Source organism: Cryptomeria japonica, chromosome 2 (genome assembly GCF_030272615.1).
Source record: "Cryptomeria japonica chromosome 2, Sugi_1.0, whole genome shotgun sequence".
NCBI lineage: Eukaryota > Viridiplantae > Streptophyta > Pinopsida > Cupressales > Cupressaceae > Cryptomeria > Cryptomeria japonica.
The window spans coordinates 553,968,597-554,040,685 of NC_081406.1; positions in this window are offsets into that span (position 1 = coordinate 553,968,597).

Here is a 72,089-nt window from a genome sequence, read left to right on the forward strand (position 1 = left end):
CTCTTTTGAAGTATGCCCTGTTAGGAGCTTACAATATGCCCGATTAAGAGAAGACCCTGTTAGGAGTCACCCGGTTAGGGTATTTGCCTTGCAACTTGATTAGGAGCTTGATGATCTATTAGGATCAACCTCATGAGAGGATTTAACACTCTTTTGAGAGCTGCCCTGTTAAGGGAATTAAATTTGTAAGGCATGTTAGAACCTTCTTGGTCAAGGGATTTAACTTGTTGCAACTGTTAGGGAACAAAAATAAGAAAATGATCTGTTACTTGCACTTCTCTGCTTGTTTGATCAGATCCAATTATACACAACACTCTGCAACTCTCAGGCAAATCTCACACTTCTCTTGGAGGACTTAACACATTCTCTAAGACCAATGACACAATAAACATCAACTATGTCAACATAAATAGCCATGTCAACTAGGTCAACCACAAAACATAATTACATCATGAATTTACAATAAGATCACAAAAGATCATCGTAGATCGCTATCCAAATCATAACAACAAATTGCAATGCAATATCAACCGTTGATTGATTATAACTCATCACGAAAATCCGATCTTTATCCTCAAAACACTCTACTAAGCGTTTCATTAATTCCCAAGAAAATCTTCCTTGAATCACACCAAAACAACTATCAAATCTTTCATGCGGGTTGTGTCATGTTACCAACTTCATGTAGACTCATTGTCGATCACCGTCATAACATAAATCATTACTGGTTTCATGATTTCTTCACCGGTCCTTAGAACCCTACTAAAACCTTAGCAAAACTTCCTCAGAAATTTGAAACACACCTTCTGGTAATCATCACAAGTTTTGGTTCCGATGAGATACTTATTTCCATGATACAAGTTCACCATCCAAACAGCAAATCACCAAATATCGCCAATCGACCGATCCAATCAAAACAATTCAACTTTACCAGTTAAAGTCCTGATTCATAGACTTTAGTTCATTGCCGGTAAACCCTGTCTTCAGGTAAACCATATCACTTAGATGATAAAACAAAACATCAAGAACATCAGTTGCTAGCAATGACAACACAAATAACTGATCATGTCATCTATTCATAGAATCTCAATCTCTTCATCACAAATAGACTTCTATTCGTTACCGGTGCAGTCATCCAACTTCAACTGCATCACCTGATCTGCATTAGTTTTGCCAAATGCCAACACCATTTAGTGCCAATCACATTCTTGTCTTCTAGTTTGGGAACAGGTGTCCATGTCTTTTTTTTCTCTATCTGATCCAATTCCTCATTCATAGCATAATCCAATCATCATCCTTCAATGCATGTCTTACTGTTTTAGGCTCAATAGTTGAAATCAGACAGGAGTTTTCTCTGATTTTCCTTCTAGTCTGTACACTAGTATTTTTATCTCTTATAATTTGTTCTTCTGAATGATTCAGTTTGACATATCTTGGTATTACTGGTTTTGGTGTTGTGCCTTCTACTTCATGTTCTTCATCGCTTTCTTCATTTATAGGTTGAGTACCTATTTCTGCATCTTCCTGCTCATCATTCTTTTGTACTTCTGGCTCAATAAACACAAGTTTTTCTTCATATTTCTTAGGTTCAGATCTACTGGTCTCATCAGATTTCTCAAAGAGTTCATCTACCTTCACATTTGCACTCTCAATGATCCTTTTTGTTCTCTTGTTATAACATTTGAAAGCTTTACTCTTTGTAGAGTAACCAAGAAAAATACCTTCATCACACTTTGCATCAAACTTTCCAGTGAAATCATAACGTTTAATGAAACATTTACTCCCAAAATTTTTAAAGTAACTTACATTAGGAGTCTTGCCATGCCATAATTCATAAGGTGTTTTGTTGTTAATGTTGGCAATTGACACTCAATTGGTTGGTTTCACTATGTTGTCATTGATGGCAACATGGTATCTTATTCCGGCTTCGTGTTTTGGTTTAGTTGTGTACCGACAGGAACTTCACAAACACCGGCACTGGCACCAACATGACATAAGGATTTATTGGGTTACCGACAATGCAGACTGACATGGTTTAGAATATGGTTATTGGTATGGGTGGCCGACATCTCTTGGATCCAACATCAACAATTGTTTTTAATATTTATGCATTCATGTTATCTAGCCAACATGTAATTTGATATCATAATTAACTTTGTAAGTTGACATAAGGCATGATAAGTTGTATAGGGTATATAGGTCAGTTGGATTAGATCATTTTGATATGGACATAAAAATAAGATGATGATGGATATGCCAATGTGATAGAATGAGAAATATATCAGAGAGATTATGTATGTGAGGATATTTGTGTAAGGGTTATTCCAGTAAAGGGTTTAGGGTTTCAGACCATAACAGACATAGCTTAAACCAAAACTATATTCTGGCATAGAATATTCTATCTTAGCAATTCAACACTTTTCCGGATTGTAGTTTGGATTTACATGTAGTCAGTGAGGCTCCTTTTGTGATTGAGCAATGTGCTCTAGGCTGTAAGCCTTCCTGTAAGTGCATGCCCCTTATATTTTTTAATATCTTTTCATATGGCCAATGGATTGATATTGTGGGTCACAAATCCCACCATGGTTTTTCCTCTTTGAGTTTTTCCACGTATAATTTTGTGTGTTATGATTCTCATTTATGTGATTGGCTTATTGGTTGTTTTACTTCTTTCAATTCTGTAAGTACTGGTATACCAATTGATGTATGCATGTTTTAATAAGGCTAAAATTGTTCATTCTGGTATAACACTGATTCACCCTCCCTCATAGTGTTATTGAATTCCAACAATTGGTATCAGAGCCTTGTCCCTTAGAGGAAGTTTAATAGCTTGAGGAAGATCTTGAACTCAGAATCCATGGATATGGCTTTGGAGAAACAACTTGAGATGACACTTGAAGATTATGATGTTGAAAGGTTGAATAACTTAAAGCTACAAGATGAATTGAATTATACAAAGGAATTCACTCTTGTCCTACAAGAGAAGATATCATTTGTTCAGGCTAGGAGGAAGGAACTTTTGCAAAGTTGGGATGATGAAGAGAAAGATGCACTTAAGGAACAATGCCAAAAATTGAGTCAGGAGAACATGGTTATGAAAAATGAAATGCAAGTTATAACTATGAGAATGTCTAAAGAGATTGAGGACCGAAAGAAAAATGAAGAAAATCTTGTTGTATCCCTGAAGAACAAATTTGAAGAATGTGGTAGGTTGGTTCATGAGAATGATATGTTGAGAACTGATTTAGTACAATCCCAGAGTAATGAACAAGAGCTTGAGAGATAATTGACAATTCTGACAGAAGATCTAACTACTGCAAGTGAGTATAAAGAAAAATTCAAGATTACCTCAGTACAGCTAGATGAGATGTTGAAGAGACAAAGGAAAATTGGAGATTCCAGTGGACTTGGATTTGAGCAAGGATAGAGTTCTGGTACTGCTAATGAAGATCAAAACCATAAGGCACCAGTAAGGTAATTTAATGCTTATAAATTTAATGGTAGATGTTTTGTTTGCAATAGATTTGGTCACATGGCTAGACAATAAAGAAACGAATAAAATCAAAACCCTGATTCTGGTCCCGATAAATGTTCTAAATGCAATAAGTATAGTCATAAGACAAAAGATTGCAGAATGAATGTTAAATGCTATGCATGTGGAAAATTTGGACATATGGCTAATCAATGTAGGTCAAGCAATTATATCTATTTTAGTAAAGCATTTCAAAGGAACAATGTTACATGTTATGCATGTAATGAGGTTGGACATATTGCTAAATTCTATAGAAGCAGAAATCCACCGGTTGGTAATGGAGGATCAAATGAGAAAGGGAAATAGAAGGTTAGTGAAATATGGCAAGATCATACTTAGAAATGGGTTAGAAAGACTGAAGAACAATCATCAGATGGAAATGCACTGGTAACTTATCCGACAGAGGAGGTTGCTCCCGCACCAACAGGTAGCTCATCTGGTAACTAAGGCAGATGCCTTAGAGGTAGGAAAAATTCATGAAGATGTTGAATATGGCCTGGGAAGAGGTTCTGGAAGATTTTCTAGACAGTGCAGATGCTTATCCGACATGGATATGTTCTGTTCGAGATCTAGTATCTTTCACCAGTAGTCATTTATGTCAATGGAAGATTAGGGTTTTTCTCAGAGGTTAAAAGGTCGAATTCACTTCATTATTGATCACCTTTCATTCAAAGAAATTTCATAGCAACTAAGAGTGATCAAAGGTATTTTAGAGCAATCAAATTTCTTCTTAAGAGATTTCATCGGCGACTGGAAGAATTTGTTAAGGGTTTTCACCAAAAGTGATCAACAGGTATTTATCTTTAAACATGGAAGTAGGACCATCATCTATTCCTATCTTTGTTGTAAACCTAACTGTAGTAGAGCTTAAGGACCACCCCAGGCCAATTTTCATGTGGTATCCACATTTGGCTACCCTGTAAGATTCGGTTGGAGCATTTTCCCATGTTATAGAGGGAGTTGTCTATGTTGAAGATGTTAGGGCATACATACATTGTCACATTGAGGACTTGGGAACATCTGAAATAAAGGGAATGTACATGAGCGAGCTGATGGGAGAATCTGGAAAGATCAAATTGACATACAAGCACATTGAAGACTTAGGGTTTACTGACATTCTAGACATCCTGAAATTTGAAGGTGAGATAATTAGGTATGTTTTGAGCAGAGTACATGGGGAGTTTATCTAGTTAGATAGACCTTACAAGATCACCAAGGAAGTCATTAGGGCAATCACTAGTTTACCATCGGTTGGGAAACATCCAGATAAGAAGGTTTCAAATGATTATGTCAACAAAATCACCAATGCGACATCTGACAAGAGATCTATGAGAATAAGCACTATTATCGACACAAACATCAGATTCAGTAGCATGATCATCAAGTATATGGTAACTTAGTCAAACCGACTGAATTCTATTTCTAGTTCTTGCATTTTTGCTGCATACAAAATGATGAGAGAAAATGTGAAATTGGATCTATGTGGTTGGATGTTAGATGAGTTATTAATAAATCTAGGAAAGATTAAGGGAGAAAAGAAGGGAACTTTCTACTATGGCAACTTAATTGTCTTCTTAATGTTATTTTTTATGAATGATACACCTGGTTTTGGGAAGAGGCAATGGGCATTTAATATCCCGATAGGGAGACAATTGAAATAGTCAATTGCTACTTTAGGTAGTCAGAGAGATGATAAGGTATGGGGATATTTCAAAGCATTCTAAAAATCTATGAAGTCTAGGGAAAGGGTTCCTAAGCATATTGTTGAAAAATATTCAATTGACATATGCTTCATGGTGAAGAAGGATGAAACACTTATGGAAGCGGTTAAGCCCTAGAAGATCTAGATTGAGGAAATGGGCTATGAAGTAGATGCACGGATTCTTGAGGCTTATGCAAAAATGTTGATTGATGCACCTATTGATGAGGTAGAGAAGCCCTATGGTACTGCAAAACAAAAATCACAAGAGGTTGAAACAAAGTTCAACCAAAAGAAGAGATAGAAGCAGGAAGGAAAAATAAGCAAATTTATTGAGAAGGTCTCATAGGACATTAAAGAATTAATTGATGTTGTCCCAAAGAAAGGAAGGAAGAATGTATGGATATGGTGGGAAAGCCCACACAAACAAAGGTAAATGAGAAAGAGTCATTTGCACATATATTAAGTGGACTTGTATCCATTTCTGACACTTTCAAAAATGGTTGGGATACTTATCTTGAGCTATTGGAGAAGGCCTATCCGGAAATTTTAAAATTTGTTAAGCTCCGATAAGATATTTTTGGGATATTCATTGTATAATTTATTTTGTATCTTTGACATTCTTTTTAGAATTTTTGATGGCATTGATGTCAAATGGGGAGTGATATAGATGTGAAAAAGAATAGAAGGAGTTGTATACATTAGGGGGAGATATGGAGATATGTAGATGTGGAGTATTTTGCATTAATGAATATTCAACTCAAGGGGAGCAGGCAAGATGAAACCGGCAGATGAAACCTTGACCATTTTTCACATGAGTGTTGCCATCAATGCCAAAGGGGGAGATTTTTGGCAATTGACACTCAATTGGTTGGTTTCACTATGTTGTCATTGATGGAAACATGGTATCTTATTCCGACTTCATGTTTTGGTTCAGTTGTGTACCGACAGGCACTTCACAGACACCGACACTAGCAGGACAAAAGGATTTCTTTGGTTACCGGCAATGTAGGACAACATGGTTTAGAATATGGTTATCGGTATGGGAGGCCGACATCTCTTGGATTCAGCATGGATAATTATTTTTAATATTTATGCATTCATGTTATCTAGCTGACATGTAATTTGATATTGTAATTATCTTTGTAAGATGACATAAGGCATGATAAGTTGTATAGGGTATATAGGTCAGTTGGATTAGATCATTTTGATATGGACATAAAAATAAGATGATGATGGATATGCGAATGTGATATAATGCAAAATATATTAGAGAGATTATGTATGTGAGGATATTTGTGTAAGAGTTATTCCAATAAAGGGTTTGGGTTTCAGACCGAAACAAACGGAGCTTAAACCAAAACTGTATTCTAGAATAGAAGATGCTATCTTAGCAATTCAACACTCTTTGGATTGAAGTTTGGATTTACATGTACTCAGTGAGGCTCCTTTTGTGATTGAGCAATGTTCTCTGGGCTATAAGCCTTCTTGCAAGTGCAGGCCCCTTATATTTTGTAATATCTCTTCATATGGCTAGTAGATTGATATTGTGGGTCACAGATCCCACTGTGGTTTTTCCTCTTTGAGGTTTTCCATGTATAATTTTGTGTGTTATGATTCTCATTTATGTGATTGGCTTATTGGTTTCTTTACTTCTTTCAATTCTGTATGTACCGGTATACCGGTTGGTGTATGCATGTTTTAATAAGGCTAAAATTGTTCATTCCAGTATAACACCGATTCAACCCCCCTCTCAGTGTTATTGGATTCCAATAGTTACCTCTCTTGAGAAGTACCCGGTTCAAAGTATAAACAGTAGTGCTAACTGCTTCTCTCCAAAACATTTTAGGTACTTCACCTTGAATTAACATGGTTCTAGTAGCTTCAACAATTGTTCTATTCATTCTCTCTGCTATCCCATTTTTTTGTGGAGTTCTAGGAGTTGACATCTTTCTCTTGATTCCCTGTTCATCATAGAACTTGACGAACTCATCAAAAGTAAATTCTCCTCCCCGGTCAGATCTCAAACACTTCAAATTATTCTCGGTTTCTTTCTCAACTAAATATTTAAATGCTTTGAATTTACTGAATGCCTTAGACTTTTCTCTTAGAAAAGTTACCCACATCATCTTGGAAAAATCATCAGTGAAAATCATGAAATATCTATCACCATAATAGCTCTTAGTCCTCATAGGACCACAAAGATCAGTATGAACCAAATCTAGAATATTTTCTAAAGAGAAAGACTTACTCTTAAAAGATACCAAAGTTATCTTACCCATCTGACAATCCTTACATAACACATTATCCAATTTAACAAGCTAGGGCAAACCTCTCACAATACCTGATTTACTAACCTTTATCAAATTGTCAAAATTCACATGACAGAACCTCTTGTGCCATAACTAGTTGTCTTCAATATTTGCCACCAAAAAACTATTCACATTAGTATTCAGATGAAAAATATTACCTCTTGTCTGCTCTCTAGTAGCAATCAATTCTCCATTACTTCCAAGAATCCTGCACACTCCACTTTTAAATTCTAGAAGATATCCCTTATCATTTAATTGACCAACACTCAAAAGGTTATGTTTTAATCCATCAACCCAAAAGACATCATCTACACTACTTTTTCCATTTAGTGAAATAGATCCTTTACCTTTAACCATTCAGGGTGAGTTGTTACCAAACCTTACGACACCTCCATCAAATTCTTCAAGGGATAAGAACTTATTTCTATCACCAGTCATGTGGTCTGACCAACCACTATCTATTATCCATTCATCACTACTATCCATGTGAGACACCAATGCCTTTTCATCAGTCAGATCTTCCTTCACAACAACAAATACTATCTCCTCATTGTCATCTTCTTCTGATTCTTCATCTGATACTCCTTTATCCACTGCAACATAGGAATTTTTCTTTCCTTTTCCTTTAAATTTCCTGAACTTTTCCTTTCTATTACTATTAGGACAACTAGAAACAATGTGTCCAATCTTATTGCAGGAAAAATGCTTCAGAGGAAGTTTACCTTTGTACTTACCGGTGCCTCTAGGAAATCTTTTAGCCAATAGTGCCTCAAGTTCCATCAAACGATCTTCATTATCATCCTTAGTTTTGCTATCACCATTACTAGACTTGTAGTCATGATTATGACAAATATCTTTTTATTTCCTTACAGATGTACTAGTTACAAAAGCTTTAAAAAAAGATTCAGATGGTTTTAAAACACTATTATCAAAGCTATTTAACTCAAATGCAGTCAACTCTCCAATAAGATAATCAACAGTGACTTTATCTTTAGAAATAGATCTCGGTTCTTGAATTCCAGAAACTCTAATAGCATATTGTGGTAGGAGAGTTCTAAGCATTTTACTAACAACAATATAATCATCAATCTTACCTCCAACACTCTTAATACCACCTACAACTTCTTTAATCCTTTGACCATATTGTAAAATGTTCTCACCATCAACCATTTTCATGTCATCAAATTTGCCTCTTAAACGTTCTTCTTTTTCTCTTTGTACATGTTCATCTCCTTCATAAATCAAGTCTAATTTCTCCCATACCTGAAATGTAGTTTCTAATCCATGAACATCTATATACTTAGAATCAGATAAAGTACTTACAACTGCTTCCAAGGCTTGAATGTTTTCCTATTGTTCTTTAAGCTCATCTGGTGTCAAGGGGCTGGTAGTAGGAGCAACATACTTTCTTACCACATGATTCCAATACTGAGCACCCAATCCTTTAATGTATATCTCCTTCCAGTATTTCCATATCCGGTAGTTGTCCTTGGTAAACTTGGGACCCTCCTTCTTCATCATCTTTCTTTAGGATCTTTTCCTCAAGCTATTAAGCTTTCTGCACACAGAGGACCAAGGCTCTGATACCAATTGTTAATCTAAGAGGATCCAATTAATACTAAGAGGGGGGGTCAATTAGTATTAACACTAATTTTAAACTTAAAACTTGAACTTATAAAACTTCACCAAATCAATCATAACCAACAACAAAACCATTTACCAGTACCGGTATATGTTGATAATCATCTGCTAATCTGATTTATTAGAACTACCCATTAAGTGGTCATAAACATGCATAAACTTAAAGTAAAACATAACAACACATAAAATCATTTACCATATGAACACCACGTTTTTCACGTGGAAAACCAAATAGGGAAAAACCATGGTGGGAATTGGTACCCACAAAAATTGTGTACTCTTTTAGAATGTGTCCTATTAGGAGCCTAGCCTGGTCAGGAGCTTACAAATATGCCCTGTTAGGAGTCACCCGATTAAGGGATTTAGATGATGAGCCCTATTAGGAGCTTTGACCTGTTAGGATCAACCTCACAAGAGGATTTAACACTCAGATGTTGAGCTACCTGGTTAATGGATTTACAATGTAAGGCCTGTTAGGACCTACCTGGTTAAGGGGTTTTGATTGCTACAACTGTTAGGGAACAACAGTGAATGATCTGGGTATAGAACTTAACTTCTTGCTTGATCAGATCCAATTCTGCTCCAAATTTTCTACACTCTGGTAGATCTCTCACACTTTGGTTCAACTTCACACTCTTCTCAAAACTACCAACACAACAAACATCAAATGTACCGACCTAAATAACCTTTACAACTTAGTCAGTTACAAAACCCTAAGACTTACAACATAGATCATCACAAATCTTTACAACTCATAACAAATCATCATATGGATCATTACAATCAATTACAATCAATTACAACCGTTGAATGATCACCGCACCTCGATCTGATACTGTTTCAAACCCTTAGCTCATTCCACTAAGCACTTTGTACATTCCCAAGAAATTCTCTATTTGATCACACTAAAAAATTATTCAAACACTTCACGCGGTTCCATCCATGTCATCACCATCATTTGAACTTGATGTAGATCACCGCCAAACCAAAAATCATTACCAGTTAAGAGAATTTTTTACCGGTCCTTAAACCCTTCTTAAACCCTAGCAAAAATACAACATAAATCATAAACATGACTTCCAGTAACAAAAAAATGACGCGGTTTGGGTTAGATACATATTACAATGATACAAATACATGTTCCAAACCACAACACTTCAATCATCACCAATCACTAGATCTAATCAAAACATTTCCTTGTTTATCAGTTAAGGTCCTAATTCTTAGTTTCTTGTTTCTTTATCGATAAGCTCTTTCAAGTAGACCAAAAAGACTTAGATGACAAAATAAACATGATAAACATAGTTGCCACATAGTACACATCAGTTGCCATCAATGACAACACAAATAACTGATCAAAGTCATCCAATAATGTAATCTCAATCTCTTCATCATAATGTCATCACAAACAATCCTTTACCGGTCCAGTCATCATTCTTCATCTGCATCAATTATGCCAATCATGCCAACATTCTCCCCCTTTGGCATTGATGGCAACACCAAAATAAACACCAACATATTCAACTAAAATCATGCTTCTTAGTTCTAGAACTTCTCTGTTGCACTTCACTCTTTTGTCGATTCTTCTCTTCTCCACCTAGAACCTTGTTGATAAAATTATCATTTCTCAAAGATCTAGGCATAGTCAATTATAAATTTGATAAAAAAAATTATTCCACATAAAGAAATGATTCCATGAACAAAATTATTTTCTAAGGCACAATAGTATAATAAATAGATTTCTTTACGATCACAAATATGTAAACATTATCATTTTTTCTAAATAAAGAAAAAATGAGAATATTTGAAAGAGTTCATTCAATTTATTGATGAACAATAGCACCCAATCCTTTAATTCATATCTTCATCCGATCTTTCCATATCTGGTAGTTGTCCTTGGTAAACTTGGGACCCTCCTTCATCATCTTTCTTTAAGATCTTTCCCTCAAGATGTTAAGCTTTTTGCACACAGAGGACCAAGGCTTTGATACCAATTATTAATCTTAGAGGATCCAGTTAATACTGAGAGTGGGGTGAATCAATATTAATAGAGGGGAAGTGAGAGAGAGTTAGAGACAAAGAGAGAAGGGGATTGGAAGAGAGTGAGAGAGATAGGGAAAGAAAGATAAGGGAGAGAGGGTGAGAATAGGATTGAGATCTAGAGAGAGAGAGAGAGAGAGAGAGAGAGAGAGAGAGAGAGAAGGAGAGGGGATGAGAGAGATTAGGGGGTAGGAAGAGAGGGATAGAATAGGATAAGGGGTTGGGGAGGGAGAGAGAGTTAGAGACAGAGAGAGAAGGGGATAGGAAGAGAGGGAGAGAGATAGGGAAAGAAAGAGAAGGGATAGAGGGTGAGAATAGGATTAAGAGAGGGAGAGAGAGAGAGAGAGAGAGAGAGAGAGAGTAGGAGAAGGAGGAGAGGGTGAGAGACATGAGGTAGAGAGATAACGAGAAGGAGAAGAGGGTGAGAGAATCAATAGAGAGATAAGTGTGAGGGGTAGAGAGATGAGATAGAACTCAAGGAGTATAATTAGGGCTCAGAATAGACAGAGACAGTGATGGGGGAAGGACGACGAGAGAGAGGAAAAGAAGAGAGACATGCATGTATACAAACATATATACATATATCTATATAAATATATGTATATATAACTATAGATATTCATATATATATACATACATAAACACATATTAAATATGTATGTCTATACATATGTGTAGTAAATACTAAGTTTAGAAGCATACATTTTGATGTCTTCATAACACGTATGGGTTTTGTGAAATTCAAAATGATGGTTTTAGTTCTACATAACCCGTACAGGTTATGTAGAACTATGAATGGTGCTTTTTGTTTTTCAAAACCCGAGCGAGTTATCTTGCACATCAGAACCCATGTGAGTTTTGGCTTGGTAAGAGGGTTGGAAAATGACCCTAAGGCTTGCAAGACCATTTTCCCTCCATTTTTGTCCCTTTACACATTTTTTCATCTTCCAACATGATTTCTTGACTTCGTCATCATCAGGCTTACAAATGATCAAGTGGGTATCTCTAAAATTACCACCAAAATCTCACACGTCTTCTCATCTTTTTGACGATATAAATTTTTCTATTTTTGGACAACATTAGCATAGTAAACTTTAATTTTCTTTACCAATGTCTTCACAGTCCTCACAGACATTTGTCTACCATTTTTTAAATAACTTTTGATATACTTGACCAAATTCAGAATAAATTACATATTATTGTTCTACAATAGATTCTATATACTTTAAAAAAAATCAGTTTGCATTTTCAATTATCTTGATGCAAGTTATGCCTAGCGCACAAAAAGGTACCAAATTTTCAGGATGCGGTAACTTCAAAAAATCATAAAAAAAATACTCAACAAAAAAATACAAAAAAGTACACAACTTCTAGATCTCACTCTTACCTATCATCCTACCAAAGGGTTTTGCAAAATACTAAATCTAACTATATATTTTGTGTAGTGCACAAAAACAACTATGTTATGTTTTTCTGAAAAAATCAGGAATAGTTTTTCGTGTGCGAGAGGTTTGAACCTCTTAATCTTATCCATTTTTTTTTAAAAATAGTCGTTTAGAAACTAGATTTAGATTACTACAATTCTTATTCTTTGTTCAACTCCCACTTTTGAGTGCATGACCTTCAAATATCTCTTTGAAGTTCAGGTTTACTTGTTTTAAAAAAAAAAGTGGTCACTTATACCCTTCTTTTTGTTCACCATCTTGGTGCACTTACCCTTTATTGAATCTGTATTCTCAATTGATCTATTTTAGACTTAATTCTCTCCCTTCATGAGGATTTTTTCTATGACGAAGATAATGAAGAGGAAAGTTTTCTTATTGGAAGATTCTTGATTGTCCTAATAATATAAAGATAACTCATATTGCTTCTCCTCTTTCTACACCTCTGTCATTGATAGCTATTCGACCACATCCACCTATTGTTTTGATAGAGACCTTGTCTTTTCTAAATGATACTTCAGATTCTCTTAAATAGGTTCAACAAATTCTCTTCAATATATTCTCTTTAGACATTCATCATTTGTTTATAGAATCTATCCTTGTTGATCATGATGACAACACTAAGAACATTTAACTTCTTCTTAATGATATATTACATTGAGTTGCATCCTTTCTTGGTTTGGATCTACTTATTCTCTCTCTTCTATTGCATGCTACTATCTTGAAACATCTTGATTTTCATATCAATTTTTATACACTTCAATGGTCACTATTCTAAATAATATTATATGATAGAGTTATAGTTCAACAACATCCTTGAGAAAATCGAGCACTTTCTAGATCCATTCATCCCAATTCCTTCATTCTTTAGTGTCATAAATTCTATACCTTAAAAATTTCACTATGTTTGGAACTTATCTAGTGTCATTTTTCCTAAATTATTTTACGCCATTCTGTGTCTTGTTCTACTCTAAAACTTCATTGCTAATCCCACAATTTAATCATCAACTAGATCCTATGTCATAAAACTTACCAATAATGTTCCCCTTTTCGAGAGATCATTCTAGGTGGACTAGGATGCCCCACTCCTTAATCCAACTAGAATCTCTCAAAAAAAATGAATTACTAGTGGAATATAAGATCAAACCTTCTCATCTTAAGATCTCAATACTCAATAAGGAGTTGCATTCTTGTAAAAGAATCTTTTCTTCTTTTTACTACTAATATTACATAAAATTTGGAGACAAATTATGGGGTTGGTATTAAAATAATTTCTAAAATTGGATACCATAAAAATGGTTTAGGACACATAGATCAAGGCTATTTAAAAGATCCATTAGAATCTACACCACACTTTACTAAAGATGGTTTAGGGTTTTGATCTCCTCCTATGTCTACATCCCCTCCATTTTCTAATGCTTCTATGCATTATTCTTATGAGAATTCAAATATGTATCCACAAGAAAATGGATTACTTCCTACTCCTCATTTTATATCTAAACGAGAGTATATTTTGTTAAGAATTCTCAAAGCCTACTTGCTTACTCTTCATCCTCCAAGACATAAGAAATTTCACAAACATAATCAAACAAATATTTCTTTTTGTACATATCATGAAGTTATTGTCCATTCTACCCATGAATGTCAAGCCTTGAAGAGTAAAATATAATGACTCATTAAATTAAACATCATTCATGTATGATAAGTGACAATGGGTTTCACCTTTGTCCCATCGCTTCCAAATAAGAATTTTTTCTATTATGTTTCTCCTCTCCATGTGACATTCATAGCTCTAATGAGGGCTCATTATAATTCATGTTGGTACAATCTCACATGCAACTAATCTTTTATTATGGTATCAATTTAATAATGTCTAGTGTGGTTTTCCTCACCTATACATAGGGGGGAATAAAAAATTAGTTTCAAGTTATGCATCCTTGTATGAGGATCCCCTCTCTCCTTGCAAATTTTGTGTATCTTTATTTCAAACATCTCCTTCTTATTTTGTTACTTAAAACATTAGCATAAAAAATATGTCAATATTTTAAGGGGGGCATATGGCCTCCTAAGAATTGATCTCATTAGCATACCCTTTTGGTTGTGTTGTTGGTTTTTATAATACCCTTTGAGGTGTGGCGATTAATTTATGCATTGAAGCATTTTTTTTGTCTCCATTCTTCTAGGAAGATGCACTATTTTACCTCTATTCTTGCAATAACACACAATCTCTTGATCTATGAATAACACAACATAACAAACCTTGCTAGCAAGTGGAATTATAATGATTCACCATGACCACGTAGAATAGTGTGACTTTCTATATGTTATTGTTGTTGTTTATGCTCCCTGAGGTGTTGTTTATCCATTGCAATCTAGAATAACATAACTTATTAGATATATGGAGTATTCATTGATTGTGCATAACCCTTAGCGAACGAGTAAGTTAATATTAGATTCATGTACACTTTCATATTGGTACTAACTAAATTCTTGCATATGTTTATATTTTTCATTATTCATATATGTATTGTGTTCTTGCTTCTTGTCATGTATGTTGTAGATTAATAATATCCTAAGTTTGGAGACTTATCCATCTCCCAACTTAGTGTCATTCCATCCCTGGTGTGCCTTTCTCTTGACTACTCTATTCCTTTATCATGAGTATGAGTGTAATTTCATACCCCTTCTAAAGTGGGTCCTAATGTAGCATCTTAAATATTATATCGTAATAATTTAATAGTCAATTTGGCATCTAATTTAGTGTGATTTCCCTTAGATCATTTAAAACTATTTATATTTTACTCTAAATTTTCAGTGTCAATCCCATAACATAATAATTGTCACAAATCTTGACACTCATTTTCCCCTTTCAGAGAGTTGATTTTGGGTCTACTAGGGTGCCATCTCCTTAGTCCCACCAAAATATAATTAAAAAGTTTGAATTGTAAGTGTCAATATCTACTTGAAATTTGGTCTCAATCTTTCTATTTGAAATAAAACTTGTGATACCAATGTAAAAGAAATATTTTATCATTCATAAGGTCTAGATTTTAAATTCTATCTATCTATCTAGAAATCATTCCAAATTCAAATCTAGAGCTATAGAGAAGCAAGCTATAAATAATTTAAATCATCATCATCATCATCACAATGAAGCCACACTCAAGTGTTGATTCATGCCATGTACAAATACTTGTAGGACTTCAAGGAATACTACATCAAGTTTTTATGTGGTACTCCATGGGAGGTTTTCGTACCTAAGGCAATCTTATCATTTCAATATTTTAACATTTCATTAATGATTTTACCTCTATCATTGTGAGGTCACATACTCTACCACTCATCATTTTTGTTGTGGAGGTGGGGACATGAGCATGGAGTTTTACCTAGGCAATAGCCTATATAACACAACCAATTTTCCTCATTTTTCATTTGTGCAGGTTCAAATCCGATGGAAAAAGTGTTACAAGAGTATAGAGTGCAGATATTTAAGAGTTATAACAAACTTCAAATAGGTGAATAAACCTAGAATAATTCATTGGGAACCAATGTTATACTCCATTGGGCTAGATTTATGGGAGATATTTCTTTAGAGCCTCTTGACTACATGCCTGCTCATTTTCTTCAGTTTCAAACACCTTCAGACTAGGGCGACCAACACCCACGCCTGGTAATTACTATTCTTGATTTCAGCACTAGGTTCCTCTATATATCTCCTTTGAAGATTTGTACCTTTCATGTAAATTTATGTTCTATAGTTCCTTATTTTGTCAATCTTGTTAAATTTATTCCTAGGTAAAAGTACAAACTTGTGTCTCACTTATATAAAGGAAAAGGCTAACAATAGCAAAATAGTTCAACTTCAATGGCACAAAAGTGATATTTCTATTTGGTATTTGAAGATGATGTAAACTGATGAAATGTGTAAAAATATATGAAGTTTATGCCTATTATTTAAAAAAAAAAATTGGAACAAGAATTGATATGTTTCTTTAATTATTTAAGTCATTTTTTCAATTATTGAAAAATATTGCAAATCAGGGGTTTCACCTCCCACCACAAAACTATATGTAAATAATCTTGTTTTCCTTTGATTTTGAAATATGTTTTAGATGACATCCATAGCGAGTGCAAAAAAAATAAATCTGATTTCGATGTATATTTTCACCGTTATAACAATTCAAAGTCAAAGTTTCCTGAAATCGACAGTTTTTGTCTCCCACCAAATTTCCCCTATCAAAACTATAGCAATCCCAAAAAAACTTATATATTCTTGAAGAGGACTCTCTCCTCTAGTGTTATATATAATTTTTAATTTTTTTTTATATGATTTACTATTTTTTTTTGTTTTTTCGAATCAGAGTCTTCTCGAATGTTAATATACCTACCTATAGTATTTTATAATTTTAATATACTAATTCTAATTGAAATTATATAAAAATTATATGTCAATGTTCCTCACTCCGAGCTCTCGAAAAGGGTATTTTTATTTTTTTAAATAAAATAAAATTTGATGGTCAAATTCTTAGCAGAACTTGAAAGTTCTGCAAATTGGGGGGGTTTTGTTGAGTAGGCTACCATGTGGGATGCCACATAGGCAGCCTCGGTCGAGTGGGCCTCAGTCGAGTAGGGATCGACTGAGTTCCTCCAAGCGGTGGGACCCTCCGTGAGTGGTCACGTGGGGAAGCAACCACTCGCTCGCTTCCCCACCCTTTCCCTCATATATTATTTAGGTGTTTTTTTAATTTTTTAAAAATAAAAAACAAAAAACAATTCATAAAATCTTCAATTTTTTTTCTAGGAAGTTGATTTTTTTCAAGGAAGGAGACAATTTTTCGAAGGAGGTGGTTTTTTGCAAAGGAGTTGATTTTTTTCTTAAGGAGTATTCACTTATGATTTTAGGAAAGCGAATTTCAATACTTTGTGTAATGGGGAATAAAAGAAATAGAGCCAAAAAATATGATCATATAAGGGATGATTCAAAGAAAGGTCATACAAAACGTAATCAAGAGCAATCTGTTGATGTTGAGGAAGATCTTGTTGATGTTGAAGATTATGCAACTGAAGTAGCGGAAGAAATTAGTACTAGTCAAGGTATGAAATTTTCTTTTGTCATGAGAAATTTGATGGAGATGAATGAGGATTCTCTTTTTAGTCAAATTTCATCTGAACACATGGTACCTGAGAGCACAATTAAATTGCATTGCTAAAACATGTGGGAGGAATACTTTGAAAAAATATCTATGGTCTGGAGAGCACAATTATTTGTAAAGTTATTCAGGAAAAGAGAAATGACTCTTGTTTTGGAGTTGTTGGGTGTCTATAATAGAAAAAGCTCAAGAGGTCATGTAAAAGAAACAATAGTTGAAAATTTGCAAGATGCATTGAAACTTATTGATACCACAAGTCGAGGAGCTGATTCAAGTGTTGCACATAGAGCGTTGCTGACTATGATTTCTAGTAAGAGGTTGTCACATAAAAGACAAGTTACAACAATTTCTGAATTACTGCATATATCTAAAAACACTATTCTTAGATATATTAGGAGGAGAAATATGCTAGATGAAAATATTGAAATGAATTGGGTAAATATTTGTAGACTTCCTCGAAAAGACAGAATTTCTAAAGATGTAAGAAGATTGGTCATCGAATATTGGACCAACCACTCCCGTGTTTCTTCTAATAGAAGGGACACTATATAGATGAAAGATGAAGAGACTGGTATGAAGATTTCACATCCTAAACATTTTGTAGATACAACACAAAGTGAACTATGTGAAGCATTCAAGGAAGAATTTTTAGATGTGAAAATATGTCAAAGAATGTTTGAGAGGTTGTGCCCTTGCTTTGTATGCATAAATAAGGTACGTGAAACTTGTTGTTGTCAAAATTATGTTGAGTTTCATCTATACTTAGAGTCATATAAAAAAGCTATGGCAATACTTAATCCAGATATGGTCATCCCTAGAAGTATGACACAATTTGTGAAATCAATTTTATGTGATAAATCATAAGATTTAGATGACTTCAATGTACAGTGTATAAAAAGTACATGCATTGATTGTGGAGATTTGCAAAAATTTCTATTTCAAATTAAGAATATTGATGTTTCAATGCCAGTTTTGTGGACGAGATTTCAATATGAGACATATCTAACTAATTCAGGAGATGAATCCAAAAAAAAATGCATTGAAGGAGAGTGAATTGTCGTACCTTGAATTTGAATAGATTTCATACTATGATTTATCCACATATCCAACATTGTCATGGTGCACGATGGGAAGCTAAACAATTTTGTGATTCTAAAAATTGTTTTCCACCTAGTTGTATTCTTTCAATTGTAGATTTTTCCAAGAACTATACATTTGCCCCTCAATCGCAGATTCAAGCTCAATATTATCATTCTGATCAAGTTGCAATATTTGTGTAAGTGACCTATAGACATGCACAATTTTATGTGGATGGGGTAGAAAACTGTACTGATCCAAATGAACGCATTATCATCAAGGAGGTTCATTTCTATATCAACGATGATAAGGTTCATGATAGGAGCTATGTAGCTCATTGTTTTGCAATGTTTTTTGAAGATCTTGCAAATCGCAAGATAAATGTTTCACAACACTGGATTTGGTTGGATGGTTGTGCAGGTGAGTACATAAGTTTCAATTCATTTTCATTTATATGTAAATTTGTATTTTATTTCAATTTGATAAATTTTATTTTAAATGTTCAATTGTACATGTACATGACATACAACTTTATGGAGAAAGACAATTTAAATCTCCAAAAGCCTTTAATTGGCTATCCATGCAACATGCTAGACACAATGTTAAGTTCCTTGGGAACTTCTTTGAAAGTGGACATGGTAAAGGAGAGCAGGATGGAGTAGGAGCATGTGTGAAGCGTGCACTTTGCCAACATGAACTTGCAGGTACTGTTAATTTTGTTTTCAATTTGTTTGTATCTATTTCTTAAAATAATTTCATTTAAAAATAAGTGCACATAACAACATCTCTAAGTTATTTTATGTAGGTAATAGCATAGAGAATGCAAACAAAATTGTTGAATGGTGTCAAAGTCATTTTGCTAGTCGGGACACGCCATACAACAAACATTATTTTTGGGAAGTGAAAGGTAAAATATTTTCGTTCTCAAGAATTCTTAAAAAATTTCACCAGCTCTGCATTTCACTTTTATCCTAAAGTAGTTGATCTTATAATGTGCAAATTTTATTTCATATTTGTAACAGGTATTGATCGATCTAATTCTTACAATTGTCAAACAATTGTTGGTATTATAAGTTTACATCAAGTGATTACTATAGGACACCACAAGCCTCCATTGATTCAAGTAATAGAAAAATCATGCTTTTGTGCTAACTGTGTTGAGGATAATCCAATGAGTCAATGTGAGAATATTGCAAATGGATATGTCTCACAATGGGATATGAAAGAGTTAATCAGAGTGCCTCCATATGAAGATGATGAAAATGACATAGACATTCATGATCCTATATATTCAGCTGATTATGAACGTGTTTTTGATTTAGTCATTTCATGTGCATGTGTGCATACATGTTCTTTTATTTAGTTTTAATTTAGATCATGTAGTGACATGTTCAAATTTTATAGATACATCTTAGTTTTGTTTTAAATTTATATGGTGTCATCTGGATGTACATACATGTAGGTGATTTTTTTGTTGTGGTTGTGGATTCTGACAATGTGGAAGGTGTATATTATTATCTACTAAGATGCACGAAAGAAAAATTCAAATTGCCAGAAGTAACTGTAGACGGTGATGGACAGTCATATCCAACTGGTTCAGTTGTTATAGAAGGCGCCTATTATCAGCAAACCAAGATAGACAAAAATGGTGTTCAATTTATTGAATACATGCCTGGAAAAATAGTTCTACATTACAGTCACTTGGTTATAGCGACAAAGCTACAATTTGAGACATTGCCAAAAAGGACGTGGCAACCAAAAGTGGAGGTTACCTTTTGAAGAACATTAAAATTTTTTGGAGATAATAAAAGATAGAGAGGATCCAGACTATATGTATCAGGAGCTAACTTAGGCTATCTAAGTTGTTTTTGTAGCTTGAATACTTTTATATTTGAACTAGAGTTTGAACTCATGTTTAATTTGAACTAGGACTGGATATATATATTTTTGGACCATATTAAAACTTAGAGATGATTTTTTAATATTGGATCATATCTAGTTTTTTTTTTTGACATGGTGAACAATGGTTTTCATATATTGTTATGCATGCTCAAGGTTGAAATGCTTTTATATTTATGATTTTATGTATTCTTCAATTACATGCATACATGTGATTTTACATGTGATATACATCCCCTTTAGACATGCACTTTGGACATCCCCTTAAGACATCCCCTTTGGACATCCCCTTAAGACATCCTAATAGGTCCTAACTTTAGATCCCCTTATGTGAAGTATGCTAAATTATATAAATTGTTACATATGCATGCTTGGTTGAAAAGCTTTTAAATGTATTCTTTTATGTTATGCATCCCCTTAAGACATCCTCTTTGGCCATCCCCTTAAGACATCCTCTTTGGACATCCCCTTAAGACATCCTAATAGGTCCTAATTTTATATCCCCTTATGAACTAAGTATGTTAAATTATATATATACATTGTTATTCAATTTTTCATGAGTTCACACACATGTAAATTCCTTTCTTTGTTACATTAAATTATTAGTGATTTATTTATATTACTTGAATTAGATGGTTAGTAATTATTTATATTGCTTGATTAAGAAATTATTAGTAATTATTTATATTTCTTGATTAAGAACAATGCACTAGTCATAATTGCATTATTCATATTTATTAGTGATTATTTATATTACTTGAAATTTAGAAAATACATTTTAATTTTTCATTGACATCCCCTTAAGAAAAGTTAGGTATAGTCCTAGGATGTAGTCTTAAATAATGTTAAACTCTAGATTAATATCAAACTTAGCCCTTACTTCAGTACTAGTTGTGAAGAAAGCAAGCATCCCATACTACTTGTGGTTATCACCATTAAATTTTAAGTGTTACAACAAACACAACATGTAATATTGTTAATAATATTTCCGCAACCTACTAGAATGATCCATAAACCTATATAAATACCAATACCAATACCAACCATAAAACCTAGTATATATCATTTGCATATCAATCTAACTGAAATGTAGAAATGATTTGCATATCAATCTAACTGAAATGTAACACATGAAATTTGAACATTGTAACACATAAAATAAACATGTAACTCAGAATTATGAAATTTCTATAAACACGTAACACAACTAAGTAGACAAATTCAATAATTGTGAGATTTTGCCAAGATCAAGGGCACAATGAAAAACATAAAGAGAGACAATAGAATGACAAGAACAAACTGTATTCTCATCAATATACAAATGATCAACTGAATTAACCAACACATTGAATATGGGCCCACTTATATAGGCAAGGCCATATGGATATGTGAGCACACAATCATGACATGTGGCTGAGAAACAAGGGTAGGTAAGAAAAAGTAGGGGTAGGTAGGAGAAATAATATAATATTCCACAAGAGGTGGATGACCCACCGAATGTGGAGTGTAACAACAAGATAAGACCACAAAAGGTGGAATTTCTCCTACAAGCTATATCCCTATGTGCACACTTCCCTAAGTGTCTCATATCCAAACTACAAAGAGATGCATTATCCTAAGTTAACTTAAGTAAAGTGTAATAATATCCATGATGAATATTTATTTACACCACCCCCCCTTAAGTGAAACTTAGGGGAATGAAGACTCAAGTCAACAATGCAAGATGGGTCCTGGTTACGAGGCCATGATAGGTAACCATGTACAATATGCAAATGCAAAAAAACCTATGCAATGCAATCTCTCACAAATGGAGAAAGGGAGAAAACCCAGTGGGAAAACACTGCCCCCCAAAAGAGAGATGAATGTACAAAAGACTCTCAAAGAAAAAGGACAAAACCTCAAAGACAAAAAAGTCCCCCCCATAAGAGAGGAAGGAAAAGTCAGTTGACCCCCCCTAATGAGACATCCTGCACCCCCAAGAGAGTTGCTTGCAACTGCTGGAACTTACTCTCGGTGAAAGGTTTGGTAAAGATGTCGGCAACCTGCTCCACTGTAGGACAATACTGCAAATCAATGACCTGCTCCTGAATCAGCTCTCTAATGTAGTGATATGGATCTTGATGTGTTTGGTCTGCTAATGTTGGACCAGGTTCCTCGAGATTGCAATAGCATTCTAATTGTGATAATGTAGAACTATCAGTCATGGAGTGGTGAACCCAAACTCTGTGAGAATCTGTTGATGCCAAATGGTCTCAGTCACTGCATTAATAGCTCCTTGATACTCAGCCTCAGTCGAAGAGAGAGCAATAGCATGTTGCTTCTTGCTCTACCAACAAATGGGCCTGAACCAAGGTGAAAGATGTAACCCAAAGTAGACTTACGATCATCAATATCACCAGCGCAGTCGGAGTCTATGTAACCAACCAAGCGAAGTCTTGTGCCTGCTGCATAGTGAATCCCATAGTGATGTGTACCCTGGATGTAATGAAGGATGCGTTTGGCGGCTTTCTAATGAAGCTCATGTGGTTCCCGCATGAAGCAGGAAACCTTGCCAACTACAAATGAAATATTAGGGCATGTTTGAGTCAGGTAAATGAGACTACGCACAAGCTGTCGATACAATGTGGCACCAACTGGTGGAGATGAACATCGAGCCTCAAGCTTGACTCCTGAAAGAAAGGGAGTCAGTGCAGGCTTACAATCAGCCATATGAAAGCGTGCAAGTAGATCAAGAGCATACTTGGGCTACAATAGTGTAATCCTGGAACATGACTGTGAAATCTCTATCCTGAGAAAGTAGTGCAAAAGACCCAAGTCAGTCATAGCAAATCTATCATGCAAAGTCGATTTGACACTGCTAATGATGGATGTGGTGCTCTCTGTAATGTTCAAATAATCAACATAGAGCACAAGTATCAAGTGTGAATTATCCTACTGCAAAATGTAGACATTCAGATCAGAATAACACCTGGTGAACCCTACTAAGAGAAGAAAGGAATCCATCTTGGCATACCAAGCCCTGGGGTCTGCTTAAGGCCATAGAGAGATTTCCTTAGTCTGCAAACCAAGGAAGAATCCTAGATGAGACCCTGTGGCTGCTCCATATAAATCTCCTCATCAAGATCACCATGAAGAAAAGAACTCTTCACATCCATTTGATGTACAACCCAACCATGAGCTGCCACAATAGTAAGTGTCAAGTGAATGGAGTCCAACTTGGCTACAGGCACAAAGGTATCAGTATAGTCAACACCTAGAACTTGAGAGAAACCTTCCGCAACAATCAGAGCCTTATACTTATCCACATTACCATCCACTGCAAACTTGGTCCGATAGATCCACTTACATCAAACCATCTTTCTCCCCTTAGGGAGAGGGACTGACTCCCATGTGTTGTTCCTCATCAAGGAACTATACTCTTCCTCCATAGCATGGTCCCACTCAAGAACACCTGATGCTCTGATACCATGTGATATTTTGCCAAGATCTAGACGCAATGGAAAGCACAAATAGGAGAGAACAAAATAGATGATAGGAATAAACTGTATTCTATCAAGATGAAAATATTGATCAACTGGATCATCAATCATTGTTGTATAGTTGTTCATACAATGCAGATGAGCCTTCTTATATAGGCAAGGCTATATGGATATGTGAGCAAAAAAACATGACATGTGGCTCAATAAGAAACAAGGGTAGGTAGGAAATAGGTATGGGTAGGTAGGAGAAACAATATAATATTCCACATGAGGTGGATCACCCACCAAAGGTGGAATTATCACTCCACAATAAGTGGATATGATAGAGTAGTAACAAGATCAACACCATAAAAGGTGGAAATTCTCCTACACACACTATCCAAATGTGGCACAAACACACAAGTGTCTCATACCCAAACTACTATGAAATGCATTTCCTAAGTAAACTTAAGTATAGTGAAATAATAGCCATGATGAATAATTATTTACACCAACACCCCCTGTTAAGTGCAACTTAGGGGAATGCACTTAAGTCTACAATGCAACTAAGCAATGCAAGATGGGTCCCGGCTACTAGGCCATGTTAGGTACCCATGTACAAATGCAAATGCAATCTCCCACAATGGAGAAAGAGAAAAAAACCCAATGGGAAAAAACTCTCCCCCAAAAGAGAGATGATGAAAGCACACAATGCTCTCAATGATAAAGAAGAGACCATGAAGCCCTCCCTCAATGTCAAATCTCCTACAAGGATGGTCCAATGATGTTGACCAAAATACCTCCCCATAAGGAAGAAAGAGAGCCTATGTTGCACCAATAATGTCAAAGTGTGACAAAACTAGGTACCAAGTTGATAACGATGAATCACTCGCTGCAACATGATAAAGATCAGGTATGGAGACAACCTACTTTGAGCATCATCTGGATACTCATAAATAGCAGAAATACTAGTACAATCAAAGTCTCATGGGAGTCATGTACAAATGTGTATAATCTAAGTCTCAACTGGAGCCATGCACCAAGTCTCACAAGATATTCCTAATCTACATGTACAAGAGGATTACATCAAATATGTCAACAATGACAGGATACAAAGAGGTGTGGCACTTTATGATAGTGCGAGTACAACATTGCTCATGCAAGAGCATACAACATGATAGTGCAAATCTGGAAACATGAAAATGATGCCACCAAGAAGCCCTGTAGAATACTGTAGAAAAAGATGCCTCCGATTGTGACCAAGAGATATAAAGGAGCAAATCGACGCCCCCCCCCCCCCCCTTGACTGTCGGTTGGAAGCACTGCAAGACAGGTATGAAGTGACAAGAAAAAATTGTGTTCCCAATTTGACTTATTCCATGATATTTTTGTTTTTAAAAGATTTTAAAAATCTAAATAAAAACAATTTATTATAGCCCATAAAAAAAAACTTTATTAAAAAATAAAGAAAAAAATTAAAAAAGGCAATTTTTTTTAAAAGAAAAAAAACTTAAATAAAAATTTATTAAAGATAAAAAAACTTTTTTTTTATTATTAAAAAAACTTATTATAAAATAAGAAAAAGTTTATTTTTTTTAATTTAAAAAAAAACTTTTTAAATTTAAAAAAAAGATTAAAATAAATTGTACCCCCCACATGGGGAGGGGCTCGCAGAGTAATCCGGGACCACCGCAGGCACACTACGGGGCCACAGTGCCTACTTTTAAAAAAAAAAATTGTACCCCCCCACATGGGGAGGGTCCTGCAAAGTACTCCAGGACCATCGCAGGTACACTGCGAGGCTGCAGTGCCTGCTTTTTAAAAAAACAAAAAACAAAAAATTGTACCCCCCCACACGGGGAGGGGCCCGCTGAGTACTGCGGGACCACCACAGATACACTGCGGGGCCATAGTGCCTGCGATTACCCGCAGGTACATTGCAGTGTACCCGCAGTGCCTGCGGGTAAACCCCAATAATTTTTTTTTTCTTATTAAAAACAAAAAAAACGCCCCCCCAATAAATCAAAATTTAACTTTGATTTTTTTTTTTTTTCTGAAAAAAATAAATAAAAATTTCAGACCTGTACCTACAAGTCCGTACGGCAAGCCAAGAGGGGAAATTTTTCAACTCCAGGTAACGGAGGCCAATTTCAATAAATTAACAGGCGATCTTGGGTTTGTTGGGCCTTCTGAGTGCAACGACGATGATAGATTTGGCCAAAAATGCTCCAAAATTGCAGATCGTTGCGGGACAAGTCACCACCCTCCACCTTCAAATGGCTTTAGATTTGGCCTCGGATGTCGGATTTGGACAAAACAAAAGGCGATTCTTACTTTTTCAAACTTCCTCAATCCAATGGTGACCTCAGATTCGACCCAACAAGCTCCAATAATAACCTGCAATAGAAAGCTCCAAAATGGAAAACCCCAAATTTCTCTCAATTGGAAAACCAATGACACTAATGGCTCTGATACCATGTGAAATTTTGGCAAAGATCAAGGGCACAATGAAAACCATAAAGAGAGACAATAGAATGACAAGAAAAAATTGTATTCTCATCAATATACAAATGATGAACTGGATTAACCAATACAACGAATATGGGTCTGCTTATATAGGCAAGGCCATATGGATATGTGAGCACACAATCATGACATGTGTCTCAATGAGAAATAAGGGTGGGTAAGAAAAAGTAGGGGTAGGTAGGAGAAATAATATAATATTCCACAATAGGTGGTTGACCCACCGAATGTGGAGTGCAATAGCAAGATAAGACCACAAAAGGTGGAATTTCTCCTACAAGCTATATCCTTATGTGCACACTTCCCTAAGTGTCTCATATCCAAACTAAGAAGAGATGCATTATCCTAAGTTAACTTAAGTAAAGTGTAATAATATCCATGATGAATATTTATTTACACCAACAATAATAATGAGTTCGAAGAAATTGAATACTAATTTAGCATGTATTATGATCCCCTTAAGACATCCTTTTTTGACTAAATTATGCACTAAATAATAAATTATAAATATTAAGAAAAGATGTTGATGAATTAAGAGAGTGATCTAGTGTGCACCTAATTTAGAGTGAGAGCTTATTGTAACATATAAAATAAACATGTACAAAACATAAAATATAGATATAAACATGTAACACATGAAATGTCTAGATAAACATGTAACATGTATGAAATGTCGAGGTATAATGTCTAAAATAAGGCTACAAATACAATGTCCACAGTTCATGTATAATATCTAAATGTCCACAACATGTATAATAGAAATAGAGTGCACAATAGAAATATAATGTTCACAACATGTATAATAGAAATGTCCACAACATGTATAATAGAAATGTCAGATATACATAATAAAAGAAGAAAGCATGTATATATAACAATATAATGAGCTATGTCGCACCCTGTCCCGATCCTTGATCTAATCTGTCGCTTGCTCTAGGGACCTACACTGTGTACACAATTTCCATGTTAAAAAAATTATATATATAGTGGATCCTGATGAATAGGAAAAAAATAAGACACGTCAACTTAAATTTAGATTTAAATATAAATTTACTTATGTATCCTTATGAATAGGATCACTAGGTGCCTGCAAATCTCCATATCTCGCGTCCATCGTAATCTCTTGTATTATATATTTAAAATTAAAAAAATATGTCAGTGGTAGTGAATACATAAAAGATTTATATTTACAACTAAGTTAAAATCAAAATTTCTAGTTTCTTACCTTATTCCTCTCCTCGAATGCATGCCCTATGCCAGATATCTCCAAAGAGTGTAATGACACAACATTTGGACCAATAAAGTCATCCATAAGAAGAGATGAAAAACCTCATCACCGAACTCTTGGAGTCTGTGGTGTAGGATGCATTATAGTCTCGGGAGCTGTAGGAGGTATCAAAATATCCTCCTGCCTGGAACTACCAAGCTCTAAATCTCCTCCACCATGGCTGGTACTAGTCGAGGATCTCTGAAGTACTCATCCAATGAACTCAGGTAGCTATTGAGGAGTGATCCCATGTAATGTAGAGAGAGCCTGATAAGCATCCACAAGATCACTCACTAAATAGGATCTCATCTGGTGCAGACGATCCTCTAGTAAACGTGCAATCTCTACAGGCAACGGTAGCTCATAATGAATATATGGGACATAAAATGGATCCGTCTCATCAACAATAGGGGTGGTATGAGAATGCAACATATATCTCCCCATGCAATCAAAAGTCATCTCATCAACTTGAGTAGAAATATTGGCAATGCTAGAATACATGCCAATGCATGCCTCCGGTGACCAAATCCAAACCTTTCAAAAAATTGAAAGGTTCTGACCCACCATTGCCCTCTTACTAGGGGATTGTGTATCATGGTGTCTAAAATTGTCTGCAAATCTGCCCCTACCCTACCCAGCATGTCGTGGAAAGTCTGTGTAATAAACATCATATCCTAGATGAAATTGTGCATACAATTGTTTGCAGAAATACTGTGGCAGCTCATCCTTTTGCAGCCACCTATGATGTGTCACCAAACATCTAGGATATATGAATGGTGCGACAATAGGATCCTCACATCTAGTGACCCGATATCCTCTAACCATAACCATTTCCATGTAAAATGGGAACATGGATTTCACATTCACTGCAGAAGCATCTCTCTCTATTATTTTCCATTTAAACATGCCATAGACAGTGTGAGATAAAGTCATATAAAAATGCTCAATGTGGGTCATCATATGGGTTGTATGATTGAGCAAGCTCAATCATACGCATCATCTCATCTCTAATACATTCAAATTTCTCTCTATTGGCCAACACAAAAGTGTTATTTAAAGTCCATTGTACCTATGCTAGAGAGGACTGCATACTCAAAATAGTCTCAGTACGAGCAGTCTCTGAATTCTCAAGAGTACTCTCAGGAGTCTCAGCCTACGTGAGGTCTGCTAAGGATTAGGATGCACACTCTGCTCAGAAGAAAAATGATGTGAACCACTAGAAGCCATATCTAGATGTGATGTGAAATATATATATATATATATATATATATATATATATATATATATATATATATATATATATATATATATATATATATATATATATATATATATATATATATATATATATATATATATGTGTGTGTGTGTGTGTGTGTGTGTGTGTGTGTGTGTGTGTGAATCTACATGTATACTTTAAATTGAATTAAAAATAAGTTCATATACAATGTATGCCACAAACAAGATGAAAGATTGTACAAATATGCAGTTGAGTTAAACATTTTAAACAAAACGAATCAAATGACCTGCGACCTATAGACATTGCAACTTAAAGATTACATTACAAAACAAATTACGTGAACATACACATGAACTTATTTAACATAAAAATTATAATATGCATATGCGACTACACCATTATAGATAATGATTATATTAAACTAGAAAGTTATGCCAAATATCAATAATAATAATCATTCAGCATAAATGTACTTCAAATATAAAATTTCGTAATAGGTATATAATGTTGGAGTAAAATAGACAATAACCTAATTTATTAATAAATCATTAACTACATTCCTTTTACTTTATCTAGGGTTTTTATTTTTCTTTTATAAGCAAATTCATTAGTGTAAAATTTAATCTAGTTAATCTGGTTTAACCAAAGATCACACAAAAGGATTGAACCAAAGATCAAAGGACCAAAAATATTTAGGAAATGTCAATGAAGCTATTAAAATGTTCTAAGAATTCTAATCAAAATAATGATTAATGGGAGGGAACCAACATTTAGAATCATGATTTGGGGGTAGAACTTGAGATAAGTAGGGGATATATGGAGCCAAGACTTAAATAACTAAAGTTATAATTAGAAGTTGAAATGATGAAGCTCACTATATAGTATTTATTGCACCAAAGGGTTGTAGGATCTCAAAAGGTTCTACAAAGTGATATGCAAGTTTGGAAGACAAAAATTAATCAAGCTTGTAAGTGGCTAATTTATTAGAAACACTCTCTCTGATACATGACTATTTTGATGTATATATTTTTGTCATTTATAAATTTTCTAAAAATCCACTACATTTCCCAATTGCTAATCAATCTAAGTTTGGTCTTTCATCTTTTCTAGTTCATTTGGATCCACAACTACCATGTCGGAGCCTATTTGTTAAGCATATAATACTTGAGTTTACGAACCTCCAATGAAGAAATGAGAAGTGTGTTTATGCTTAGTGTTATCATATGCAAACACAATTAATGGTAAGTAGGTTCCCATCTTTTTGTTCACAAGTCCTCTAGAATTTGGTTCACACTCTTTTTGTTGATCAATCTTAAGGTGATGGGTTGATCTATAGTCCAATTTACTTCCCAATTATGTGTATATTTTTCCGAAACCTTGACATTATCCAGGTGTCTCAAATATGATCTTATCAAACTTACCTTTATTAAATATGGTATTCTTTGGTACTCCATGAAACTAAAAGATCTCCTAAAATCTTGAAAGGTATACATGGATGCTTGAATGTAATTAGAGAGATTGTTTGTAAATTATATTCTCTTATATTGTTTAAAATTATATATTTTTTTGGTTGTATATGTTTTTTGGTTGTATATGTTTTGGTTGTATATGCTTTTGTTGTATATTTTTTTTGGTTGTATATATTTTGGTTGTATATGTTTTTAATTATATGTAATTAAAACAATATATATATACATATATTGTTATTAAAACAATTACAAAATTAAAAATCTATACATATAAATTACTAAAACAATTAAAAAATTAAAAATCTATACATATAAATTATTAAAACAATTAAAAACAAAAATAAAAAATTTTAAAAATGAAAAAAAGCGTTTCGGCCCTACCTTGCTTGGTCGAAAGTCTTCTTAGGCCCCCTCCCGCTCTCGCTATTTCGGATTGTGCAAATGGGGGGCTAAGTGCAGTCGGCGGGTATATGTAGGGCCAGATAGTACTCGACCGAGTATACCTCATCACCCATCCTCCACATAGGTGCCACGCAGACTCTGCCAAGTAGGATTTCTTTTTCGCTCGCACTTAGCTAAAAGTGTGATACAACACTATGCTTTCACCCTCCTCTTTAGCCTAGTTCATCACACACACATATGATAAAGAAGTAGATGCCTTCCCCAATGCATTTTGAGTAACTCCACTTAAAATATTAGTCCATAGTACTATCCTTACAATCAATATCATTAAATTATATCATGAATCCACACACACACACGAAAATGGTCTAGGAGACTAAACCTATTTATTTAAAACTAAAAAGTCAAATACAATAACTATTTTTTTAAAACAAATTATCAAGATTTATATTCTTCCTTTTCAAAATTTCTTTATAATAATTTATATTTCCATCTGCAAAGGTAAAAAGAAACCAATAGTGTGTATAAGAGTAGATATGTGAAGCCATACCAAAAATCAAATGTCGTAAACAAAATTGAAACCAAAATTATTTAATCCATACATCTCAATTACATAAGTACAAAACTAGAAATATCTAACTTTTAAAATTTAAATTAAAAGTACAAATTTAGTCAACATGTCTTTAGTTTGCTAGTGAAATTGAAATATCCCAAACGTGCACACCAAAAAGCAAGTCTTACTGAGTGGAAGGCTTCAACACCATAAGACAACTTTGATAAGATGGTCAAACTTAATCAAAAAGATTTTAGCTCAAATACTCATACTCGCATATGAAATAGCTAAACAATTTTATGAATTTCAAATTAAACCTTCCAAAAGAAAAATCAATGTATTTCACTTGTTTTGACACTTGTACATATTATGGCCATAACTTTATTTGATTCCCAATCTTGCCGTGGTGTTACCCCCAACATTGAACGAGTTTTCTTGGGACCACTCTCAATGAATATGTGTTTTGTCTTTTTACTACACGTCGATTTCCCATTCACAACCGACTAGTGTAATAAAAGTTGAAACTTAACGCAAAGGAATGTGTTGCCCTAATTTTTACAAACCAGCGTATTGCTATACTTCGTTAAAAAAATTTAAAAAAAACTGTAGTAAAAAAGTGTATAAAAGGGATTAAGATGGTAGTGATTATACAAAGGTGTGGAAAATCATTGAGAATGGAAAGATGCAGAATGAAATTGTTTTCTGTTCTGCTCAATTGCTTCACTTCTGCACATCGATATGAAGAAATTAATCATATTGAGCTTCCACAGCACATTGAAGGAGGAGGAGGAGAAGGAGGACGAGGAGAAGAAAGTACAGAAGATTTTGAGCAAGGTGTGCACATAACTGTGCAACGCTTGGCTGGTGGATCCCGTCAAGTTAAGCGCATAAAATTCAGGTAAAATGATATTGCATCGAAGAGTACAAAATATGGGTCCTGTTTTTGTTATTTTTCTTCGATTGTTTAAAAATGGGAATTGTAATCGAAACAAAAACATAGTAGTAATTGATGTTTCCGTGCGTTCTCCAGGTACAGTACAAATATCTTGTCTCCTATTTGAACAAAAATCTACTGGGCGTTCACAAATGATAAAGATGACACATCACAAAGAATTTACCCAGCTTAAAAATACAAAAAAACAATTGCAACCACAACGAGGTGCTGAAAATCAATTAAAAGAAAACACAGAAGCGGTAAAAATTATCTACGTTTACAGCGTCGTACAGCTGGAGCACAGCAAAATAGTGTGCAAGTTATGTTAGCGCAACTTCCAAACTCTCTGTTTTCTACCGTGATTTACGATGTGTGACTGAAGGTGCATGTTAGTCACAACAGTGAAACTTTTGTTGCATGCTTTATTTGGCTAAGCTAACGAAGGAGCTTCTTCCATTCCGATCTAATCGAGGAATTTACTCTACGTCTCTTCCGTTCCTTTTCAATGATTTATGCATGATCCATGTTCATGTGGTGGTAATACTTTGTATAAATCAGACAACTTCGGTTCCTTTCCAATGATTTATGCATGATCCATGTTCATGTGGTGGTAATACTTTGTATAAATCAGACAACTTTGCAAAATATGAATAACAAGAATTTTATTTTATGAAGATCTCTCTTTGCTTTGTTTTTGTTCTGATTATTTCTATTTTTGTAAGTTTTGTTTTTGTTTTGCTTCCTAGCTAGATCTATATTCTGCTATGCAGAAAATTCTACATGGTATAGAGCCGCATGAGAACTAGGAGGAAGGACAAATTATTTGTATACAGATTTCTAAAGAATGGAAGCTGACGTAAACCTTTGTTTTTAGAGCATGCTCCTTGCTTCCTTTGTTCATGCTCTTGTTTGCATGGGCCTTGCCTTCATCTTCTCCTTTGTGACACATCATTTCAATGGACCTGTCTTGTTTCTCTTTTGTCATATTATGAGGGAGATTTTCTATTGTTAGTGCTAATGCTTCTTGGTTTTGTTTCAAGTTTGATCAGTTCACTATTGGCACCTATATTTTCAACTAGCAACTTCTTCTTGCATGGTTGAGTAGTGTCGTTGGGGTCACTCGTGCAGATTCATGTGCCACGTGCATATTTGAATGTCGGATGTTTTGCCTTTGTTTGCAATCTGATTATTGTTCGAGTAGTGTCATTGAGGGCACTCATGCAGATTCTTGATCTTGATCATCATCTTGGCTTTTGAGGAGGTTCTTTATCCAGCATTATGGCAGTGATCATTCGACAGTTATTCACACTTTTCTTGTATCTCAAAAAAATTTCTTTGGCACCTCCTATAAATGCATCTTTGTAATTTTGAGGGGGCGTTTTGTTTCCAGTTGGTTTTCCCTCTTTCCTCTTTCTTTTCCTTTCCTTTTCTCCTTAGTTGGAATTAAGGGGGGGTGTTGGAGTCATGTTAACTCCAACTAAGGCTGTTAGCACAACTACCAAACTCTCTGTTTTATGCCATGATTTACGGTGTCTAATTGAAGGTGCATGTTAGTCACAACAGTGAAACTTTTGTTGCGTGCTTTATTTGGTTAAGCTAACGAAGGGTCTTCTTCCATTTCGATCTAACTAAGGAGTTTACTATACGTCCATTCCAATGATTTCTGCATGACTTTTGTTCATGCGATTGGTTCGTTCTTTATATAAAATCATGCTTTCAACATATTGTAAAACACACAATGAATTAATAGAGTTTCATTTTCAGATGTTTTGTTTTTCTTCTTCATTTCTCTGCAAATTTGTTTTCTCCTTTCTAGCTAGATCTATATTCTACAATGTAGAAAATTTAACATGTTGGAGGCATGTTAACTCCAACTAAGGTTTTTAGCGCAACTACCAAACTCTTTGTTTTCTGTCGTGATTTACAATGTGTGACTGAAGGTGCATGTTAGTCACAACAATGAAACTTTTGTTGCATGCTTTATTTGGTTAAGATAACGAAGGAGCCTCTTCCATTATGATCTAACCAAGGAGTTTAGTATACGTCCATTCCAATGATTTTTGCATGATCTTTGTTCATGCGATTGGTTCATTCTTTATATTAAATCATGCTTTCAGCATATTGTAAAACACACAATGAATTAATAGAGTTTTATTTTTAGCTGTTCTGATGTTCTTTTGCATTTCACTTGGCATAGTCTCCTTAGTTAGACTTAAGAGGAGGTGTTAGCATAACTTCCAAACTCTCTGTTTTCTACCATGGTTTATGATGTGTGATTGTTAGTCACAACAGTGAAACTTTTGTTGCATGCTTTATTTGGCTAAGCTAACGAAGGAGCTTCTTCCATTCCAATCCAACCGAGGAATTTACTCTACGTCTCTTCTGTTCCTTTCCAATGATTTATGCATGATCCCTGTTCATGTGGTGGTAATACTTTGTATAAATTAGAACACTTTGCATAATATGAATAACAAGAATTTTATTTTATGTAGATCTCTATCTGCTCTATTTTTGTTCTGATTATTTATATTTTTGCAAGTTTTATTTTTGTTTTGCTTCCTAGCTAGATCTATATTCGGCTATGCAGAAAATTCTACAAGTTAAATGTAAGAATCAACTCATTTTTATTATTTTGCATTTTGCAAAAAAAAAAAAAAGATTGAGAATTTACAAAAAAAAATTTTTAAGTGTGATAGCTGTCAATAAAGTTCAAAGATTTGAATAATAAAAACCACTTTCAAAAAATAAAAGAATTTTGGAGAGAAAAAACTAGAAAGATCAAGAGCGGAAAAAAGAAGAAGCAAACTAAACCAATTTTATCCCATCCAACTCTATTAATCCTCATAACACCTTGATTTCCACGAAAAGAACCATTAATTTTGAAAAACCAAATGGAGTAGGGGACCAATTAGCTAATTTATTCACCTTATTAGAGTGTTTGATCTTATAGTGAAGAAGACCAAATCTTACTTCCTCAAAATAAAACTTCATCAACAAAACCCTTAGTCATTAGAATTTTTGTAATCAAGTCCAAAATATTTTGTTAAACATACCCAATTTGACTGATAAATTTGGAAAAACTATTCCTTTTCAATTAAATTTTCCAAGAATAATATATGACCGGTATCTTAGGCCACCAAATATTTAGAGACACAGGCAAGAGGATGTCCCAAAGTAGCCCAAAATTTAGATTAAAAATATCATGAACTAGAGAGAGAATCTACCACTATGAGGGAAGCTTTAAAGACTAACACTTTAGGCCAACTAGAATACAAAAATTATTTGACCAAAACGAATATAGGGAGAAAAAATGTGAGAATCAAGAGATGAAACTCCCACAAGTCTATCCGAAAAAATCACTGTGGCCTATGTTTACAATACAAGAGAGGCTTCATTGAATAAGCTAACCAACCTCCTTGATAGTATTACAAAACATAGAGAGTTTGCTAATCAAACTTATTGTAGGATCGTCATCAACATTGACACCTCATAAGTATATATATCTTATTAGTTTTTCCAATTGATCATGTTGCTTAAACTATCCTCAATAAAGTTTAGCAGCTAATGCTTAACTATTCAACATAAAAATCTTAAAACCTTGAGAACACCATTGTATTTGGGTCTACAAAATTAGTACCATATAATAAGACTGATTTTGAAAGTTGAGATTTCCTATCCAAATAATTTTTTTTTAAAAGAGTATTTCATATGATTGTTGGTTGTGGCTCTACGGTAAATTGGGCTGGGTGAATCCTCTCCATTCTAAGCTAGATTTTGTTTTTGAGGCTTGGCCTAGGTTGTACAAATTTTCTTTTTTTTAAAGCTCTCTAGGAAGTATCTTTGGCCATTGTGATTTGGAATATTTGGTGGGAAAGGAATAGGAGAATCTTCATAGGTGAAAGAAATAGGGTTGAAGTGGTGATTCAAAATATTGAAAATTTAATTTTAGAGGTGGTGAGGTCTTATACTATAAAGCATAAAAGATTGGATTCTTCTTTAACTTCTAGGGATGATGGTATTCTCAAAACCTGGTCAAGAATTAAGTTGTTGTTTAAGGGCTCTCTCCTTAAGAACGCGACTAGTATGGTGTGTGTGAAAGATATTAAATGGGCACCTCAAGACATCTCAAGTAGTAAATTAAATTTTGATGGGGCAGTGAAAGGAAATCCTAGGGTATCTAGAACTGGAAGTGTTTTAAGGTATCATAGGAGATTAGTTTTGATGGCACAAGTGGCTAGGATTCCTAATGGGTCTAATAATGTGGTAGAAGCAAGGTCCTTAATTTTTGGGTTTTGAATGGCTTGTAAGATTGGCATTAGTAAGTTTATTATTGAAATATTGAAATGAATATTATTACAACCCTTTAAAAAATTGGAGAATTTTGTATATTCTTTAGGAGGCTTGGAGGTTATTAAAGCAATTTTGTAGTTATTAAATAGTTTTTGATTAAGATAAACGGGTTTTATAGGGACCCAAAACCCAAATCCAAACAAAAAATTAAAAGATTAAAATAGTAGTGAACTAGTCCAAAATGAACAGCTAAACAACAACATAGATAGGGGAAAACCCCACATCACCACAACCAACAACAAAACCAAAACTAGGCACTAGCAACACAAACAAGAAAAAACTAAACCAAAGAATGCATGAGCTCAGAGTTCTTCTGTATCATATTCTTGTTAATCTCCTCGAGCTCTTCCATTATTAATCTCAAAGCGCTCCTCTCCTAGTTTCTACTCCTCATTCTGGTAGAGGGTCCAGTTGTGACCTACGAATCTGCCCCTTGCGAACTTGAATCCAGATTCTTCTTTTTTAGTTTAGCCACTGAAGGCGGGACATTGGTAATTGGATAGGCTATTTGGACAACCATCGTCTTGTTAAGCTTTCTTAGACCTTTTGCACTACTGCTCATAGCTTCTTTTCTTATCTCAACTAGTTTCCTCAGGTTGCCCTTAATCTCCTACATATTCTTTTCCAGCTGAACAATCCTAGACTCATGTTCTGTCTTCATAACTTTGATATCCTCTGTGAGTTTTTGGGTCATTGTGAGAAGCTTATCAATCTTGTCTGGCATGGGATTATTAGTAAAAGTATTAATTATATCTTTAATACCTTCCATTTATGGTAAAATGGAAACAACAATATTGAAAGACTGAATAGATTCAACCACAAAACTCTAGCCTAACAACAACAAAGATCCACCAGAACATATGAAGATTACCTAAGACAATGCAAAACAAATGAAATCACAAAGATTATACCATCACATGTCCAATAGGGTTTGAATCTCCATTCTTCCTATCTTCATTGATCTTGCTTGATATATTTGCTCTCACATTTTATGTGTGCACAAGAGCTCAACAAAGAACGGAAATGTGGTTGATAGCTTGATCGCATATGAAAGTTCGAATGCTAGGATGCTTGAAGGATCGATTAGCTGATTAGAATGCATAGTTGAGGGTTGACAATGAAGGAAGTATCTCCTTATATATAAGACACTATAGAAAATGGAGGGATAAGATTGAGAGGTGTAAAAGATAAATGTTCGGCTAGGATTAGAGGGTAGGTAGAGGAAATAAGAAAATAATGAGAGGGTACGTAGTGTAGGAATTAAGAGATGAATGACATGTGTCATGGGTAGAAAAGGCTAATGAATTAATTAAATAAATAAAGATTTATTTAATTAATAGAGGAAGCGGGATCAATTAAATAAATGAAATATTTATTTAATTTAGAAAAGGGATAATTTAAATAAATAAATGTATTTATTTAAATGAGAAATAAGGATAGAAGAGGATTAATGAATTAATTAAATAAATAAAGTTTTATTTAATTAATAGAAGAATTAGGCTAAAATAATTAAATAAATAAAAATATTTATTTAATTAGACAGGACAATTTTAGGTGTCTACACCTTCCTTTAAAAGATGAATTTCCTCGTTAACCCAGTGAAAGCATTTTTCCTGGCCACTAGTGGAATTTGCTAGGAGCACCTCAAAGTCCCTATCAATTTTATTCTCTTCCAGGTCCACTTGGTCCACATTGAGAGGGATGTCAATTTTAATTTCTTCTTCAACTTTACCCTTTGATTCCCCTATTTTACCCAATTTTTTTTTAACACGGTGGACCCAAACCCTGAGGCTTAGATTCAAGGGATTTAAACTTACTGGCAACTAGTCTAGGGTGTTTATTTCTTCTACTACTACTGGTATCGGGGGTAACTTTCTTTGGAGGCCCCTCTTCCTCAAACGGGCAATAATTAGGGTACTTCGACACGTTGAAATCACGCCAATCCATCGCCATACCATCCCCTTCTTCCTCAACCTCGGTGTCATAAACCACCTATACATCAGGGCAAGTCGAAGATTTGGGAGTTTTCACAATAGGGGAGGGTTTGACCCCATGAGCTTTAGAATATTCTATAATAAGCATAATTAAGCCCTCATGCAGAACAAGGTTATCACCATTCTTGCCATGATTAGCCAAACTATGCTCAAGGAAGGACAATAAATAAAAGGGCAATGAAATTCTTTTGTCATGCCTAAAGTGATTCTGAATCATGAAGTGATAAGAAAAGATGCTAGCGAAATGGTCATCTAGAGTTATGTACCTCAAAATGACTTCGGCCATGTCCGCCCAGGGTGTCATAAGGTCTTTCATGTTATTTCCTCTGTCTACCATCTTCCGCTCTCTATCTCTTTCATTCTATTTATCGAAGAAGACCGAAAGGGCTTCCTCCCTATCTTTCCTCTCCCTATATAACTTCTTGTCATCCATCTTCAAACCAGTGATCTCAGAAAAAAAAGACTCATCAATTCTAAATTCTGCTCCAAAAGAGGTAAGGGTGCCATCATGCCAACCATTCACAAATTCCTCTGTCATTTTCGGATCTTGGCCATGTAATTTCTTAAGATATGGTGCAAGGCCACTATCTAAAATCTCTATCCACAACTCCTTATTCTTTTCCAACTTTTTGCAAGAAGATGGTTCCATTCTATTTTTGTTTCCCCCCATATTAACACCTCCACAACAAACTTGGAAAGAACCAGTATCAAAACCAATTTCGAACCAGGAGATGAGAATCCAAATGGTTAGGAACAATATAGGCAGTTATTAAATAGTTCATTTTTATAGAGAAGCTAATTGTTTGGCAGATGCTTTGGCTAATAAAGGATTTCATTTGAGTGATGGGTAGATCATGTTCAATAAGGAGGAATTTGTGGAGGAAGCAAAGTTGACATTATTGCATGAAATGATGCTTCTTGACTTATTTTTCATAAGCTTGGGACTTTGTATAGGGTTTTAGTCTTTGTTTAAAGTTCGGGTTTCACTACTATTATTTTGGTTTGATGGTATTATTTAACTTTCATATGTACTTTCTTGATCTATATTAATATATATTTTAGGATATATGCCTTTTATCCAAAAAAAGAAATTAATTTAATGAATAATATTATTTAATCTTTCCTAGACTGCATGTTTTTTCCAAAAACTATTATCAAAGATAAATGTTTTCCACAATTTTATCTTCACCTTGATAAGTTGAATCCTTCTTAAAAGAGGAATACATTTAGTACCAAAATGAAGTTTCTTTCCAACCATTATATTGTCATATTCTTATGTATATACTTATCACAAAGCCAAATTATTTAAAACGTAAATGATACTTCTTAAGAATATACCAAAGAGATGAATATAGATTTATACGATACATAATATCTTTAGTTTTTGTAGTGCAAGTATCAATGTACTTCAATTCTTGTGAAGTTGAATAATTTTTTAATAATTTGTTTTATTAGGTAATCAATTTTTTTCTTCTTAAGTAGTCTCTAGATAGTTAACCATACAAAGATGCACTTTTAGAACAATATGTCAAAGTAGACCCTTGGGATTACAATTAGCAAATAATATTGGATATCTACCTTTTCATAAATACAACAATATAGCCTTTAGAATATTATCAACATGAACTCTTGCAATATGTATAGGTTTATGTTATTTTGGTAATTGATCTATTTCAGACAATGTAGAGGATGAATATTCTATTTCTACTTCTTTTGAGATAGATGCTTGGGTTACTAAAGGGGCTGGTGAGGAGGATGAACTTATTCTTGTTATTGTACAATATTCTAGATAGTATATTCCTCTAGATAAATTTTCTAGATGATTAGTTGTTAGGGTAATGATATCTTAGAAGTATAAATTTTGCAGTCAATCTCTTGCCTATTTCCCATAAAATCTTTCTATTCTAGTTGGTGAATATTTGTTATGTATGTACCTATTCCTAACTTAATGAAGCATTAACAATCCTATTTCATATCAATTTACGCATTGCATGTGAATTTCACTCAACTATTTTCTTGACTCTCACATGGTATTAGAACTAAGGTGAGTTCAAGTTCAAATTCATTTATATTAGGAAAATTTATTCTCATATTAATTTTGAGAAAGATGTTAACCATTTGAAAGCATGAGGTGTTATTTGTTAGCCAATTTTTATTTAAAAAGATGATTTAGAAAAAAGGGATTTGTCTTTTGTTTCTAATGCATAACTCCTACCTAGCTTTCTGGTGTTACAAAGGGAAATAACAAGTCAAGTGTCTCGATCAAATTTGACAGATCCTTGTAAATTTTTGGAACACCACATATTTCTATAGGTCGATTCATGATTTATGAGATACTAAATCTACTAATGGGTATGTGTGGGATCATGGTGTGCCAAAACATGCCTTTAAGTGGCAATGAAATTTCAAAAAATTAGAGTTATGCAACTTGACATGAAAATTTGAATAAGTTGTGAACATTATTTTTAAAATATGCAAGAAGAGAATCTATAAAAAATTGAATGTAGTTTCTAAGCTACTAGTTGTTTTTTTGAAAAAAAAAATCCTATTTGATGAAAATTTCAAATTTCAATGCAGTGGTACTAAAATTTCAGGAAAAACATAAGAAGTGGACGTATGTCTGACCACCCTAATCACAATCAAATCATTTTTCTTTTTATAATATTTATAATATAAGTATTAGACTCATGTCCGGATGTGACACATATTTTTTTATAAAGTAAATATTTTTTTATGAATTTTTTACTACAGATTTTCAAAAATTCAGAAACTCCTATGTCTGACCACCTTAACTTGGTCAAAACCTTATGAATTTTTTTTTTTTAATTTTTCCCTATAGTGGACAAAGCATAGGATGTGATGCATGTTTCAGATTCAAAAAATGTTATACCGTTTGAAAGTTACGAGTGTTTTTCAATTAGTCTATCAATCAGGACTATTGCCAGAATTCAATTAGAAAATAAATAATAATTATTTATTAAAGTCAAAATAAGACAAGCCTTATATTGTTGGAAAGCTGAGAATGTCCTTAAAAGACCCTTTTTGTTTTATCAACTTTGGCTACAAAAAAAGTCGTCAGCCACTAGTGTAAAGTCTAGAAAATCAAGGAATACTGAAAAACACGCTTTTTCAATTGACTTTCTAGGCTTGTCACTTCCAAGCCAAATCCCAAAGCATTCTCGAGCCAAAATTTGAAATTTGAAAATTGTACAACAAAAATCAGATATCCTATTTTAATAAGAAAATTCACTAACTAAATTTGCACATAATTAATCTATTGTTTATTAATATATTAATATATAATATTTAAATATATTAATTTATAAATAAATTAGTATATGATAAGAGAGAGAGAGAGAGAGAGAGAGAGAGGGAGGGGGAAAGAGAACACACACACACACACACACACACACACACACACAGAGGAAAGGGAGAGAGATTAGGCAAGAGAGACAGGGGAGATATAGAGAGATAAAGAGAAAAATTATGGGTCCTATGGTGTCCTAAGGGGTCATATTGTGTCCTACAACCCCTTAGGACACCATATAACCCCTTAAGACACCAAATTGTGTCGTTATGGGTCATATTGTATTCTAAGGGGTCATTTTGTGTCATATGTATATTATGTCATATGACCCCTTTGAGACAACATATGACCCCTTAGGACACAATATGACCCTTTACGACTCTATACAGTGTTGTTATGGGTCATATGACCCCTTATGACACCATATAGTGTCGTTAGGGGTCATATGGTGTCCTAAGGGGCCATATTGTGTCCTACGACTCCTTACGACACCATATGACCCCTTAAGACACCATATTGGGTCGTTATGGGTCTTATGGTGTCCTAAGGGGTCACATTGTGTCCTACGACCCCTTAGGACACCATATGACCCCTTAAGAGACCAAATTGTGTTGTTATGGGTCATATTGTGTCCTAAGGGGTCATGGGACACCATATTACCCCTAAGGACAACATACGACCTCTTATGACACCATATTGGGTTGTTATGGGTCCTATGGTGTCCTAAGGGGTCATATTGTGTCCTACGACCCCTTAGGACACCATATGACCCCTTAAGACACCAAATTGTGTCATTATGGGTCATACTATGTCCTAAGGGATCATGGGACACCATATGACCCCTAAGGACAACATACGACCTCTCCATATTGGGTCGTTATGGGTCCTATGGTGTCCATAGGGGTCATATTATGTCCTATGATCCCTTAGGACACCATATGACCCCTTAAAACACCAAATTAGGGGTCATATGCTGTCCTAAGGGGTCGTAGGAAAAATATATGATCCCTAAGGACAACATACGACCCCTTATGACACCATATTGGGTCGTTATGGGTCCTATGGTGTCCTAAGGGGTTATATTGTGTCCTACGACCCCTTAGGACACTATATGACCCCTAACGACATAATTTGGTGTCTTAAGGGGTCCTATGGTGTCCTAAGGGGTCATATTGTGTCGTACGATCCCTTAGGATACCATATGACCCCTTAAGACACCAAATTGTGTTGTTATGAGTCATATGGTCTCCTAAGGGGTCATGGTACACCATATGACCCCTAAGGACAACATACAACCCTTTATGTCATAATATGGTGTCGTTAGGGGTCATATGGTGTCCTAAGGGGTCATATTATGTCTTATGACCCTTTAGGACACCATAGGACCCCTTAAGACACCAAATTGTGTCTCTAGGGGTCATATGGTGTCCTAAGGGGTCGTAGGACACCATATGATCCCTAAGGACAACATACGACCTCTTATGACACCATATTGGGTCGTTATGGGTCCTATGGTGTCCATAGGGGTCATATTGTGTCCTATGACCCCTTAGGACACCATATGACCCGTTAAAACACCAAAGTGTGTCGTTAAGGATCATACGACACAATATGACCCCTAAGGACAACATACGACCCCTTATGACACCATATTGGGTCGTTATGGGACCTATGGTGTCCTAAGGGGTCATATTGTGTCCTACGACCCCTTAGGAAACTATATGACCCCTAACGATACAATTTAGTGTCTTAAAATATCATATGGTGTCCTAAGGAGTCATATTGTGTCCTACGATCCCTTAGGACACCATATGACCCCTTAAGACACCAAATTGTGTCATTATGGTTCATATGGTGTCCTAAGGGATCATGGGACACCATATGACCCCTAAGGAAAACATGCGTCTCCTTATGACACCATATGGTGTCCTAAGGGGTTATATTATGTCCTACGACCCCTTAGGATACCATATGACCCCTTAAGACACTAAATTGTGTTGTTATGGGTCATATGGTGTCCTAAGGGGTCTTAAGACACCATATGACCCCTAAGGACAACATATGACCTCTTATGACACCATATTGGGTCGTTATGGGTCCTATCGTGTCCATAGGGGTCATATTGTGTTCTACGACTCCTTAGGACACCATATGACCCCTTAAGATACCAAATTGTGTCGTTAGGGGTAATGTGATGTCCCAAGGGGTCGTAGGACACAATATGACCCCTAAGGATAACATGCGACCCCTTATGACACCATATTGGGTCGTTATGTGTCCTATGGTGTCCTAAGGGGTCATATTGCGTCCTACAACCCCTTAGGATACCATATGACCCCTTCAGACACCATATTGGGTCGTTATGTGTCCTATGGTGTCCTAAGGGGTCATATTGTGTCCCATGACCCCTTAGGACACCATATGACCCCTTAAGACACCCACTTGTGTCGTTATGGGTCATATTGTATCCTAATGGGTCATGGGACACAATATGACCCCTAAGGACAACATACAACCCCTTATGACACCATATTGGGTTGTTATGGGTCCTATGGTGTCCTAAGGGGTCATATTGTGTCCTGGGACCCCTAATGACACAATTTGGTGTCTTAAGGGGTCATATGGTGTCATAAGGGGTCATATTGTGTCCTACAATCCCTTAGGACACCATATGACCCCTTAAGACACCAAATTGTCTCGTTATGGGTCATATAGTGTCCTAAGGGGTCATGGGACACCATATGATCCCTAAGAACAACATACAACCCCTTATGACACCATATGGTGTCCTTAGGGGTTATATGGTGTCCTAAGGGGTCATATTGTGTCCTACGACCCCTTAGGACATCATATGACCTTTTAAGACACCAAATGGTGTCGTTATGGGTCATATGGTGTCCAAAGGGGTTTTGGGACACCATATGACCCCTAAGGACAACATACGACCTCTTATAACACCATATTGGGTTGTTATGGATCCTATGGTGTCCATAGGCGTCATATTGTCTCCTACGACCCCTTAGGACACCATATGACCCCTTAAGACACCAAATTGTGTCATTATGGGTCATATTATGTTCTAAGGGGTCATGGGACACCATATGACCCCTACGGACAACATACAATCCCTTATGATACCATATTGGGTGGTTATGGGTCCTATGGTGTCCATAGGGGTCATATTGTGTCCTACGACCCCTTAGGACACTATATGACTCCTTAAGGCACCAAATTGTGTCGTTATGGGTTGTATGGTGTCCTAAGGGTTCGTAGGACACAATATGACCCCTAAGGACAACATACGACCCCTTATGACACCATATTGGGTCGTTATGGATCTTATGGTGTCCTAAGGGGTCATATTGTGTCCTGCGACCCCTTAGGACACCATATGACCCCTTAAGACACCAAATTATGTTGTTATGGGTCATATTGTGTCCTGATGGGTCATGGGACACAATATGACCCCTAAGGACAACATACAACCCCTTATGGCACCATATTGGGCCATTATGAGTCATATGGTGTCCATAGGGGTCATATTGTGTCCTACGACCCCTTAGGATACCATATGACCCCTTAAGACACCATATTGGGTCGTTATGGGTCGTATGGTGTCCTAAGGGGTCTTATTGTGTCGTATGACCCCTTAAGACACCAAATTGTGTCGTTATGGGTCATATGATGTCCTAAGGGGTCATGGGACATCATATGACCCATAAGGACATCATACGACCCCTTATGGTCTCTCTCTCTCTCTCTCTCTCTCTCTCTCTCTCTCTCTCTCTCCCCTCTCCCCCCTCTCCCCCTCTCTCTCTATCTCTTTGTCTCTCTGTCTCTATCTATCTCTCTCTCTCTCCCCCCTAATTTCTCTCTCTCCCTCCCCTGATGTATGTATGTCTGTCTGTCTATCTGTCTCTCTCTCTCTCTCTCTCTCTCTCATAATCTCTCTCTCTAAAATACGAGTTTAATAAAATCGGATATCGAATTTCATTAGATATTCGAATTCTGCCATTGCCATTAATTTGGCAACAATAAAAAAAAAAGGTGGCAACGGGAAAAAAATTTGGGACCACAAATTTGAACATTAAAATCGGATATCCGATTTTTATACTTAAATTATTTTAAAATAACATTATATTATATAATATAATAATATATTATATAATATATTATTATATTATATAATACGTATTATATTATATATTATTATATTATATAATATATAATATATAATATATAATATGATATTATATAATATAATATTATATATTATATAATTTATAATATGTATTATATAATATATTATTATATTATATTATATATGATATAATATATAATATATAATATATAATATATAATATATATTATTATATAATATAATATAATATAATATTTTATAATCTAATATTATATTATATATTATGTATTATATAATATATAATATAATATAATAATATATTATATATTATATAATTTGTAATATATAATATATTATTATATTACATTATATATTATATAATTTATTTTTTAATTTAAAATTATAAATAAAAATCGGATATCCGATTTAATCCGATATTTGATTTGCTTAGATGTTTACCATGCCAAGCTGTACTGACACCCAGACCAAGAAAAAAGTCAACATGGATTTTCGCGTTTTTAGGCAAGTGGAGAAGGCTATTTTTTTCACATCGCCACTTTTTGGGCCCCCATGATCCTACACTAACCCTAATAAAAGTTGTAAGTAGCTTGGCACAATGACAATCTACCATATGAAGGTGTTTGTTGATCTTGTTAAAGGTTAATTTTCTTTATGTTCAAGTTAGAATGAGGTGTTTCAATGTTCTCTCTTCTTTATAGGCTATACTTTATTTGTTGCAAGATAAAAAAAGACCACATTTTCCTCATAAAAAGAACAAGTTGCTTATCTTAATGGCCCATTGTTTTACTTTGTCTTTATGCAAAAACTTGTATCTCCTATTTAGGTCATTCTTTTGAGTGTTTTTATTGGAAGCTTTCTCTAATATTTAGACAATGCCACCACTATCTGCAGCTTAAATAATAGACAATGTCAACACTATTTGCAACTTTTGTACCCAACTAACATCACCTCTAGATAAGGAGAAAATATAACCTATAGTGGAATTTCTCTTCTCCCAGTCTCCACCAAAATTTGCACTCACATACCAATTAACTTGTAGAATAGTCCCACTATAATAAATAGCAACATTTGAGTGACCCTCAAATATCTTAGGATACACTTCAAAGTCATCCAATGATCAGTATCTAGGTTTGGATTCGCCATGTAAGGACCAACTACTCCAAGTTCTTGTGTAATATCTATTCTAGTGCACACCATGGCAAATATAAAACTACATACTATTGAAGAGTATGGTACATGAGACATTTGTGTCTTCTCTACTTTGTTGTTAGTGATAAGCTATGTATGTCACTAGTCCTAGGTTTCATACTCTTTGTTGTATATTCTTCATGTGTGTCTTCAATGTTGATCATATTGCTCACTTTAGACTCGCCTTAAAAAATCCTAAGTCTTGGGGGCCACCTTACCAAACCTGGAGTAATCTTATCTCTTCAATGTCTTGATGAAATAATCTTTGGCTTCTTTGTACTTTATCAAGATTTTGAGCGTAATTTCATGCACCCACTAAAGTGGGGGCCAAATATAGTGTCATAAATTATATCTATTTATGATTGAAAGCACTAGGTTTGGAATCGCTTTGGTGGTTGTCCCTAATTTATGTTTGATTGTGCCTAGTTTTAACACCTTTTCCATAAAATTGTTGCATTACCATATTCACAATTTTTTTTCTGGTTCATTTTTCCAATACTATGGTGTTAGGTGTCCCTATTCAAGCAATATGAACAAAACTTTTGAAGAATGAAAGTTGTTTTTGCAAATGGAAAAAAATTGCTCTCTGATATATGTACCCTCTTAAAACATAATTTTAAAAAGGTGTATGATGTATAAAATGCAGCTTTGTCTCACTCTCATTTCAAACCCCAAGTCTCTTAAATCAAGTTCAATCAATCATAAACAAGAAATATAATTAGAGATCTACATTCAATGAGAAAATAATCTTACAACTTTGTTATAGAAATAATGATCATATACTAAATGTGTTTCACCGAGTTGAAAGCATGCACTAACATATTGTATGACTTTATTCTATCAACATTAAACCTTGTGTGAGATTTTATGCCAAGGGTTTCATATTTGAGGTAACATTTGTCACTTTTTAATTTCTATTATTATTTAACCTCTATCCTCCCTAGGAAATGCACCCTTTTTCATCATCATAGCTATCATGGAGGTGGAAAAGAAACACAAAGATGAACTTAGGAAAACACCTATATAGCATAACCCTTCTTCCTTGTTATCCATGTGTGTATGTTCATATCTAACATCAAAAGTAGTACAAGAGTGCAAAGCATACTATTATAGGTTGTGATAGATCTCAATAATAATAATAAAATCAAACTTATTGATTGAGTGCCCCTATCCTACCACTTAGGGCTAATTTTTAGGGAGAAATTTCAAAGCCTCCTGACTACATCCCATCTTACCTCCATCAATTTTGAACATCTTCAAAAAAGGGTCTCTAATGCCTTTGTCTGACACATTTTGCTCCATTTTTTTACATATAGGTTCCTTTCATTATCTCTCTTCTAGATCTAGCTTAACGTTTTTTTCATTCTTTTTTTAATTTAATGTAATTATTGAAATCAATCATTTTTATATCATTAACCCTTGATTTCATGCACACAGTTCACAATATCATTTCCATTGTGCAACAAAGGGGTAGAATCCAATTGTTCATTCTCCTATTAGGATTGTATATTAACCTATTCATGTTTCAATACTATGTTATGGATATTTGAGATCTTATTTTGCATACATAGGCATAGGATCTCATTTCCATTATACTAAACAAGTTCATTTTTTCCTCTTGATCAATGAGATGTCATCCTAGATCAAACATTTATAATTTATTTTAAAAATCTCTCCTTCTTGATCATGATGATAAAATTGAGGACATATGTCTTCTCCTAGATGATATATTACATTGTGTTGCATCTTTCCTTGGTTTGGATCCTCTTATTATCTCTCTACTACTCCATGCTACTATCTTGGCACATCTTGATTTGCATCTGAACAAAACTCTAACTTCAATGGTTATTTTTCTTAAATATTATATCAATTTAGTGTCATCCTTTCAAGAAACCTGAGAAGTTTATAGAGCCATTCATATTGATTATTTCATGCATTCCACTTCAGTGTGAATTCAATAGTTTGATAGCTCAAGTTTTCTTTCCTAAAAAAAAGAGAATGCATGGACCCTAACTTATAAGGATTATAGGAGTTTCATTTTTGAGATTTTTGTTTTGTGTAAAATAACATTTTCTTTTTTTTCTTTTGGGGGATTTTTTTCTTGCTAGTTTTTCTCCCTCTCCCTAGTTTATAAGAGTTTATTTTTTAAATAGGTAGTTAGTCAGGACTCGTTGTTCAGACCCACCTTTCTTTTTAGCTTGAGTGTGTAGCTCCTCCATAAGTTTCACTTAAGGGGGATTATGGTGTAATATCCTAATTATACTGCACATAATAGCTTAAGTTAATTAGGAATATTTTTGATAGTTGCCAATCTTATCTCCAAACGGTTTGCATTTTTAGACATAAGGTTTCTTAGGTGACTTAGTGCTTGCATGGATTTTCATGTTGCTTTACTAGTTTGGTAGATAACTCTCATGTGTATTACATATGTGTATATATTTATGTAGTTTTAAACAATTCGTGGTATATTTAACTAGTCATTTGCATTCAATATTTTTTTACTCGTGCACCTAGTATCAATATTCTATCTAGAATATTTTGGTCATTCTAACATATAGAATTTAAATAATGATACAATATAAAAGAATGTTTACTTATAAAAATGCCTCTAGAATGAGTATGTAAAACTAGATTTCTTTTAGTGAAAAAATTGAAATGTATAAATGCAAATGATAACAAATATATCTCTCAATATATGCATGACTAAAAAGAATACATTAAATTCCTTTAAATACAAATACATGAATAGGGGGAATGTCTAACGGTAGATGAACATGGAAAAGGGGATAAGAGGTAGGCTTATAACATCTTAATTATGATGTATGAGAAATACTTAAATCATAGCTACTCAAACATCTAAATCTTATTGAAATTTAAACACCTCATTCTATTTTAAATAGCAACAAGAAGTCATATATGTGAAAAAATTGATTATATTGTAGCAGAAAATATTGATTGTATTATAGTATAAAAATAAAAAATAAAATAGATTTCAGACCCACTAAGTATACTTCATACATGTCAATACCAAAAATCAAGATAATATCGGGATTTTAAATTCATATTATTATCCTAGATCCAAAGTTGAAGCAAGGTAGAAGCATGAATTTCAAATTTGGTAAAAGGATTTTTTTTTACTTTCCTAAGGATTCACCCCATTATCACTTTGGGATTATATAGTTGATTAGTTTAATAATTATATTCTATTTTCAAGCATTATTTGTGCTAAAACAAAATGACATGAAACATATTCATTTACAAAAAAAAAAATCATAAAGGTAGAAACATGGGTTTCAAATTTTATTTTAAATTTGTTTTTTTACTAATAATTCAACTTAATGTTACTTAGGGACTTTATAATTAAATTATATTTCAAATATTTACCTTATGTTTATATAGAAAGATTTAATTCATCAAGTTAGATCCCGATTTTTTATGATGACTTATTTGAATCATCTTTTCTAATTCCAATCAAAACTCTTAAATTGATCAAAGGAGCAAGAAGTTAGATGCCTTCCCTAATGCACTTTGAGTAACTCTATTTAAAGTATTAATCCATACCATCCTTACAACCTATATAATAAATTATATCATGAATCTACACACATGAAAATGATCTTAAAAAAATTAATAGAATGACTATCTTTTATTTGAAACAAACTATCAAGATTTACATTTTTGCTTTTAGAATTATCCTTTCTATAATAATATCTACTTCCATCTTCAAAGGTAGAACGAAACCAATAGTGTGTATAAGAGTAGATGTGTGAATTCGTACCAAAAATCAAATTAGGTAAAAAAAATTGAATCCAAAAATATTTAATCCACACATCTCAATTGTCTATTTTACTATCCTCCCCCAAGAACGTTCAAACAATACATTACATATTTTAAAATAAGTACTGATAATAAATAACTTAAAATATCTAACTTTTTGAAATAAAATTAAAATTACTTATTTAGTCAACCTGTCTTTGGTTTGTTGGTGAAGTTGAAAGGTTTTAAATTTGCACACCAAAAAGAAAGTCTTCATGTGCAATGCTTCAACACTATAAGACGATTTTGACTAAAGAAACTCCTCGATTCACAAAACAACACTCGATATAGTTTCTAAAATCCATAAAACACAATAGATTTTCGCGAAATTTTCAGTAGCTAAATCTTTGCGATCGACATCCCCATTGCTGTAAAACCACAAAAAATGGAGAAAGAACGCTATGTTTTACAAGCCTAAAAAGCTTTTTAGAATACCATTTTGTGTGGAAATTAACTGCTAGCATAATTTAATATTAATTATAATATAATAATATAATATATTTTTTTCACATACTTTTTGTGGATACTCCCCTAAAGAACACTTGTACCCATTAAAACCATAACTTTATTTGATTCCAAATCTTGTCGTGTGTGACCCCAACATTGAACGTGAGTTTTCTTGGGACCACTCTCAATGAATGTGTTTTTGTCTTTTAGTACACGTTGATTTCCCATTGACATCACAACTGACCGTTGTACATTTTGAATAGCGTAATAAAAGTTGAAACTTAAATGCAAAGATATTGTAATCGAAACAAAGCATAGTAGGGGAAAGGACCCAGTAGTTGAGCATGTACCAATTGTTGTGAGGGTTGTTGATACCTTTTGTTCCAAAAATTGAACAAATAAAACCTATTGTTTGAAACAAAAGATATCAATTTTTGTTAGGAAATGTACCAACAGTTGTTAGGAAATGTACCAATAGTTGTTAAGAAAAGTACTAATATTGTAAAAAGTAACCAATCAGGTGATGCCATGTCAGTTGTGCAACTATTGGGGTCTCTTTTGCACACCTATTGGTCTCACTTTTTTTTGGGGCTGTTTTGGACACCTTGGCAAAAAGCATGCTAATGTGGCATCATATTTGATGATGTGGACCTAAAACCTTAGTTATAAGTAGGGGACTTTCCAAGTAAGTTGTTGTAAAAAAATCAGAGTGATTTGAAATTTCCAAGTAGGATTTTGAGAAGTGCGAAGTTAGGGTGCACAACTACTGGGTCCTTTCCCCTAGTAATTAATGTTTCAGCTCGTTCTCCTGGTGTATAAATATTTTGTCCCCTATTTGTAGTCCTCTCTATGCACAATTAATAAAGATAAGTATATTCTTCTTTTTGTAGTTCTCTTCCCTTATTTCATATTTCATATAATTCTCCGTTATTCGGGTTAATTAAATAGTATTATTCATATTATTCTTTTTTTTTTTTCTAATTTCTAATCTAACATAAATGATTAATTTAATTATTTACTTCTACCTTTAGTTTACTTCTCCACTTTAATTTATTTAATTTATCTTTCAGATATCACATCTTCCATGACTTTTCATTATCTCCTAATCTCCACCTAATCATTGCAGGGTTGACCCACTTTAAATCCCCATAAAATCTCCTCGCATCACATCAACCACATGGGTCTTGTTCCCTCAACTACCCTCTCCATCTTATCAATCTTCCATCTCCCTCTCAACTCACCTCATGATGTTACTTAGCGCCATTCCATGAGGTGAGAGGACAAATCTATCATCTACCCTAGATCTTCGACCTAGACAAGTCTCCATATAATTAAATTAGCATAATATACAAATACACACAATCAATAATCAATTAATGAGACATGCACAAATATATAGAAATAGAGACATGTTATTAGATTTTGACATAACGTATAAGTATATAATCCTGAAGATAAGGAAAAAAATAAGGAAACTATTTCCTTTACAAGATAAGGTAAAATATAATGAGCATATAAAGTACATAGTTGATGATAATCCTAATAGAAGCTCTCAACATCTATCTCCCTCAAGCACACCATGGGTGAGAACATTTTTGGAGAGATTTTCCACCCAACCACAAAACACTATGATTCCCTAAACTTCTTCCTAACATAGAAAATATCTAACCCCGCATGAGGATGCCTAGTAATTTGAAGCTAGTAAGAGCAATGGAACCTATTGCAAGATGATATATTTACATTCTAAGATGTTAGTGTAATGATATTATGATATCAAACACAATGATTGAAATAGAAAGCATATACTAAGCGATCAAATAAGATTTTTCTAAAGATTCTTTTTGAGCCGATTATCAACAAATAAGTTATAGCGGAGACTTAATATTCTCTGAAGACTTAGCCTTCTCTTTGCTCCATTTTCGATACCTATCCAATATCACATAAAACAATAATTGAAAACACAAGAGAACATTTATGCAAACATGCATACAAGAGCACATAACTGAATACAAGAGTATATAATAGCTTACAAAAGCATCTAAGAGTACAAACAACAACACATTTTAGCATGTACGAGCAATTAGTAAAGTATTTTCACATGTCTTCTTATCAAGATTTGAATATATCTTCAATGATAGTTATTCTAAGGATACACATATCAATACGTCAAGAGACTATAACAAAAATGACATCAAGAGATGATAAACATTACTCCACATCTTTCCTCTATATCGAGAAGACAACTTTAACTTTCATTAAGGAGTTTACATGAGGCAAGGTCAATTATCAACAAAAATTAGATATAATATTTAACTCTTGCTACAAATTGATACCCTATTCATATCAAGATAATTAGAATTTTTACATTGGCTAGAGATCTACCTTGTGTCAGTTTACTTATATCATAGCTAGGTCACTAGGTACTTAATTATTGTAGAGGACATAAGGTACAAGAATCATCAACTATAAACACATCATAGATTAAGCTTTATATAAAAAATCACTTCCATTAATAAGAGGATATTTATAATTTTATAATGCAATTCAGATTTAAGCATTATACTTACTTTAAATCCCAAGTCATTATGGTTCAAACATTCCTCAACACTCATTTCTTTATCTCTCATTAAATAATATATCCTTGTTTTAAGAAATATGGTTATGCATATGTAGACCCCTTTTGTTACCTGTCTTTCATAAAACATTATGGAACTACACATATACCCCAAGCACAATCACTAGAATCATTCAATGTTCAATAGAAGAAAATTCCTTAATGAATCTAAGATACTTCCTGACCTATTTTCATGAAATTTATAGAACTTCTATTTATGGTTAAAACTTTTCAAACAAAAGTTTGTGAAATAAACATAAATACCTTTTCATGGATTATTCACATTTAATTTTCACATTTTAAAATAGTTCGTATATGAAAATAAACTTCTTTAAATAGCTAACTCTATCTCTCGTCCTCCAACTTTACAATCTTATATACTTTAGCATATTATGATTTCTCATCCTAAATCCTTGATCAATGTTTTTAACTCAAACAAACTTCCCTAAAGAAGATGACATCTTTAAAAGTTACTTTCCTATAGGACTAGTCGATGAGACTTCTCATGAATTCAATGCATTTTGTAGATCAATGTTTCTAACTCAAACAAACTTCCCTAAAGAAGAAGACATCTTTAAAAGTTACTTTCCTATAGGACTAGTCGATAAGACTTCTCATGAATTCAATGCATTTTATAGATCAATGTTTCTAACTCAAACAAACTTCCCTAAAGAAGAGGACATATTTAAAAGTTACTTTCCTATAGGACTAGTTGATGAGACTTCTCATGAATTCAATGCATTTTCTAGCTAGTTTATATTTATGAAAATTAAGGAAATCAAACTAAATTGTTAGGTATAAAAGTTTAGTTCACACTAATCTTCATTCAAGATAAACCTAATTTCTAATACACATTTATATCATGCACCTAATACTTATGATGATCGTTTAAATTGTTTTCCTCTATCCAAAAGCATGATAATGGGAGACTTTGAAAGTGATGAATGGTCGACATGCACACAAGAAAACAAGGATTTCTTTTGTAAGGATGTACTTACATAGCACCCAACTGTTCTTTTAGTATTAGCAACCTCCTTTGGGAGAAACAAGTCTATAAAAAGTCATTCTAAGATTCTAAGATCCACCATACCAACTATCAGGGTTAACTTCAATACACTAAATCGGTCGAAAGATAAGCAAGCTAAGATCAGGTGCTCGGTATGATAGGATTTAAGAATTTAGATCCAATATTTAGTGATTAAAAATACCAATAGATGTTGATGATCAAGAAGATTAAAGCATAATCTTGATTCTACCGGCCTTCCTTCCACATGCAATGGTTATACCTCACACCCTTTCTGTGAGATGGGTCAATGGTGAACAACAATATGAATTTCATCAATCTCTTTCACAAAATGAAACCATGAGTCTCAATTACCCTACGATTTGGGCAAGGAAAACCTCCAAACTGCTCTTAACAACTTTGTCCTAGGCTGGAGTCAAGTTTTGGATTGAAAACGTCCTTCAATGGAGGCTTGAACTAATTTCTTTGGTACTTCTGTCTCCATAAAACCTTCAGCAAAATACTCTCTAACTAAGAGAAGCCATGTCACTCTAAAAAAAACTCCTGTAGCTTCTTTCCTTATCTTCATTGTTTGACTCCCATCCAATGGAAAGCCCTTTCTTAGTTTCCACTTCTAATTGCAATTGTAGAGCAAAAAGTGGAGAGGTGGCAATTAAATTAAGTTTAGTTTAATTAACCTTCTAGTCTTCAGTTAACTTGAAATTAGCACCTAATGTGTAAGGACCCACTAGTCCTACCTTAGAAAAACTAACAAAATTCATTCTTACTTACATCTATCATTATTTATTATGTCTACAAACACTTAGTACAAATAGAGGAAACAATTCGCCATCAATGTAAATGTAAAACTTAAATATATATACATAAGAAATAAAGTAGAGTAAACAAGTATGAAGGAATATAAATGATCATGACAAAAATAGGTAATTATAGCATTCTATTTTTTAATATACATATAAACAAGGTAAATTAATGACAACTAAAGATTAACATTTCATAATAACACGAATACTATTATCATGAATTAAAGTTAATATCTTAACAATCTTATGTACTAACATTCATATATGAGGAATGTAGTTATGTAAAATAAGGACTATATATTATCAAGTATATAGGAATAAGAAATATCTTATCAAAGTAAAATTTGCACTATAGTTATATAAATAAGATAAGCTAACAAAACAAAAGAACTTCAAATGTCTATGTTTAATTAACGATTATTACAAACTAAGGTTATTGTACAAAAGAGTAAAGATAACTTATCATTTTAGACAATATCATTCAACCATGCATTCATGAATGAAATATAGAGACTAAGCAAAGAAAAACACATAAAAGATGAATGATGCACACATGGACTCATGTTAGTTGGTTAGTGGGTTAGGGATTTTCCTTATTTCCCGTTATTTACATATACATGGTGACTCCTTGTCGCTTCTCTGACAGTAGATCTCATAGACCCCTTTACATAGCTTATATAGATTACATAGCTTGATCATGAGACCACATTGGTCAATTTTACAAAATACATACAATACAATATATATTAGTCCATTTTACTGTGCAATATATCTGATTTTTTGTCTTCGAATGTATTGTCTCCATTGCCATCAAACTCACCTGCATTTGCAATCTGGAAGACGGACATATGACCTAGGTGTTTTATCTGCCCAACCAATGGAAGCTTTCACTTCCTGGTGCTCATGATGAGCTCTCGTCCCTCACGATGGAGTTTTCTAGCAAATCAGAGTCAACTTTTGGGAATGAACTTGTGCATACATGTAGTATCTAACAACCAAACTGCTGAGCTTATCTGCATGTGTTAAGGTAGCGAGTAAATAAATTATGTTATTGGCCAATTTAACCCTCTTGGGGTAGGTGAAAACACCATTCCCTGGTTTATCCTATAATTAAGCACATCTTTCCGAATGCATCCATCATAGAGAGAAAACAAAATTACCCCTCCCGAGTAAATCTCATGAATTATTAATATTTCTTTTGATCTTTGGTCATACCGAATTATGAAATTTATGATCACACCCTACATATTTATAGATAAATATAAATTTGATCGATTGATTTTTGTTAGAAAACTAGTCATATTGACTATAATAATCAAAGGCTAATCAATCAAAATACCGAAATGGTGATAGGAGGATTAGGAAAAGAATTGCCCAAACCGAAATTTTAGCCTACCATACCGATTCAAATGACAACCAAAGTTATTATAGGTTAAATATTTTTAAAATCATATGATTGCCAACCATTATTGAGTTTGCAAGAGAAACTATATAATATGAATTAAAGAAAAGTTTGATATATATATAGATAGATAGATAGTGGAAGTGCGATTTATCCCACATGGGGTATTGCCTGCCCCAACCGATCTATGCCATCCTACAACGATTCCTCTATAAGATATCGGTTAATAGAATATCGACCCCTACCCAATGCTTTGACAGTAAAATAATATAATCAAATCGACCTACCAGAAATATTGTCTCAGATGGAAAAGACGAAAAGTAGGAGCATTAGAAATAGCTAAAAAAAATTCAAAACAAAACAATATATATGCAGATCGACATATATTTAAGTCTAGAGAATGAAAAAGAAGAAAGAATGAATGGGGCAATAGGTATCAAATGGATCAAATCACCTTATAGCCAATGTGGAAGGGAGAGGAGATGGAGGCGTTGAATGCTTGCTGGCTGGGCGATTTTCCCAGTCACTTCCCATGAAATTCGAACCCCAAACAAAACTTCTGCAACCCAATTCGAATGGCAAGGAAAAGAAGAGGAGGGAAATACACAAACAAATCCAATTTTCAAAGCACAAACTGCAAATTGATCAATGCCCAAACCCACATATTGGGCCATTAAAACTAAGAGTATTACTTTGCAGCCAATTAAACATGTTGGCTTCAACCAACAAAAGAATTAAACAAGGTAATTCCACATTTGATATATTGCAGATAAGAGAAAATAAGGGGCGATTTGCACAACAAGATCGATTATGCAGAGAATATTTAAAAACCTTCTGCTAATGAATAGTGGAGATCGATTCCAAATCAGTAATGAAATCAAAACAAACAAATCGAACCATGATAAAATATCAGAATTTAGAAAGGAGGAGGCATGGTAATCACAGACTAATGTAACTAAAATGCAAAGGAAAATAAGGAGAGATGGGGCGATACCAGTAAAAGAATACCCTGCAAGACTTGAGGAGAGGAGACGCCTTGAAAACTCTCCCAAACAGATCGATCCAAAAAGAAATCTCAGCTCAGCCCGACTCCTTAATAGCAGTTCGATCCCCTCCAACTCTTGTTACAAACCAAAGCAAATGCAAGAGAGAATAATATGGTGGGAAGACAAAATACCTTGCAAATATGAAATGAGGATATGAGCGATCGACAGAAGACTACCAGGAGAAGAGAGGCAGCTCTCTCTCTGTCTGCAGACCAACCCAATTCCCCCTAAGTCGCCTAGGCAGTCGATGAGATTGTGCAGAGGAAGTATGGAGAGGGAGTGCGTTAAGAATGTTTTATCAATTTTTACTGTTTTTTTCCAATCATTGTCGGACGCAGTTATTAATCATGTTATCGATGGTCAATAACATGCGAATGTCATATAACACAACGTACAAATATAACATTTTGGAGCCAGAATAGCTATAGCCACCATTGCCTCCTCCTCTAATATTGAGTTCTGGATAGATATAATGGCTCAAACTCCCAATTTAATCCTTATTTAATGGATCTTGATTGCAAAAGATTAGGGAGTTGGAGTGAAGAAAAGTGAAATAGATTAGCCAGTTAAGTGAGAAAGAAAAGCAAAACTTATGCAAATCAAGAGTTGAGAGAGTTTGACTCTACGTTGCAAATTTGATAACTCATGTGTCAATTTTCACATGCTTAAATTTTAAATTTTGATATTTTAATTTTTTCGTAAATTATTAAATTCAAATATAATTTAATATTATAATGTTTATTATTTGTAATTTTTTCATTATTTATCAATTTTTAATTTGGTATAAATATTTAAATTAATTTTTATTATTAGTGCATAGGTTTACATTCTATGAGTTGTTGTTGATGAATTAGGGAAACTCCTCCTCGGTCATATGTCTATCTTCGGAGATCGACCCTGCATCCACCTCGTACTCAACAAAGTTATCACATCATTATTATTCCATAATAATTCATCACATTTAATAATGTCGTCAATACCATAACATTATTGCATTAAAATATTATCGTCTAGCATAATAATTTAAAATAAAGCTTATTAGTCTAAAATTGGTTTGTGACATAACGGTTCAATACGATGACACAATGTGATTTTACTCATACACATGCTCAAAGCAATCAATTATTTTTTTATTATCATTTAATTTAATTTTTTATTATGAGGAGTAAGAAAACACAATATGTTTAAATAAAATATATGTTTTATTATTCTTATTTTAACAATAATTCGTTAAATAAACGATTATTGTTGAAATTAATTTAAGAAAAATATAATTTTGATATTAACAATTAGTAAAGATAATAATGAAGTAAAATATAAAAAGTTTGTGTTTATTACACTTCCCCTTAAAAATATGCATCATTATGATGTATCAATCAAATTTATCATCATATGAAAATTAAGGCAAATAAGATTCATTCCAACCATGGTTAGTATTTTTTAAACTACATACAATCTAGCTTTGATTTTGACAAACACTCAAGATAATGCAAGCACGCACATTCATTAAAAAAAAAATTTCAATGACAAATCCTGAGTGTGTCTTTACCATTATTGCCATTCAATTTCACAAAGCTAGGTCACCTCTCTTCAATAATGTTCTCTTCTTTGTGTTGGTGTTGACCTATCTGACACGCTCATAGAAACAAAACTAAAATATATGTCCATGTTCTTATTATATAAATCAAGATATAAGGCCCATAATTCAATACTAAAATAGTTGTCCATGTTAGTGCCCCTAATTATTCAAAATCAAATTGAAGATTTCTCAAAATATTCCTTCTCATCTAAGTAGTTTTTACTTATCTCAACCAAATTCACTCTTAAACAAGAATTATTAGATGACTATATCATTTCCTAATATGCACATGTTACCACCCTATCATCTTATAAATAAACATTCATCTTTTCAATTTATCAAGTTTATTATTATCTTTCATCCATAACATTTATTAAATGAGAATCCACCCACCTCACATAGTTTCATATAAACATCAAATTCAACCTATCACACATACTTAAGCTAACCCTACTTTAAAATTGATTGACATGGCCAAGTTTATAGGCATTCCACATCATGTTCTTGACATTGTCCTTCTATATAACGCACTTGCATATTTTTAGCTCATTCACAAATATCAATACCTCATGGAAAGATCATATTGGTGTTCAATATTTTAAAGAAAAAAATATTTACATAAGCACTATAATCTATCAACTAAAAATGACATTAAGCTAGGTCACAACTTGACCAATTATCAACCAAAATATACAAAGAGTAAAGAAAAACTTATTCCTACCTCTCTGTAAGTGGTACTATAGGTGTGTTCATAGATCATTCATGCATGCTTGCAAATCACATGAAAGGTTAGTGGATCTATTAATTAGGATTGCCACAATTTTACAACTTTGTGTCCTAGATTGGCCTTGAGATTACCCTTTGAAAGTCATTTTTATGTTAAAAATGTTGCCTAAGTCTAGAGCCCTAAACCCTTAATCCTTCATATAGCAATATTATAATCTTACATTGACTTGCTTCCTGGTAGAACATCATTTTAGGTCATCACTTATGTGTCTTACCATCATTTGTTTGTTGGAGTAAATTATATTTACTCACATGCTTAAGTTTAACTTAGGAATCTCATATTCGTAGGTGTTAAATAAGATTTAATATTATTTTATTAGTTACCTGCATTTAGTATTTTGTGTCAATAGTTGATAGGTAGTTGTACTTAACCTTGCACCTCATTGGTGCTCTCATAATTGCTCGTCTTTATAAGAAAAGCTCATGTACATTGTATATTCATCTCAATCTCAACACAATTCTATCTTTAGGTAAATTATCTTTCTCTCCACTATAAAGGTTTATAACTATTTTTAGGTCTTTGGAGGTTGATCACTCCTACATGATATTAGAGCCATTCATTCAACAACTCCTTCCTATTTTCTGAAAATTGCACAAACTCACTTTTGTTACTGGCTACGTAAGCACTTGAGTATTTAATTTCTCATTCTCCTACGCCTCATTCTTTCCAAACTTGTACCATAAATCGCAGTAGGATTAAACAAGAATAAAAAATGAACATTTCCTTTATTTTGTAGCACCCAGCAAAGAATTAGATGTTTGAAACTGACTGGTTTAGTGCTTATACATCTTTTATCAACACCGATTTTCCTCTACCTTATATCCATGTAGAAAATGGATTCAAGCGTTTAGTAATTCCTTTCTTACCTCTCTCAGAAACTTTTGTTTCCCTTCACATATGCTATCTGATAAAGATTTTAAAATTACAATTCACCTTTCTTCTGATTATTCTTCAAAGAAAATCTCATAGCCTTGGCAAGAAACCTTCATAACAAGTATTAGATCAATGCATTTTAATTGAAAAAAATCCAGTGTCAAACACCACAAATCACGTTTTCCACTGTCAATGATTACAACACCCTTTCAAACCAGCAGATTTTATACATTTTGAGTCAAAGACGTCTAAGCACAAGAGCAATGAGGCTCTGATACTATGATAAAAATTTGGAAAGAGTCAAATAGACATAGGATAATATGTTATTTTCTTTTTATCTTACATTTCGTCTAATATATATTTATAGTTGTATTATCTTTTAAAATATAGGAGAATTAGTATAACCTTTTATAACCATTCTTTTACTTAGACAAGTTGTTCTAACAATTTGTAATACAATCACATACAACCAAATACTTTCAAATCTAGAATAACTATGTGAGTTATTATTAAAACTCACTTTTATTACCACACAATATTATTATAATTGACCACACTAATAATATTAAGTTGTTTCTCAAAAACTTAATATGTATTACACTTATGATACGAATTTTAACACCTATGTGAACACTAATTTCTAACATAAATAATTTATTTAAATTATTTGTAATACAAGTGGTATATGCAAAACACAATGGATAAAGAAAACAATCAGAAGGTGTAACATTCTAATTATAAAAACAAAAATAAGAGAGTAGCATAACAATCATGCATGCAAGCTGCTAGTACACAAAGATATCAAGTTGACATGTATGCAAAATGTGGCAAATACTAGCCTCTTAACAACATCTTGCATGCATAATTGGCAAATTCCAATTCTTCTAGTGATCTATCTAACTTATTGTTGTTGCATTAGTTGATTAATCATATTGTCATGACATCCATGGTTGTATGCATTAAGGTTCACTCAACTTCTAGCTTATGCTTCATTGATTGATTCTATCATTCTTCCTTCCTCTTGCAATGATTATATCTCACACTCATTCTGCGAGATGGGTCCATGGTGAACAACAATATGAAACTCATCAATCTCTTTCACAAAATGGTACTGTGAGTCTTAGTTACCCCCACGATTTGGGCAAGGAAAACCTCCAAAATGCTCTTAACAACTATGTCCTAGACTGGAGTCAAGTTTTTGATTGAAAACGTCCTTCAATGGAGGCTTGAACTAACTTCTTTGATACTCCTGTCTCCATAAAACCTTCAACAAAATACTCTCTAAATAAGAGAAGCCATGTCACTCTAAAAGAACTCCTGTAACTTCTTCCCTTATCTTTGTTGTTTGATTCCCATCTAAGGTAAAGCCCTTTGTTTTTTATTATGTTAGCAGGGAGAAGGCCTTGAACCTACAAAACAACAAAAATAGAGTATATTAGCTTCAAAATAACTGGCATCAAGCAGCTAGTCAAGAAGGCCTAATCGGTTGTTCCTCAGAAGTAATAAAAAATTAACATGTCTCTATAACTAAACATACTAGTACTGACTAACCACCACCTCTCGAGCATAATATAAGTATTTTGAGTATCAACAAAGCTAAGTAATTTAACTATGGAGATAGTCATTACAAAATTCTGAGTTATATGGCACGTAGGCCTCATACTATCAAAGAAACTAACTACATCAACTACTATCATAAGAAGAGTATTAAGAAAAACAAAAACTAAGCATAACAACTTAATCATTGTTAATCAAATTCCAATTTCGCTAAAGCTTGTAAACCTGGTTGGTCCAGGTATCCTCTTGATTTTCCTCCATGTCTTCATTTTCCTCATCCATCTTCCCTTCCTTTTCTAAATTCCTCTTCTTTTTTTATCTTACTCTATACAGACATGACCCCCATGGTAGCCTTTCTCATGATACCATCAATGATGATGCAAAGTGACACAAAGGCCTCACATATATTATCAAAACGTTGTCTTTAGTCTTTGGTTTTCTCTTCTAGGTTCAAGACTCTCTCTTTATAAGCTCTGTTATCTGATCCTTGAGGATTTTGTTGTTTTCTTTGTCTGATGACAAATCCAGCGAGTAGGGGACCATATCAATATCCTCTTGAGAATTGAAAGGCTATGAGTTTGGGTTGGAATCCTCCAAGTCCTCCGAGGACTCACTCTCTTCTTACATCTCCTCCTTGTACTAATCTTCTTGTTCCTCTTCTCAAGAGCTTGGAACTCCTCATCCTCCGAATACTCGTTAGAGATATCATCTACTTCCTCCATATTAAAGGATTTATGGTCGTCTCCTTTGTCTCGAGTAAAACCTTCTTTTCCTTAACCAGTAGCCTAGCAAACCTTCTTTCCCTCGAACTACTCTCCTTCTCCTCCCTCTCCGATATCTTTTCCTCCTCATTCTCTAAGTCATGCAAATCAAAGATCAATTGTAATAATTTTCCTTCCAGACTCCTAGGTCTTTTGAGCTTTGACAGGGCTATTTTTGGGAGTATCCAGTTTCCTTTTGTTCGGGTTAATTTTGAGCAGGACTACCTGAAGGGGCTCAATTTCCTGCATTGCTAGCGGTTTCTTACCCTTAGGTTTAGCCTGGGGGGGTGGAATCGGGAGTGCATAGGGGTTTTGTTTCAACTAGTTCAATATTTATAGAGGACCCCTGTTTTTCCTTTTTTGGATCATCATTACTAGGAAAAGACATCAAACAACTTTAGTTTGAGGAGTGGTCGAAGGCATACTTGTACATTAGATAGATTAAACCTTGGTCGAGCAGTGGATTTTCTCCATTTGCAATACAAGATTAATCATTTCCTCATGCCTAATATGATTTAAGATGGGGAAATGGTACCCATGCACTAAAGTGTAACGACCCTCTAATGTAAAATATTTCATTACAAAATAACTAATTATGGGACAGAGGCTTGCGATAATAGAGTGCCCATACCCATTTTGAACCACCACCAACCATTCACCTTTCTCAAAGAACTCTTCTTGTAGGAGTTATAATCACTTCTTCTCTACCTCTCCGCTTTCTCCCCTTCATTCTTCAGCCCTGTAACTTCTGCAATTAACCCCGGTGACACCACGAAGGATATAAGCCCCATAGTGACTTCTCCATTTTTCCAAGAATTACAGAACCTCACAAATAATGCCCTATTATACCCCTTCATGGCGAGGAAAAAGGTGGTCTCTATATCAGTTCATCTTATCTTCTTTGAAACAACGCGACAAGCCGCATTGTCTCAAAGAGGGGCAAAATGTAGACACCTAAAATTGTCATGTCTAATTAAATAAATATTTTATTTATTTAAGTATCTAAGCCTAATTCTTCTATTAATTAAATAAATTTTTATTTATTTAATTAATTCATTTATCCTCTTCTAGCCTTATTTCTCATTTAAATAAATACATTTATTTATTTAAATTATCCCTTTCCATAAATTAAATAAATATTTTATTTATTTAATTGTCCTACTTCTTCTATTAATTAAATAAATCTTTATTTATTTAATTAATTCATTATCTTTTTCTACACATGACACATGTCATTCATCTCTTAATTCATACACTACCTACCTTTTTCATTATTTTATTATTTCTTCTACCTACCCTCTAATCCTAGCCGACCTCTCTTTTTACACCTCTCAATCTTAACCCTCCATTTCATATTGTGTCTTCTATTTAAGGAGATGCTTTCTTCATTGTCAAACCCTAATGACTAATGACTGATTTTTGGAGTACTTGGCTACACTACGATCCTACTTGCAACCACATTCCGTTCTTTGTTGAGCTCTTGTGCATATAAAAATCTGAGAGCAAATATATCAAGCAAGATCAATGGAGATAGGAAGAATGGAGATCAAAACCCTATTGGACATGTGATTGGTATAATCTTTGTGATTTTGAGTTATTTGCATTGTCTTAGGTAATCTTCATATGTTATGGTGGATCTTTGTTGATTGTTAGGCTAGGGTTTGGTGGTTGAATTCATTTAGCCTTTCAATATTGTTATTATTGTTATCCATTTTCACCATATACATTTTGGCACGCGCAGTGGGACTCTTATCCCTTTGCATTTAAAATTTTTGTTGCAGATTTCGCATTTTGAAGTTGCAGATCGGACAATTTTCGACGACATTTTAGGTTTTTCCGCGTCTGCGAGCGTTCGGATCGCGTTTTTGTGTTTCAGAAGCGTCTGCAATATCTTGAATCGCGTCTGTGTTTTTTGCCAGATTTTATTTTTGCAGGTTTCTGGAACCACGTCTGCGAATTCAAACCGCGTCTGTGATTGATCTTATCGCGTCTGTGTTCGGGAATAGCGTCTGCTGTATCCAAGCGCGTCTGTGAATTACAGAACCGCGTCTGTGTTGTACAGACGCGTCTGTGTCTGGTATAACTGCGTCTGTGTTTTCTATTTTGCAAGTTTGTCAATTTTCTTTGATTCGGGTTTTCAGATTTTGTACTTAGAGTTTCAGATCTGGTTTATTTTCGGCTAACCCTTGCAGATCTAGCTAACCAAGTTTGTGCAGCTTGCTTTGGAGGCAAAAACGTTTTTGTTGAAGGCCCCTTTTCACAAAGTCTTTTGGGTTTTCTAAAATTTACCTAACTTGTGTGCTTGCAGGAAGGGGTGATCATTTGAAACAACCCAAACTACTAACAATTTTGTTGCAGGGCCTTAGCTAGGGTTTTGTAGTTTTGTTGTGTGCCTTGTTTTCATAGATTAGCAAACACTTCCATTGGTGCACTAAAATTGAATCATTGTCTTTTGTGTCTTGAGCAATAGGCTCTTTTTGTTTGATCTTTAGAGGGCCTGTCTTCCCGTGTGGTCATTAGGACTACTAGTGAGAAGAGAACGACCCAAGTGGTAGCGAGGAAAACCCACCTCATCCGAACCACTATAATCAAATGTATTCATGGTGAAAACTATGAATAACGTGTGCTGATTAGTTCATACCGACACTATGTCTCCCCATAAACCCGTTTGATCAAATTTATTTGATCATTTGTAGGGCGTAACCCCTACCGGCTGGGAGCCTTCTGTATTTACAGAGCTGAAAGTGCCACATGTATGGCCACACGAGTGGATGCCCTTACTAGCACCTTTTTGTTTTAGAAGCCCAAATCCTTCTAGTTGTTGAGGCAGGAGGTCGGACCTCTGGTAGCGGCCCACACACATACAGTTCTTAGTAGAGATACAAAGTTTTCCATGGGGAGTTTTCATGGGGACTGATGCTTGATTGACCCAAGAAGTGAGTGCCAAGGGTGGAGCCAGTGAGGTCAAGCATCTAAGTATCTGCTCTGAATAGCGTAGCCTCGGGGGTAAAACCCTATGTGGGATCAACAACTATTGTCTTGGCCAGCCCTAAGATTTGTGCTTGTCTTATGCTAAACACTCAAACATTCAAGACTAAACAACAAAACATTGTGTCTTTTGTGTCTTCAAGTGTATGCAAAACTTTTTACATCAAACAACACACTTTTGGAGTCTAAACAGTTTGCAAACATTGGGTCATCAAAATTGTGTCCTCTTGTCACGAAAAACAGTCAAACAGTCGGATTTGGTCACAACAAAACAACTTCACACATTGGAAAAATTGCACTAAGGTTACAGAAATGCGTCTGTGTCTGTTTTAGCTGCGTCTGCGTCATATAAACGCGTCTATGAAGGGCAGAATAGCGTCTGTGTTTTTAACAGCGTCTGTGTCAAACAGAGAGGCGTCTGTGTCTGGTAACCGCGTCTGTGAAGTATACAGAGGCGTCTGTGTCAAGAATTGAAAACTTTAACAGTCCAGCGAACAAAGAAAATCAGTTTCGGCATACTTGAGCTTCCTAGGTTGTCTCTTCAGGTTTCATCTAGCGTTCAACTTGTTCTAAGGTTTCATACAGTCCATCATTGCTTCGCATCTCATTTTACATTCACAATTGTCTAAACTTGAGTCAAAAGGTCACTTGCTTGTCCTCATCATACTTTGTCAACACACTACCTACTACTACACTTTGCTAAGTGGTCCCTCATCAAGGTTTCTTACCTTTGGGTCTCATTTGGTCTTACTTAGAGTCAAGGTCAGCTTACCTCATCAAGGGAAACTATCCTCTCTTTGGAAGTCACACCTACTCTACTACTTACATACTTGGTCTTACACTTTGGACATTGCAAGTACACCTCAAGATTCACTTACACTCCATACAACTCTTGGTCTTCCATACTCTTTTCACTTTTTCATCTAGTCTTTCACATCTTGGTCAAACACCTAGTTCATGGTTGAAACCCGTCTTCAAAAATCTAGGAGAATAGCTAAAGAAGCTCAAGAATCCGTAAACATGAGTTCTTATGAGTATGACAATGATCTATTCTACAATCCTGAGCACACTACATTACCAGACATGAATGTTTATAGACATAATCCAAATGTGGAAAGCATAAATACTATAAACAACAATGCTATGCACAATGACAATGTTGACAATTCTTCAATACTATCAGCAGACATAGAAGAATCCATAATGAATCCTCAATTCAATAGATTGGTTGAAGAGATAATGAGGAGAGATCATCAATACTTTTTACACATGATGGCACAAAGTGGAGCTAAAATACCGCATGATTTTGACTTATCTCAACTTATAGAAAGTCGACCCTCACAGCAAACTCAACTCAACATGGATCAAAGGAGACCAAATAGTGGAGGAAATAGAGGACCGAATAATATGATGCCTGAGTCACCATCAGTTTTGCTTCAAAAACCAGCAATCCCACATACACAAGCTCAAACATATGATACTTACACTCAAAGACCATCATGGAGGCCTTATGCTCAAACACATGCTCAAGGTGTGGATCAATCAAAACAAGTGGATACTCAAGGACATCCTCAAAATTTTGACACAAGGAGACCTCATGTCAAAATTGGGGGCAACACAATGGAAAATGAAAGGCCTATTGAATATGGTTTATATACACAAAATAGATATGGAGTCCCTCAACATGAAGTTATGCCAAGTGCTCCATATATACCACAACAATATAGACCTCCATATGGACATGTCTACGATCAGTATCATCCATACATGCAACAAGCTCCTCCTCAAATGGGCATTTCAAACATGGGGTATGCTACAAGAAATCAATCCCCTCCCAAAAATAATTTGGAGCAACAAATTAGGGATCTACAAAAGAAAATGGAGGACATGAGTACACCAAAACCTACATACACTATGAGAGATATATGTCCTTATCCCTTCGATAAGAGCATTCCAATGCCTCCATTTCCTCCACACTTTGTGACACCAAAATTTGACAAATATAGAGGGAGAGGAGACCCCAAGGCACACATACGACAATTCTTCACAGCCTGCATTGAGGTAGCGGCAGAAGAAACATACTTGATGAGGTTGTTTCCAAAAAGCTTAGGCGATCAGGCTATGGAATGGTTTTCTCAATTACCTCCTGGTATTAAGTCATGTGGCGACTTGGCAGAGGCATTCATTCAGCATTTCTCTTACAACATTGAAACAGATGTCTCAGTTACTACCTTGTGCAATACGAAACAAAAGGAAGGAGAATCTTTCGCAACATTTTTACAAAGATGGAGAAACTTAGCTAGCAGATGCTCTTGCGAAATCCCGCAAAAACAAATGGTAGAAATGTTCACACAAAATGTTAACAAGGCTATTGGCTATGATCTCAGAAAAGCTTGTTTGTCTACATTCAAGGATGTTATTGAAAAGGGCCTAGCAACAGAAAAGGTCTTAATTGAACAAGGAGTTATCAAGCTATTCAAAGAAAACAAAGAGGACTTTAAGGGAAAGGACAAACCAAAATTTTGGAACAAGAACAAGAACATAGTTAATGATGGTGTTGTTGATGCCAATACAGTGAGACCAAAGTTCGTCTTTTCTGGATCAAGTTCCACCAACAATCAGGTGAACACTCAAACAACTTCTAGACCATGAAGGAAGTACACCCCATTGGGAGAACCACTTGAATCAGTATTCAAAAAGCTTGTGGCAAACAAAGTGATCACAGTTCCAGATTTTCCTCCATATGAACCAAAGGTCAAACCAAATTGGTGGAATGATGATGAGTATTGTGAGTTTCATAAGAGCAAGGGTCATAAGACAAGTAATTGCCATCGATTGAAAAACATTGTGCAAGATCTCATTGATAGAGGCGACATTGAGATTGAGGGACATTCATCTAATCAAGAGCATGAGATGTTTAAGGAACCATTCCCAAAACATGACAAAGGAAAAGGCAAAGTCACAGATGATCAAGCCAATTACACTAGAGCACCTTACAATTATGATTCTACTATCAATCACATCTCGATGGACAATCATATTTCTACTATCACTATCAAAAACAAAAATCCTAAGAATCCTTCTCAGAGACCCAAGATTGTCCTAAAAGGTGTGGGATCTTCCTCCGAATCTACCTCTGAATGTCATGTTACAACCTGTCGAGGTAAGATCACATTGCCAGGTACCTCCACTAAGAATACCAATCCTTTATCAATCAAGCCTGAGTACGACCTTGTAGAACAATTAGGGAAAACACCCGCACTCATCTCCATTCTGGAGCTTCTACGTATATCCCCTGCACATAAAGCCATCCTTGACAAAATCTTGAGAGACACTGCCGTCCCTACTGATCTGAATGTGGACCAGTTTCAAGCCATGGTGGGATACCTATCTATTCCACATTCCCTTACGTTTACAGAAGCCGATGACGCCTCCATAAGTCAGCCACATAATGCACCTTTACACGTTGAGGCTTTCATACATAAACACCGAATAAAGCGAGTCCTGATAGATGGAGGAGCAGGTCTAAATATTTGTACCTTGAGTACCATAAGACAATTGGGATATTCTGACAAGGCTGTGAATGCTACAAACCAAATCACCATCAAGGCTTATGATGATGAAGAGCGCTCGTCCAAGGGCACAGTCACCTTACCGCTAAGAATAGGGCCAGTCACAAAGGATGTGGTTTGTTAAGTCCTAGATCTTGATCTCACATACAACATATTGCTGGGACGTCCTTGGATTCATGAAATGAGGGTAGTCCCATCAACATACCATCAATGCATTACGTTTCCTCATAATGGAGTCGAGGTAACAGTCAACGGTGATCCAAATCCATTCATATATTGCAATAACTTGAGGTCACATACTGAAACTATCATTCCCAGTAATCGTGAGGCTACTCCTTCTTCAGCATACATCGATCCTGAGTCATTAAAACCCTCGACATCCAAACAAGGTGAACTTAGAGGCAAGTTTCAAGACAAAGGCATGGGAGAATACACTTTGAATCAGACAATGTTTTTACGACAAGTCCTGAGCTCCCCAAAAGAATATGGGAGGCCACATCCTAACAAGCAAATCTCCATCATGATACTCAAATGGGATCCTACCATCTTTCAAAGATGGGGCGAACTAGAAGAGGAAAATTTATACAAAATGCTTTATAAAGATAGTGAAGAGGACACACATGGGATATGTGCAAGCTAATGAGTCACAAATTCGCGGAAGTCTGCGCGTTGGAAAATGCGCTCCGCAAAACGGGCCCCCGTTTTTAAAAAACGGGGGCCCGTTAATGGTTCGGGCTCCCGAGCCGAAAGGTCACGGGGTGCCGAAGCCAGATAAAACGGGCCCCCGTTTTTAAACAAAATGGGCCCCCGTTTTTAAACAAAACGGGGGCCCGTTTTGAAAAGCTATTTTTACCCTTTTTTTGGGATAATTTTTCATTTTACTGTTGCACAAGAAGATATCGAAAACGGGCCCCCGTGTTGTGGTTTCCACTTCAAACCTCCACCACTATCCCAGGTGCACATTCTGTCACCTATTTTCACAGTTCATAATTTTCTTGTATATTTTTCTCTTTTTTTGGTGTATTATTTAGTTTTTTTTTTATTATTTTAGTTTTTTTTAATAGTAGCATATAAATAAATTATTTTTTATATTTGTAAATTCTTGATTTTGATGTAAAATATTTTTGAACAGTTAACCCTAAACCGTAATCAACAAATTTAGAAACCAAAACCAAACCTAG